Here is a 58935-nt window from a genome sequence, read left to right on the forward strand (position 1 = left end):
GAGAACGAGATTCACAATGATAATTTTTTCATGAATTTTCTCGGTCTCCAAACCCTCCAAAACATAGCCTATTTATACGCAAAATGTGTTCGAGGAAATGACTGAATGAACCTTGGGACATTAATGGCAGGGAACAAGAGGGTGGCTGGTTGGGCTGATAGGCACGACTTATGTGCACAGCTGCACCTGCTGGGCAGCCTAGGCCGGTGCACCCTTGGCTTGACTTGGCTGGCACATGCATGTGGGCATGGGTGATGGGCCTTGTGTGGCTCAGCTTAAATGGTGGGGGTTTGTCCCCTGCTGATGGTTCAGCTGGGCTGGGTCAGATTGGGGTCAACTCAGTTTGTCCCATTTTTTTTTTTAAATTTTTTATATAAACCATTTAAAGATTCTATTTTAAAGGTCCACGTTTAAATGCTAATATCTCCAAAATCAATGGCCGATTTTGATGTGCCACACATCGTCACGAAGGTCTCAACACGTACTTTCCATCCGTACGGATGATGGGGTCAGATTTCATCGCAAAATGGCATAGATATCGAGAAAAGTACAAAAATAGTTAATCACACCGATCAAGGTCCAAATGATACAAGAATTACACGAAATTTTACATGTAAGCACAACATGACCAAATAAGATCATCCAAATGGTTTTGGGTCACATTAGGTGGCTCGGATACCGAAAACTATGCCAGGGGTAAAATGGTCATTTTAACAAAAATTATCCAAATTGACCGAAACTTTACGTAAAAGCTTAATATGATCAAATGAGGTCATCCAAAGTGTTTCGAACTAAATTGGGTGGTCCAGATACCGAGAACCATGCCAAACGTAAAACAGTCATTTTGACAAAAGGTGTTAGATTGGAGTAAAATTTCACTTGTGGGCTTAAAATGGTTAAATAAGGCTATCCTAGGGATTTGGGCTCTACTTGGGACAGTTTGATTACAAAAAGTGGGGTAAGGGTAATTGGTAATTTTCTACCATTAGGTCACCACGCAAGCCAGTCGGGCTTTGATCATCATCGCTGAGTCACACTTCCAAGGTGCCAAAATTCAGCGTCTATAGGTGTGAGAGTGACGTTTTGGGCTTCGCTACTTTGGAAGTTCTTGTCTTGTCACCATAGGTGACCGAATTTTTAGAGTGGTGTTGTTGCAAGCAACTCGCCTTGCATGTGAGAGATTCCACTACGTGTTGGGCGATCTTGCCACCACATGTGTGACCTCGATGACGCCGGATCTTTCTCCAATCTATGTTTTCCTACAATTACTGAAAATAAAACTGGAATAAATCTGATTAATAAGCCCTAATTAATCAGTTGTAGTCATATTATTGGGATATAGATATGCCTTCAGTTATTGCATATTGTACGTTTTGGTAAATTTTGTGTGATCATGTTTATCAGCTTTAACTTCCCAATTATCTTTCATCAAAATTTTGAATGATTTCAATTTAGGGAATGGAACAAATTCTTTAATGTTTTCTATGGCTACAGTGAGTATGGATTTTGCCATTTTAGAATTGACAAACCTCTCAAGCCATTGGCTGACAACTCCATTGAACATAAAAGTCTTTATGAAAAGTGGGAGGAGTTAAATCGGTTATGTCTGATAGTCATAATATACATTATGGACATAACCATCAAGAAAAGTATTATTTTGATTGAGAGTGCTAAGGAACAGAAACTCATTACGCCTGTCAACAGAAGATTCATTGTTCATGATGAGCTTTAAAGGACACTTACATAACTTTTGTGTTGTTTACACCTAGTCCTTATAATAGTGTGAGTGTGTTTGTGAATATATTATAAATCGTTAACTATGTCATACAAGTTGAGTTAAATGGAGATAAAATACTTGATAAATTTTTTTGTATAGTATATTATTCAGTTATTCTTCTCTTAGTTTGACAACATTTATCTAAAGATCAGTGGGAGTTAGATAATATTTTCTTGTATTTTATAGTGATGATATTCTTGTTCTAAGTAATAATGTTACCATTTTTTACTTGAGACAAAACAGTAATAACCATTTTGATAAGAAAATCTTTGTGAAGCCTCTTATGATTATGCATTAAGATTCACTGTAATAGAACTATGTGCATGTTTGATTTGTCTCAAAAGACTTTTTGTGAAAGAAAACAAATTTACCAATACTCAGTGAACTTATGTGAATAATATTCTTTGTGCATCTAATGTTGGTAGTTTAATGTGACCTCAAGAATATTTATGGAGCGATATTACTTATTTATATTTAAATAATCTTGGAGTAGCACATTAGATAACTGCCAAGATGACCTAAAAGACCATATGTGGATGTCTATTTTGTGACGACAGATGGTGCTATATGTTACAAGAGTGTCTAACAGACATTGCCTACTTTTCAATGAACAAGCAAGAGATTTGTGACTCATTATGATGTCATTGTTTAGACTCTATGGCTGAGGAATTTTTTAACTCAGGGCTTTTGACATTTATGCTTCCTTGTTAGAGAGAAAGTATGCGAGTCACAAAACTCATTAGAGTACATTACTACAGATAGTATGATTGTTGATCCTCTCACTAAGGACTTGACTCCAAAAGATTTTCAGGAGTATGTCAATAATATGGAACTTAGTTTTTTTTGATGCATTTTATTAGTGGAAGTTCTGCTTTTGTATACAGTTGCAACTGATTTCAGATTCTTGTTTTTGTGATATTTTATTCTTTAGAATATACATGCATTTTTATTATGACCATTTGTTTATGTGTATACACTTGATTAATTGCCTCATAAAGAATTAATTGAGGTCATATGTGGTGTATTTACCTCATTTGGTATATGAGGTTCCCGTCAATACACGCACATCCAGTTATTAAGTAAATGCATGCAGATTCTATTGTGTACACTTGATTATTTGCCTCCTTTAGTTATTTGAGGCTATCTGATGTATTTGTCTCCAATGGTATCTGAGGCCTTCAGTAAATACACGCACGTTTTGTTCGCTAGAAGCATCTCATTCGGTTTCGAGGACGTGTACTAGTATGTTGGGACATTCGGACCCAGTCCCAACGAGCTTCCTTATGTGAAGTGTTTGCGTTTGAGTGATGTTTATGATAAATGAGACCTTCAATATTTGTCTCATGTGGCTCATTCGATTTCCGAGCCTGGACTAATTTGAAAATTGGCATGTTGATCATTATATCATACATTTTCATACCACACTCTCATACTGTACAACCCAAGTCGGTGAGGCCATAAACACTTTGACGTGTTAGGTCCCATGTCTCTTTAGATGTGATGATCTGCACTGTTGGGTGTTTGTAGTTTCATTCGGATCAAGGCATCAGTTTTAAGGTGTACTCCATTCAACACTATCTTTTGTGGCCACAATCAGTTTGTCTAAACCGGAGAGTCATTTTAAAAGGTTTTTAAAATCAAAACTTATGGCATATGCAACCCAAGTGGGAGATTGTAAGATTTCCATAAGGTGGGCTGGCATAGTCCCACTTTTATTTTATTAAAATCGATTTAGTTGTGTTGATGGGAGCTGCCTTAATGGTATGAGTCCAGTTGCTATGTGTGGACCTAAAGTATTGTTTCCTTAATGGGAATGAAACCCTAGTTTCTATGCAGGGTTGGTCCCTACCCTCACCACTATAAATAGTTGTCATTGGCCTATTAAGTGACTACTATGAAAAAACCTAAAGACAAGTGGAAGAGGGGAGACCAGACCAACGTTCGTGTGCGACAGGGATTGTAAAGAAAATTGTCGGCTTCAAACCATGAATCCAGGTATGCCATTCACACCTCTGTAATTTATGTGTATGCTCATTGATCTCCATGAATGTTCCGCATGAGTCATTCTATCAGAGACTATTCGTGATGACATTCTACTTACCAGGAATTTACAAATTCGGAAGCTATTTATCTTTTCTGATTCTAAAGGCTTAGTTGCTTCTTTACACGACACTTCTATGTCTCCAAATTGGGTTAATGGACTTCTGGGAGAGGGAAAGCCACAACGCTAGCTCAAAAATGAAATTGCACAGAGAGAGAGAGATCAACACATAGATAATAGTCAAGGAGAGGAGAGTTATTCTTATATATGTCTCCACTTATTCACTTTTATTAGCATACGAAATAAAAAGGGATAATCGAAGAAGCTGGTCTTCTGCTTACATATCATTAGAGTTTGGTAAATTCAAGGACACTTTTCGTGGCAAGGGCAATACTCCCCGCTGTCCATGCTATTCCCCGGAGGATCAAAGCATATGCACTTACTGCAACAGAAATCACATTTCCTAGAGCACAAATCCCTCATTTCACCTTTGCAGTTCGTCATGCATCTTGAGTAGCATTGTTCGACTTTCACCTCTCCAAGATCTTTGAGTTAACAAACAAACAAACCAACCTTAATCAGATACACCATCATAACCATTAAATGAGTGCTAGAAATAATGGGCATTGCTACCATTATATAGACTGGGAACAAGAACCAACCCTGAAATAATCGAGAACAACTGATGCCTCTCCCATAATGGACCCAGTTGTCAATAGGTCCACACGTAGTACGACAAGCTTTACACTTTTAGAACGATTTTTTTTTTTGGGTGAAATTTTAGAACGAATTCACTAAGCCTCTACTCACCAAGGAGACCATCTTTCGTCCATACCCATACAATGACTGGATCCTAACCCACACATGGTGAAAACATTATGACTAGATAAAGTACTTACAATTGGGTCTAACGCCAACTCCAACCATGGCAGCCTGAAGATAGGAGGAGGTAGTGAGAAGTGCCATAAGCAAGAAAGTTGCGAACAAAAACAACTTCATCTTCCTGTTTCTGGCAAAGTCTGGCCAAGATTAATGAACTTGGGCTGATAGATGGTGATGAGGGTTGGGAGGGGCTGAGTAGGGTATTTATAGTGGAGGAGGGATGTGTGTGAGAGAGAGAGAGAGAGAGAGAGAGAGAGAGAGAGAGAGAGAGAGATATCAATGGTGCTTAAACGTTCCTCTTACAGATCTCAACCTAACAACTAGATTCAGTAATACAAGGAGGGTAACAAGATCGAGTTCAATTACACCTCTGCTTTGTTCAGGACTGCGGTGAAGATTGAAGATAAAGATAGGCATAGGCCCCCAAAAAAGTTGCAGATGATTTTTAATCTAGTGATTCTTTTGCATGCTAATTGGGTTGATGTTCTCTGTGTCGCAGCGTAACCTGTGCCCAGACATATGGACGTGCCATTCAGTGGGGCAGGGTGGTCATTTCACCCACCTCCATGTGTCTGGACGCAGCCTGTGCCCCCGGCACAGAAAACATTTTTCCAAAAAGAAAATGACCCATGTTCTCCTCCAAGTGGCTAATAAGATAATTGCCATCAGATCAGTCGAATTGGTCGATTCAAATTGAAATCGGCTATGATTAATCTGGATTCTGGCCAGCTTGGAACAACTGATTCTAGGGTTTTTGAGACCAGATTTCTGGGTTTTAGATCTTAAATCTGTTGTTTTTCAACATTGTAGAGCGTATACATTATAAGTTTGGGCAGGTGGAAGAGTTCCTTCTCACCCGGCCTGTAGGAAAGGAAGTGCTCATCAAGGCTGTTGCTACTTAGTTTTCCATATTTTTTCATATTTATATATTTCCTTTAACCATATATGTAGCAGTATGAGTATAACTATTCAACATTTTTTGTGGAAGGACAATTTGAATAAATAATATTTGGTCTAGGTAGACCCACTTATGTCGAAGCATGATATATTTGGGCCTTGGGTTCAGAGACTTTAGATGTTTGGGTAAATTACACGTCACCCCTTGATTTTCAAGTGAAACTTAGATCACCCCTTGGTGTTTGAAAAAACTCAAATCACCCCCTCTACAGTAATGGTGTCAATCTACTGTTAATTATTGGTGTGAAAGGACTATTTTACCCTTATACTAAAACATTAGAATTAAATTTACAATACTACCCTTCCCTCATCTTCAACATTGGTTAAGGGTAGTTTAGGGATTTAAATTTATTTAATTGGCTGACATCATCACTTAACAGCATAAAACTAACGGTAGGGACTAATTTGTCATATTGGATTCTAAATTAGGGGATGATTTGAGTTTTTAAAAAAAATCAGGGGGTGATCCAAGTTTCGTTTGAAAACCTGGGGGTGACGTGTAATTTACCCTTGAAGTTTTAATGTAGCTCTTCTTTCTTGGCAATGTGACATTTTAGAGAATCAGGAGGCGTTATGGGTGAGGGCTGTGAAGGCAAAATATTTTCCCAAAAGGATCTTGTGCAGCATCGGACACAACGAGGCATGAAAAGACTGCCTCACCCCTGTTCGGGTAAGGTGCTCGGGCAGGGGTAAGGCGGTCTCTTCACCGGAGTGCAGGGTGCGCCCTAACACATGGGGGTGGGCGAAATGACCGCCCCTCCCCCTGAATGCCCAGAATTCTGCCTCTGTCCCGCCCCATGTGTTTGGGCACAACCTGCGCCAGATGCACTCCCAGACAGAGAACATGTGCCCATAAAAAAAATAATAACTTTCCTACAATTGTTGATAATAAATTTTGCTATTGGAATGAGAATCTTCTTAATAATAACTTTTCTGCTACTAAAGTTCTAGCGATCCTCAATGTATCCCTTAGTTTCTCTCCTACTCCTGATTAGTTGTGAAAATTTTCATCTAATGGGAAATTTTTTGTTAAATCTGTTCATTATTTAGCTCTTTGAAATCAGGTGCAGGTTTTGATCTTGTACAGATTTTAGTTTTGTGGTAAATCCCTTTAATTATGAAATCTTTATGGAAATTACAGCTTTAAACAAAGCTTGAATGGGTATTAGTAGGGACCGGGCTAATTAACCGGCTAAGATTCAAAATTATCCCATTACTTAACTACTTTATTTCTCAACATGACTATGGATCAGTTCATAATTCATACTAATGGAGTTTGAAAGATTAACAAATCTTGTGGTGGCAAGGAAGTTATCATCCAGAGATTATGAGAGGACATTTGTAGCAACAAAGTGCAAAGCCAATACGAGTTTCTCTACAACATCTATGGAAGCAGAGGCTATTCATGATGGCATTCTACTAATTACCAAGAGTTTCAACTCTGGAAGCTAATTAGTTTTATTTTTTGGGCTGAGGATCATTGGCAGGTTGTGTGCAGCCTACGCTAACATCCCAGCCAATGGGACTATGCACAGGGACATCCAACAGGGACTGCTTTGTCATGTCACAGCCCCTCATGAGAGGGTGCAAGGGGAATGTGACTGAACAACGTTCTTCCTCTCCCCCCCCCCTTACCCCTTTTTTTTAAAATTTTGGGGTCAACATGGGTAAGGGCTGCAATAGGGTCGGGTTGGGCCCAGCTTTGTAAAACCCTAGCCCAACCCTAAGTCCCCTTAGTTGGGCCCAGGCCCAGGCCCAACCCGACCCGACCCTGATTCAAGGTCAGAAAAATCTAACCCTGATTGGCCTTGATCATGGAGAAGGGAAAGGAAATGCATGGGCTAGAATGGATCGGGGAGAAAGTTATGGAAGTTCTCTGTTCGGGAGTGTGGCCAATGCCAGCACTCTCATGAGTCTATCTCTCTCCTTCCCATTTGAAAAGACACATTTGCCTCCTTGTTTTGAAGAGGAGAGAGATAGACACATGGGAGTGCTGGCGTAAGGCACACTCCCAAACAGAAAACTACTTCCCTAAAATGTATTATATCACTTATTGTCTTCATATATAATATATTATATAACAAAATAAGAGTAACGTTTAAAGTTTATAATATATATATATATATATATCAATATCAATATATATTTTATAGTAGAGCTAACTTAAAACGGGTTCGGGCTGGGCTGAGTTAGGCTTAGCCTGAGGCTTCAACCCTGGCCCAACCCAACCCTGACTCAGGGCCAGAAATTTCCAACTTTGGTCCATCCTTGGGGCCAAATATCTCAGCCCAAGCCCCGTTCGGGCTCAGGGCGGGCTAGGACGGGTTCGGGCTGACAGGGCCAAACTTGCACCCTAACATGGGAGATACCTTTTTTCAGATCACTAATTGGTGGTAGCATGCAAATTTCTTCCCACATTATAACTTGGGAAACCCTCTCTCCCTTCTTTTAATTACCTTTTGTCTTATTCTCAAAAGATTATTAAGGTAGGAGTATAAAAGGGTTTTAAAAAATAAGATGAAAGTGACTTTATTATTTCGTTATCAAAAGGTGTCATTGTCATACACATTTTTTGAGTACATATGTTAAATAACGCTCTTATTAAAAAATTTTGTATTATACCATCGGGAAAGAGATCATGGTCTCTACACAAGTGTTTGGACCAATAGGGGAGCACACCTGGGTATCTGCCCAAGGGGTAGAAGCATCATTTTATGATGTGCTGTGAAAAGGCGTAGGAAACACCACCAAGTAGAGATCTTTTTCTCTATACCAAGAAAGTAAAAAAACATAAGAACATAAATTATTTGACGACTTGAAGGATATTAATAAGAAAATCCCTTCTTTTAATAAATAGATAGACCAGTTGCCACCACCTAAAAATGAGCAGAGAACAAATGATTCCAAAATCCAAAATGGGAGATTTATTCATTATTTGGTAGAAAGAGAGAAGTCTTATGTACCCCTCTATTTTCTAAGCCTAATGGCCATGGTCAAGCAAATCAAGACCACCATCAAAGACACATGGATCATAGTATAGTCAAGTCAAGGATATAATTTTTCGAAACGACATGTTATATCTCCACTACTTGTTCAATTTTATTAGCATTTGAAATAAAAAATGGTATAATCAGAAGAAGTTGCAGGGCTAGCTTGGCAAATTCAAGGGCACATAAGCTCGCCCTTGGAGTTCTTCTTGTCGCTGGAGGAACGCAGTTGCAATCCCTGCAGCACATTCCACAATTCTCTAAGCACCTTTCCCGGTCCATCACTCCTCCTTTATGGGCGCACCTGTTCTCGCACTTCAACTTGCACAAACTCTCTTCTTCTGTTTTTTAAAGTTTACAAACAAACAAACAAACCCACCAACCCTAAATCAGATACACCATCATTATCATCAAAACTGACTACAATAGAACCAATTACAAGCAGATTGAAAAAAAAAAAAAAGACAAATGAGCTGTTGGTATATTTTTGGGAGTCATTTATATTAGAGACAATTTTGTATTTTTGGGGATTAGGATTTTCTCTATATTATACTGTGTGAGACACTCTGTATAGGGTGTTAGGGCTTGTCGTATCAGTATCATCATAATAGTGGAAGATCATCTTATCGCTCGGCTGTGAACTTAGCCCACCTTGAGTACAACAACAACAACCATAGCCTTGTCCCAACTAAATGGGGTCGGCTACTTGGATCCAATAGATGCTAAGACAATAAAGGATGCAAGAGAGATAAAAAGTAAAAAGGAAAATAAGTAAAGGTAGGAGTCGAAGCATTAGTCAAAGCAGTATCATAGGAACATCCCCCTATGAAGGATCGGTTATACGGATTCTTATCCTCCAAACAACTCTATCCGCAGTCATACTAAAGTCGAGCCCTACCACATGCATATCCTTTCTTACCATTTCACCAATAGTCATCTTAGGCCTGCCCCTACCCCTTTTAGCTCCATTAAGTGGAATCTAATCACTTTTCTTTACTGGTGCATTCATGGGTCTCCGTTGGACATGACCATACCACCACAGGCGGCTCTCCCGGAACTTGTCTTGGATTGGTGCAACTCCCAAACCAGTTCTAATACAATCGTTCCTTACTCTATCTCTCCTGGTCTCGTCGCACATCCACCTCAACATCCTCATCTCTGTTACACTGCTCAACATTCCGCCCCATAAGTCATAGCTGGTCTTATTACTGTCTTGTAGAATTTTCCTTTAAGTTTAACAGGCATGCGTTTGTCACATAACACTCCCGATGCGCTTCTCCACTTCATCCATCCTACTTTAATTCTGTGAGAAACATCATCCTCTATATCACCCTCTTTGTTAATGATTGACCCCAGGTATCGAAAACATTCACTTTGTGGTAGCTCTTGCTCCTCAAGTTTCACCACTTCATCCCCCCTCCTGGTCTGACTGAAGTTACACATCATATATTCTATCTTTGTTCTGCTTAACTTAAACCCTCTTGATTCCAAGCTTGATCTCCATAATTTCAATTTTGCATTAATCCCTTCCATTGTCTCGTCTATTAAAACAATATCATCAGCGAAAAGCATACACCAAGGAACCTCATCTTGAATGTGTCTGGTTAAGTCATCCATGATGAGTGCAAACAGATAAGGGCTTAGAGCTGATCCTTGGTGTAGCCCAATTGTAATTGGGAATTCACTGCTTTGGCCCTCTGTAGTTTTGATACTCGTCATCACGCCCTCATACATGTCTTCAATTAAACTTACATAGTTACTTGAGCTCATTCTCTTGTTTAGGACATGCCAAATAAGTTCTCTAGGGACTCTGTCATAGGCCTTTTCTAGGTCTATAAAGATTATATGGAGGTTCCTTTTGTTAGCTCTAAAAATTTTCATAAGCCTTCTTAACAAGTAAATAGCTTCTGTCGTGGATCTCCCTGGCATAAATCCAAATTGATTCTCTGAAATATCAGTTTCTCTTCTTATGTAGGTTTCAATGATTTTTTCCCATAGCTTCATGGTATGACTCATTCGTTTTATGCCTCTATAGTTATTGTAGTTTTGAATATCACTTTTATTCTTATAAATCGGGACTACAGTGCTTCTCCTCCACTCATCTGGTTTTTTCTTTGTACTCAAAATTTTGTTGAATAGCTTGGTTAGCCAAGATACACCCTGTACTCCTAAGCTCTTCCACACTTCAATTGAGATCTCATCCGGTCCCGGTGTTTTACCTACCTTCATTTTTCGTAGGGCCTCTTTAACTTCGGCCTCACCAACTCTTTGTAGATGCCCATGACATGAGTTGGCTTCAAGACTATTCCTCTCTACTTCCGAATCCATCATATCTGTCAAGGTAATTCCATTTAGTAGGTCGTAAAAATATTCACCCCATCTCTCCAAAATTTCTGTCTCTCATATCAGTACTCTACCATCCTCACTCTTAATGCATCTAACATGGTTTAGATCTCTGTTCTTCCTTTCTCTTATTTTTGCTATCCGATAGATCTCATTTTGCCCTTCTTTTATATTAAGTTTTTCATAGAGGTTATCATATTTCTTTGCTCTAGCTTTCCCCACAATCCTCCTAGCTTCTTTTCTAGTTGCACAATATCTCACTTTATCCTCTACTTCTCTAGTCCTTTGCCAGGTCTTAAAACGATCTTTCTTAGTCTTAATGGCTACTTGGACCTCGTCATCCCACCACCAAGTCTCTCTAGGGGCTAGACACATACCCTTTGAGATCCCTAGCACTTACTTAGCAACCTTCTTAATACAAGTCGCCATCTCAATCCACATCTCATTGGTATCCCCCTCAAAATCTCACTTTCCTTGTGTAACTACTTTATCGGTAAATGACTCTAAGAGAACTCCTTGTAGCCGCCCCCATCTTATCTTCGGGCAAACCTGATTCGCCTTCTTGTGTTGCCTTGCACCAAGGTACATATCTAAGACCACCAGTCGATGTTAAATGGTTAGACTCTCTCCAGGTATAACCTTACAATCCTTACATAGAAGTCTGTCAGACCTCCTTGTAGCCCACCTTGAGTGAACAACGTAATTCTGTTTTTTTATGTGTGTGTGTGTGTGATCGCCTTCTTCGATTTTTTTCAGCAAATTGTTGTTCTGTTGTGATGTTAATTCATAAAAATTACTAACGTCAGTATAGAGTTCTTACACTTTTTATATTACACCTCGGCATTGTGGACTGCGGTGAAGAGTGAAGATAAAGCTTGGCATAGGACCAAGGGAAATAAAGTTGGAGAGAGATATATATCTAATCTAGTGACCCTTTTGCATGCTAAAAGCAGAAAATGATCCAATGATATCTCCTCCAATTGGCTAATAACAAAAGAGGTGCAGGACAGGTTCTATCATGCTAGCGTAACTTGAAATTGTAAAAGAGAAAGAAGAAGAATAGAAGGCCTATTTCGTGGTTTCAAAAATCGGTATCAGATCAATTGAATTGATCAATTCGGATCAAAATTGGTCACGATTTATTCGAATTCCGACCAACCCAGAACGGCTGATTCTAGGATTTTTGAGACTTGACCATTAAGTTTTAAACCACAAACATGATGTTTTCCAACATTCCAATTAGCTTGACATAGTATCGTTAAGGGTAGGGACTCACTCATCAAGGGGCTTAATTTGTGGATAAGCTTGGGTTCCTATTCCAGAACAAGAATATTCTGAAGTTCAAGATATCCTCAAAATTCCCCTTTGAATCTCTCTCTATATACCCCTTGATTCATGTTTGTGTAATATTTTATGGGAAATTTTCTTTTACATATGATTATTATTTAGCTCTTCGAAATCAGATGTAGGCTTCTTGTTCATATTCTATTGAATCGTTATCTCCTCCAATTCGTTGTCCTTTTCAATTCCTCCAATTCCTCATATGGGGGCAGAAATGACCACCCTACCCCCTATCCGAAAATACTATCCAAGGTGGGGTCCACTCCTCCCTATTAGAGGAATTGGAGGTATCTGCAAATTGGAGGTGATAATTAATTCATATTCTACTTCTGTGGTTAATCCCTTCTGACATTTTTTTATGGAAATTAAAGTTTTTACGAAAGCTTAAGTTCTTTTTATGGAGGAGTTCTAATTCTCTTGCGGTGAAGCACTTATTGTTTTTAGTGTAGCGATAAGTGGAGTCATTCGGCAAACGTTGAGGGAGTGATTGTTGGTATTGATATCAATACTAATACGGATCGGCTTACCTTCAATTTTGATCTAAAAATTATTTTAAAACAATTTTACCCGTATCGGGCATGAATCATTTTCAAAACTGATAACGACACTAATGGACCGATCGTTCTATACCATTTTTTTAAACCTTGATCCCTTTAAATTTTTTTCCTTGCCCTATTGATGTAGAGGAAATATCGGATGTGTTCTTGAACCGGTTGGACCAACAGAAGTCCATCCAAATTGGTTGGAGATATTAAACGATATGAGTCAAAATACATATTAAATGAAAGATCTCAATGATCTCTACATGCAACATTTTTCGCACATTTCGAAGGCCGGTATGTTGAATAGTTTTGAATTTTGAATTTTGTTTTTTTTTTTTCCTCTTCTGTAAGCAAGTCTCTATATTAGGACTTCTAATGCTCCTTTGTAATCCGTTTGCACTTTGAATAGAAGAAAATCCTCCATTTTCTCTACTTGCAGATTCAAGTTAGTTCGCGTTAGAACAAGATCTAACCCCCCTATTTCCTTTCTGCGTCACTTATGAATAGATATTATCCATGAGGATCCAAATTCCTTGTGACCACAATTAAAGGTAATTCTTCTCCCCCATGAGAGAGAGAGAGAGAGAGAGATAAACGTTGCATGATGATCTATTTATTATTCCTCACATGTAAGAACAAGCCTAATGACCACACACACACACACACACACACACACATACACACACACACACACACACACAAACACAATAAAAATAAAATATAAAAAAACTCTCCCCACTTATTCACTTTTATTAGCATTGGAAATATATAAAAAAGGGATATAATTAATAATATGGATGAAGCTAGCTGGGGTTGCATGCATATATATATATATGGATTGATGAGTTTGTAAAGTCTAAGGGCACTGCTTGCCCTCTCGGTAGCAAAGGCAATACTGCATTTTGGTCCTGAAAGAGCCTGCAGCTGAAGGACCATAGCACTCATTGCAGCAGCATCCACAATACTTGGAGCATTCTTCCATCTCCATCACTCCTTCGCTCCTGCAACTCTCCTTACACTTACTATACTTGCAGTGACCTATCCCTTTTTTTTTTTTTTTTTTTTTTTTTAAAAAAAAAGAAAAGTTATCAAACAAACAAACCAACCAACCAATAACCCTAATCAGATACACCATCATGCATAGCCATTAAAACTAACTATATATATAGAACCAACATGATAGTATCTCAATAAACCAAAAAAAAAAAATCATTCAAAATGACTTGACTAGATAAATCCCTTACATTTGGGTCCAGCGCCAAAGTCAAACTTATCCACCAAGGCGGCCGCCTGAAGAAAGGTGGAGGAGGAGGAGGAGGAGGTGAGGAGAAGTGCCATAAGCAGGAAAGTTGGCAACACAAACTTCTTCATCTTCCCCACTAGATAGAGAGAGAGAGAGAGAGAGAGAGAGAGAGAGATAATGAGGCTTGGGAGGGGCTGATTGGGGTGGGGTACTATTTATAGTGATTCCGTATCTGCTGCCAACCGTGAAGAGTAACGAATCTTCATGTACGAATTTTGTGATGACATATATTCAAATTTTTTTTCTTTCACAAATACCCCTCTAAAGTCTAAACATTCATTCTAAAAAATCATACCAAACGCAACATTAAGGCTCTGCTTTTGATATGATTTCTTACAATACATTCATGAAGGGGGAATTATGTAAATACAAAAAGAAATGTCGTCACAAAAATGTACATAAAGGCTTCACATACGGGGATCTGATTTGGGCTCCCATTGGGAGCCAGTAAAGGAATGGGCTTTAGTTGGGCCGACCACCCACGGTACGAGCAATCCCGTAGCGATGGTAAAGCACCAAAAGGTCACAAGGAACTGGAGATCCACACCAAAATTTAAAAAAAATCTCTCCTCAAACCTCCCCTCTCAACTAGATTCAGTCATAAAAGGAGGGTTTATGATATAGATATGAAACGAATTAAAACCTTAAGAATGTGGAAACAGAGAGGGACCAAATGAATTGAATGAGAGGGTAGGGGTAGCATGCATGAAATTAACTAGAATGGTTGGGCAGTATTAGGTGACACATGAGTTGTCTATATTATCTTGCTAATTTTAGTACTAGAAAGTTATTAGACTTCTATTACACCTCTGCATTGTGGAATATGGTAGAGAATTAAGATAATTAAAGATTTGGGATAGATGATCCAAGGGAAAGTTGGAGATGATATCTAATCTAGTGATCCTTTTGCGTGGTTTAAAAGGGAAAATGCAGATCCAATGATCTACTCCAAGTAGCTTAATAAGATGAGAGGGGCAGGACCAGGGTTGAGAAATTACTTTGGGTAAATTATACGTCACCCCCTGGTTTTCAAACGAAACTCAGATCATCCCCTGGTTTTTGAAAAACTCAAATCACCCCCTCTACAGTAAAAGTCATTGCATCATCATTCGTAATTCAGACTAATGGTGCTTGAAAGAATAACAAATCTTGTGGTGGCAAGGGAGTTATCATCAGGGATTATTGAGAGGACATTTGTAGCAACAAAGTGCAAATCCAATAGGTAGGAATTTCTCTACAACATCTATGGAAGCAGAGGCTATTTATGATGGCATTCTACTTACCAAGAGTTTACAACTTCGGAAGGTAGTTATTTATTTATTATTATTATTATTTTTTGTGCTGAGTATCGCTGCCAGGTTGCGTGCAACCTACACCAACACCCCAACCAATGGGACTACGCATAGGGACATCCAATAGGGGCTGCTTGGACATTTCACAGCCCCTTATGAGAGGGCCCAAGGGGAAATCGATTGAGCAGCGTTCTCCCCCGCCCCCCCCCCCCTTCATTTTAATTTTGGGGTCCACATAGATGATACCTTTTTTAGACCGTTAATTGGTGGTAGCATGCAAATTTCTTCCTACACTGGTAGCATGGGAAACCCTCTCCTTTCTTTTAATTACCCTTTATCATATTCATAAACTATATTTTTCTTAGAAAGAGATATAAAAGGCTTTTCAAAAATAAGATGAAAGTAACATTATTATTTCATAATCAAAAGGTGTCATTATCATACACATTATTCGAGTACACATGCAAAATAACACTCATTAAAAAAAATGTATTCTACCAAAAGAGTAAAAAAGTAAGTTATAAAATATTTGACGCCTTGAGGGTTATCAATAAAACGTTCTTTAAATAATTATTTTGTTTATTCTTTTCAAAAAATAATCTTATCTTGGTGAATAATACACATAAATTTGAATAAATAGATACTAGTTGCCATATGAGCAGAACAAATCCCAAATGGAAGATTTAGAAACATGCTTCTAGAGATCAATTTATTCATGATTTGGTAGATAGAGAGAGGTCTTATGTACCCCTCTATTATTTTGTTACATGTAAGAAGAAAGCCTAATGGACATGGTGAAGCAAACCAAGACCACCACCAAAGACACATGGATCGATCATAGTCAAGTCTAGGAGAGAGACGACACTCTTATATCAAAAGAAGTTGAGATCGAACACAAACTTTTTCATCTTCCGGATTTGTGAGACACTGGGCAAAGTCTTGCTTGGTATACACTATACAGAGAGAGAGAGAGAGAGATATTAGGAGGATATTAGGATCACTGGGGTATTTATAGTGGAGCTCTAAAGGAAATGGCAAAGAGGTGATCGAGGTTTTTTTTATTTTCCCCTCTTCTTTGAGTCCCCTCTAGATTCAGTAACACATGGAGGGTATATCATACTAGGGGCGCTGTTCTCTGTGCTACAGAGCAGGCTGCGCCCAGGCACATGGGGGTGGGCGCAATGACCACCTTGTCCCCCTGAGTAGCAGGCCCATGTGCCTGGGCGCAGCTTGCGCTGCGGCACAGAGAACATTTTCCTCCCATCATAATATGAAACGAATCAAAACCATCCAAATTTGGAAACATGGAGGGACCAATGAATTAAATGGTAATATACTGATGGCATGAAGCGAGAATGGTTGGCCAGAGTTGGTGTCACATGAACTGTCAGTATATTTCTGTTACTGGTGAAGTATGATCTCAACTTAATCCAAAAAGTACTGGTGATTCCTCCCGACCCAAATTTTTGGGAGTCGTTTATATATACTAGGGGGCAATTTTCTACTTTTAGGATTAGAGTTTTTCTATACTCTACTGCGTGGGATGCTATATATAGGGTTTGTATCATTATCATCGGAGTAGTGGCATGGAATATGGATAGATGCAAAGTCCCTAATCAAATCAATGTATATCAAGGTTTTCACATACTTAGGATATGATGACATCCCCTTGAGTTTGTGATGTGGAGCTTGAATCTCTTTTAAATGCTTATTGCAGGGATACTCTTTTGCAACATTTGAGGGTTGATGAGAAATAATCAACATGTATATTTTTTCCCCTTAAAACCTTGTTGGACCCCTAAAAGGTCCACATCTCCTCACAACTCTGGAACTAACAGCTGATCGCCCTACATAAGGAAATAAAGTTACGTCCTAACTACCACCAATTGGTTTTAGTATAAAAGTAAGCAGAGTCAGTCGACAAATGCGAAGGGAGTGATTGTTGGCATCAATATCAATATTGCTACCGATTGGCTTGCCTTCAATTTTGATTTAAAAAATATTTTTACCCAAATTTACCCTTACTGATATAGAATCAGGTAGTAATCGTTAATGGACCAATTGATCCGATACCATTTTTTAAAACCATGCTCCCTTTAATTTTTTTTTCCTTGCCTTATGAATATTTATTATCCATGGAATATGCATTCTAGAGGATCCAAATTCCTTGCGACCGTTATTCAAGGTAAATTTTTTATTTTTTTTTGGGTAATTGTTCACCCCATTAGAGAGAGAGAGAGAGAGATTTTAAGATAAAATGTTGCATGATGATCAATTTTATTATTTCTGACATGTAAGAAGGAAGCCTAATAATGGCCATGGTCAAGCACATCAAGAACACCTCCAAAAACCCACATAGATCATAGTCAAGTCAAGGTACACTCTTACCTCTCCCCACTACTCTTTTTTTATTAGCATTCTAAAATATATATATATATTCTCACTACCATCAATTGGTTTTAGTTCAAGGGCAGCCCTTTGGGTAGCAGTGGCAAAACTGTATTTTGCTCTCGAAAGACCCTGCTGAAGGACCATAGAACTTATTGCAGCAGCATCCACAATGCTTGATGCATTCCTCCATCTCCATCACTCCTTCGTTGCTGCAACTCTTCTTGCACGTATCACAGTCACACTCACCTATCCCTTTTTTTTTTTTTTTTCAAAAAGTTATCAAACAAACAAACCCTAATCAGATACATCATCATGGCCATTAAAACTAACTATATAGAACCAACAATCTACTATCTCAATAAACCTAAAAACAAAAATCAGTCAAAATGGGTTGACTAGATAAAGCCCTTACATTTGTGTCCAACGCTGCCAGGGTCAATCTTATCCACCATGGCCGCCTGAAGAAAGGTGAAGGAGGAGGAGGTGAGGAGAAGTGCCATAAGCAGGAAAGTTGCTAACACAAACTTCTTCATCTTCCCCACTGGATAGAGAGAGAGAGAGATAATGAGGGTTGGAGGGGCTGACTGGGGTACTATTTATAGTGATTCCATATCAGCTGCCACACGTGGAGAGTAACGACTCTTTATGTATGATTTTGTGATGACATATGTTCAAACTTTTTTTCTTTCACAAATGCCGCCCCTCTAAACACTCATTCTAAGAAATCATACCAAACGCAACATTAAGGCTCTGCTTTTGATTTGATTTCTTAAAATATACTCATGAAGGGGGAATTATGTAAATACAAAAAGAAATATCGTCATAACAATGTACATGAAGGCTTCACGTACAGGGATCTGATTCGGGCTCCGATTGAGAGCTAGTAAAGGAATGGGCTTTATTGGGGCCGACCACCCACGGTACGAGCAATCCCATAGCGATGGTAAAGTACCAAAAGGTCACAAGAAACTGGAGATCCACAAAAAAAAAAAAAAAAAAAAAAAAAAAAGGGTTGGGCAGTATTAGGTGACACATGAGTTGTCTATCTTGCTAATTTTAGTAGTAGTAGAAAGTTATTAGACTTCTATTACACCTCTGCATTGAGGAATGTGGTAGAGAAATAAGATAATTAAAGATTTGGGATAGATGATCCAAGGGAAAGTTGGAGATGATATCTAATCTAGTGATGCTTTTGCATGGTTTAAAAGAGAAAATGCAGATCCAATGACCTACTCCAAGTAGCTTAATAAGATGAGAAGGGCAGGACCAGGACTGAGAAATAATTACTTTTCTATTGTGAATGGAAGGGAAATGCTTGAGTAACTTGAAATCGTAAATGAGAAAAAAGAGGAATGGAGAACCTACTTCATGGTTTAAAAAAGCAGCATCTCCAATCAGTCGAATTGATCGATTCAGATCGATCAAAATTGATCATGAGTATTCCGAATTCTATTCCATTCGGAATGGCTGATTCTAGGGTTTTTGAGACTGAATCACTGAGTTTTAATTATATTTTTGTTCTGTTGTTTTCCATCTTTTCTCATGTCTATAGACATTTCTTTTGCCATCACCTAACTACACGTAGCAGTTACATTTTTTTGTAGAAGGATAATTCAAATATGGAATTTTTTGGTCTAAGTGGATCCACTTGTGTCAAAACAAGATATCTAGAAGTCCTTGGGTTTAGAGACTTTAGATGTGTAATCTAGCTCTTCTTTTGAGAATATTTCTCCATTTTAGTTTTTGTTTTAATTTTTTAAGGCTCCTAGAAAGAAAAGTTGTTCATTATAGGAAAATTGGTGTTGGTGACACCGCTGGGATATATACAAATGCTAGGGTTCCTACTCTACCAGATGGAAGGATTCTAAGTGCCTTTTGGGAAGAATGAAAACAATTGCTGAGTTGATTAATCATATGTTCTCCTATTGGAATGAGGATATATCCTCTTAATAATAATTTTTCTACTCCTAAGGGTGCCAATCAGTTAAGTTCAGTTTAGTTCAAGATACAAAATGTAGAAACCAAAAGTTAAAATCGAATCAAACCAAGAATAAGATCACATTTTCAAAACTAAAACTAAACCGATTGAGTTGAGTTTTTATTAACTTTCGTATTAGCTAGGTTTTAATTCAGTTTAGGTCATATTTTAGGTTTGGGCCAACATTTTATATCTTCCAATGACTTCCCTCCCCCCCTTCCCCCCCCCCAAAAAAAAAAAATAAAAATAAAAATAAAAAGGAATAGAATTTATCATCTACATTTATTAAAATATTGTAAAAGAAAATTTATTCATTCAATTCGAAAATAGGTGATTTCAGTTCGGTTCAACCTTCTATATCGAGGTTTTCAATACTTAGGATCCCGTTGAGTTTGTGATGTGGAGCTTGGATCTCTTTTGAATGTACATTGCAAGGATAATCTTTTGCACATACATCTTGAGGGTTGAGAAGAAATAATCAAAGGGTATAAAAATGGTATTAGTCTTGGCCGGGACCAATATCAATACTGATATGGAACAGTTTGCCATCAATTTTGATTAAGAAATAAATTTTTTGGACAAATTTACCTATAGTTAGAACCATTCTACTGATATAGGATCGGATAGGAATCATTATCAAACATGACCGATATCGATACTAATCGACCGATATGACTAATTTGATACCATTTTTTAAAACCATGTTCCTTTTTTTGGGTTCCTATCCTATGAATGAGAGAGAGGATGAATTTTAAGAGAAAATATTGCACGATCTATTTTATTATTTCTCAAATGTAAGAAGGAAGCCTAATAATGGGCATGGTCAAGTACATCAAGAACACCACCAAAGGCACACATATAGACCATAGTTAAGTCAAGGAGAGACGACACTCTTTATCTCTCAATTTATTCACTTTTATTAACAATCGAAATAAAAAGGGATAATCGATATAAGAATATGGAAGCTGGTCTTCTGCTTGCATATCATTCAGTTTGTAGAGAAATTCAAGGGCACTTTGGCCCGCCCTTGGAGTTCTTCGTTCTTCTTGTTTGTGTAGCAAGGGCAATCGACCTTATTCCCATATTAAGTCCCTGGAACGCAATGGCACTCCCGGCAGCACATTACACAGTACTTCAAACAGAGGTCCTTCACTCTTGCTTTGGCGCACCTGTAAATATTGCACCTATGGTTGCAGGAAACTGGCCCTCTTTGTGTTTTTTTTTTTATTTTTTTATTTTTTTATTTTTAAGTTTAACAAACAAAAACAAATAAAAAACAAAACAAAAAAAAAAAAAAAAAAAAAAACCAACAACCCATAATCAGATACACTATCATGGCCAATAAAACTTACGAACCAGAACCAACAAGAAAGCAACTGATCAGTAAACAAAAAGAGCAGTCAAAATGGCTTGAGTAGATAAAGCCCTTACATGGGAATCCATAGACAATATCAAGGATTAAGAGATTCACACACACACACACACTATCTCAGATTATACCCTCTAGATTCAGTCATACAGGGAAGGTGTATGATAAATGTGGGAAGGTATATGATAAATGTGAAATGAATCAAAACCCTCAGAATTCGGAAACAGAGAGAGAAACAAATAAGAATTCGGAAACAGAGAGATCAGAATTCGGAAACAGAGAGAGACCAATAAATTGTACAAAACCATTCTGCCACACGTACAATTTTATTTCAAAATTCAATATTTCATTGGGGTGGGGTGGTGTGGTGGGGGACGAGATACATTTTTTCTTTTGCTACACAAATTTTGGGTCAGGCTAGGCCCATGCCTGGGATACATGCCTTTATAGATTAAGCTAGGCCACCCAGGTCCATCCCATCAAGTTGCAACCCTGCCGAGTAGGTATTTGCACTTGTCTCTAACGACCAGTGACTCAGTGAGTTTGGGGTGTGAACTCAACGATATGAAATATGTACATGAATCCATCTGATCAACCTTACATTGTAAACACGATTACCTTAATCCTCCAGAAACTTTCTGCACAAATCATTCCCCTTATCTACATACATGAAAGTCGAGATAGAAAAGTCAACCTCCCATGCTGTAGGAAGGATGAGAATGGTGACCAGCAGCAGAGTACTCTTTGGCGTAGTCATTGGATGCTAGCAAGTTGACCTGCAGAAAAGTTCTCTTAAACAACCCACAGCAAAGTTTGTGAAAGCTATCAGGAAGAGCATGACAAATACCTTAATAATCTCAGACTTTGAGATGGAACGCATAGGGACTGCAAGGACACTCATGTTGAAAGCCTGAGTTCCAGAAAGGAGGAAAAAACAAAGTATTAACATCATAGAAAGATCATTCCACAAGTAGCGGCTACATTATATCCTGAAAGAGAAGATTTTTGTCATCACAGTTGCAAATATAACATTTCTAACTAGTTCTGGGGACATTGTTTTTGAGTAGGGAAGGTGAATTGGCCATAAGCATGGTTCTTATCAACTCCAGCCAAACTTGGTTGGTTTTAGCCAATGATCCATTTTGGTACATTGGCATCTGCATTCTGCACTGCCTCCCCACAGTGGGACTCGGGTTCAAGTCTTGCCCGCACCTCTATGAGTATGTTGTGTTAAGCTGCAGCATGAGTTCAGCTGTTCCCCTCGACTTGTGAGCAAGCCAAGGGGGCAGAGTTTCAAACCCCCCCCACCCACCCCCATACAAAAAAAAAAAAAAAAAAAAAGGAGAAGAAGAAAAAAGGCAGGTTTTATACCAAGATGCCTTTTATTATCCCTTTGGTTTTGGGGGAAGGGTTAAGTCCGCATACTGTTCCATGAAAATCTTCCACCATACACAGCATGTTCCGCTGCTCCCCTCAACTTGTGAGCAAGCGAAGGGGCCAGAATCCTCCGCCAAAAGAAAAAAGGGCAGGTTTTATACCAAGATGCCTTTTCTTCTCATTTAGTTTTGGGGAAGTGGTGGGGTCGAAATACTGTTCCAAGAAAATCTTCCGCCGTTCTTTAGTTAGGGTTGCAACTTCAGCCAAGCCAAATGCAACCTGAACCCATCAGGCCTGATGAGTTACCCCAACCTTAGGTCAGATTGTACCAGGGTTAAGGTTGAGGTCTGAGGCTCAACCAAAACTACACCTTACAAATATACATGCATCTGCACTTCTATATTTATACATAACTTAGTACAAAGTTTTTTTTCTCCCAATAAAGTACCATTAATTGCATATAGTACACATATTCTCAACTTAATCATATAAGAGGTCAAACAAATTTAAGGGAAATTGTGAAATTTTTTGCAGAAATTTGGACTCAGTTTGACCCAGCCCAGCCTCATTTTTGAACAGATTCGCAGGGCCAGGCTTAGACTGAACCCAGCTATATGGGCTGGTTAGGGCTGGGATATGTAACCTCGGGTTGCGCTAGGGTAGACATCAACCCAGAAAAACCCGGCCTGAGTTGCATCACCATATTGAATCAACTAGTTAGGTTCTCAATAATTTAAAACTAATTTTCGAGGAAACATCACCCTTGATTTTTCATAAGATTACTAGACCGCTTTCCCAATTCCCATCCTCCAAGGGATTGTTCTAATGATGAACCAAGTGTTTCATCAAAAATAAAAGGATAAAATGAAGAAAAAGTTAATATGTCCGTGCTTGACCTCAAACCCTACAACACTTGGTGGTGCAAGAAGATGCCAAGTACATATTTTGTAATTTAAACAGATATGGGTTGTCATTTTTCAGATTCATGACAGGTTGGGTGCAACACACTCCATTTCCAATCCTGTTCGAGCATATGAGCAAAAACTACTTGAGAATTAATGGGGCAAAGGATTGAGTTGACAGTGCTGGAAGTCCAATAACAAAACCGGAGTAAATTAAAAAATATTTATTTGGGTCAATTGGCTTCAAGGCCCACAAGTGGTTTTCTCCTTTCAGTTTTTTATTAGAATATTATTATATGGGTCACGTTATGTGGGTGGTTGAATAAAAGCATGCATCTGGTAATTGGTTGTTGTTTCTGGATCCTTCAAAATCTCCTTTAGTAGTGGCCGTAGATAGCAAGTGTCCCATTTCTGCCTTATATTTGAAGCTGAAGATGAATTAAAGCACACCTACTTTAATAGCTAAATTGGCTGTTTTCTGTGTGGACTTACAGTATGAAGTTGGATTCCAACTTCCAAGGCTTCCCTTCTCTTCCATAGTCTTCCTTTTATTTCTTAAAACCTCAACAGATATTAAAATCACAAACTCTTTAACCACAACCTAGCCTGTATCATTCCTCTTCAATACTCTACAGCCTGATTAGTCTATGAATCCAAGAAACACACTGGCAGAGAGAAAGAGGGGCGGGGGGGAGAAATCATCTTTAACCCAGCACGTCCATTTAAAACCCAAGAACAAACTGTCCACCCTAAGAGGTTGCAATATTCTACCTTTCTAAATCCTCCTTCGAAGTTTCTTTAAAATCTATAGCCACTAGACTAGTTTATGAAACCGGAAATACCCATGCTTAGCTTTGAACCCAAGAACAACACCAGGGCTAGCTGACACAACACTGGGGCTTAGTATTATCTCCTTTCATGTTAAAGCAGCCTAGGAGGATCAGGTTTTTATCCTACAGCAGATTTTCAGTCAATTATTAATTAGATACTATAGATGTAAAAGGATGATAAGGATAGGGCATCTTGGTTCTCTCAAATAAATAAGACCATCCTTGCTAGACAAACCTCAAGAGACCACTATATGGAACAACAGAGCTTAAGGTACATTTTATAAGCAACAAAACTGAATCCAGTCACAAATTGTCAGTGGCAGAATGAGAACTCACCCTGAAAGGATCACCCCTCAAAGACTGCACAAACATAGAATTTGCCGACCCTCTACCCTGGAAAGGGAACAAACAAAATAATTGCATCATTTAATATCAAGAATAGAAGAAACATAATTAATCACAGCCAAAAGATTGTAATTTGAATTTCCTATCCAAAAAAATAAAAACCTGCTGATTACAAACAGCATATTTGAGTAACTCATGAATTTTCCAACTTCCTTTTCATTGTGACATAGAGACGAGTTATGGGATAATCTGGTTTTAGTTTCTAGAAAATCTATTGTAAATATGAAGAGCCATGTGCGTAGAAAAAAACTTTTAATGGCAAGGGCATAATGTCAACATAAAAACCATCGAATCCTTAGTGGCTAATAGGGTAATTTTCAGTTATGGGTACTGCCAAAACTATGAGCATCAAAATTAATGAAGAGTCACACACTGTTCATGAAGAAATTAATTATTATCTTGGTCACTCAAGGAAGGTGTGCAGACAACAATGGTGCATGACGAATTGTTGGAAATTCAAGGGGAAGAAAAGGAAAGAGAAAGAGATAATACACTGGAGACTTGTGGACACACAGATGGCACCGAATCCCACTGGTTTATGTATCAGGTCATAGCTTTGTTTAGTAGCATGTTGTGTTAGAACAGTGCTTATTCAGTTGAGTAAGATCAAAGTCACTAAGGACCCTTCACTTCTATGTAAGATAGTTTGTGCGAGTCATGGAAGTATAATAATAATGGCCATAGGGTAAGTTGCAATTTTCATTTGATTCCTGAGATGGATTAATTTTACAAGAGGATTTGATCACTTGGATTGATTAGTTAATTGAGATTAAAGAAGAATTTCAATGTCACAGCAGGAGATCGGCCAACTAGAGGCTTACATATAGGCTGTAAACCAACCTATTTTGAATCAGAGAAAAACTAATTGTCACCATCATTGGCAACAGTTAGCCTGTCTCCAAGTAACAAACTCACAATTCCTTGCCATGGGACAGATATGGATGTGTAAGGGTGGGTTCATGTGATAGATGACCCAAATTCCTTTCGGTGGTAAAATTTCAGCCTGATATAAGAAAGGGAAGTCATTAAAAGTCCAGTTTCATCAAAATATGAAGATTCCATTTTGGTATATAATGAAATATATTGGCATTTTGAAGCACTTCCACTGCTTATTTAGGCTGAAACTAGATCAATGAGTCGCTCTGGGGTCCTCCATAACATGGCCACACCAACATTAGCCATATGGCAAGCAGCGACGATCCTAAACTTCACCAAGTTTGGTTACATTTAGAAGGACCACAACTGAATGAGATCGGATTACAACTACAGTGTTCTAGCCATCTGCATTCATTGTGAAATTCAATTCCTCAATGGGTTCATAGAGCTCTTTCCTCCTCTCCTTTCTTCTTACTTCTATTTCTTCCTCCCCAGCACTGCACCCACCAACTGACCAGCCTATCCCCCACCCCAATCCACCCCCCCCCAACCATTATCCATTACCATGCCCCAAGATGAAAGCACCTTCTCATCTAGATTTCGGTCTCCAAACTAGAACTCTCCCACCACACCAGACACAACCTATAAAACTTTGGGAATCCCTCTCTTTCTCAACTGTCCTGCTATATATCTTCACAAATAATCCATCCCCTCAAGTTTCTTTCAATTCCGAACCCTAAAATCCTCCTCTTCATTTCTCCTTTGAAAGTATATCTCAATGCCCTATCTTGAATTCTTGATTCTGTTTTCTTGTCTAATTATCTGCCCTACCCCTAATTCATCTAAAGATAATAGATCTTCCCCATGATATGAAAAAAACTAGTCAAGTGGTGCAGGATTACCCATCCCTCTTGTAGGAAGAAATACCAATGGTTCAAAAAGACATTATGAGCCTTTTTTTTAATATTAACTTGACAAACACACTCTTTCAACTCTAGCATACCTATTTTCTTCTTTGTCTTTCTATTTATTTCTTCTCTGGCAGGTTAAGTTGATTCATTGTTCATTAGGTTTGTTCTTGTCATTTTTCTCTTTTTAAGCTTGACGTAATAATACATATGTATCAACAAAAATACATTGTAAATGATACTATATTTTCTACGTCAAATAGTTATCAAAGAACTTTTTAGCGACTACATGCACTTATCTCTTTTTGAGATAATTATCATAATATCTTTCTACCACAATTATTAGTTATAAGCCTAATGTACACCAAAGTACAACAGAATGTTTTCTCAATTTTCTCTTAATTTTGCTTATAATAGGTTAGTATTAGACAAGCTAATCATAACAAAGATGGAAGCTATGGTTATAAGCAAAACAATCAAAGCGTTATCTGGATACTTCCAAATAGACTTGAGTTTCTACCAAATCTGGTGATTCTTTAATAGCTCTTAATTTTTATCTTTTGATTATTCAGTTTTGACAGTTTAAATTAAATGGCAAATTTTCACTTTGTCCGCATCAGAATTGTCCAACATTTTGAGCCACTCATGACAACTGGGTTTGGCCAACCAGTCATGCCTATTAGCCATGTGTCAAATTTGGGATCCCATTTTAGTGAGATGGCTCATTATGAATAGAGCTATTGCACTGGTATTTTCAATGGTCAAAACACATTGCTCAAGCTGAAATTTGAACCAGTTTTTTAAGATTTATAGCTCCACATAGGAAAATTAGATATACTGAAACTTACTAGACTGATAGATGATTTGGATAACACCTTGACAAAATTTGACGGCCAATGGATCTGCAATGTGGCAGATATTTGGACCATTCTGATGAGCTTATCAAACCAGGCCGTTATGGAAAATATTGCCCTAATTAATTAAAATTTATGTTCATATTTTTAGTTGATATCATAGTTGTCAATGCACCACCTAGGCGTCCAGGCTCTTTCTTGGGTCCAAGGAGACAGCAAACCTTGTAGACACTTCAAGAGTTTACGTTGATTTATTTTTATAGCTTTGTTTTTCGGTCAATATGCTTATATTATATCCTATGCTTTGTTTATTTTATGTTGGTTTTCTCATATTAGGTCATTACTAGCATAACTATATCATATTGCATTAATATTGCTTCTATGTTGCATCTAAGCATAATTATATAAAATTCTCATTGCTCTATTACATATAATTATATACTGCACGCCTAGGTCGCCGAGGCAACTCTAGTTGCCTAGGTCGCCGAGGCAACTCTAGTTGCCTAGGCGCCCCTCCTATGCCTTGGGTAGCCTAGTGCCCTAGTCGCCTTGACAACTACGCTTGAGATATCTTAAAATTTATTCTTAGTTGATATGTCTTAAATATCTCATTGGCTATATATGTTTCTTTTCTACTTTTTTTCTCTCTTTTTTACTTTATATTATATACAAATTATTTCCTTTCCCTGTTTAATTAAATCTTAAATCACCATCGACAGGTTTTTTTAGTAGTAATACTAAACATGTCACACACACGCACACACATGGTGAAATTACCTAATTGTAACATCAAAGCACATCAGAAACAGATGCACACACCACATGTTGAGGTGCAAAATAACATGTTCTTCAATGCATCTCATTTATCCCATTACTTAGACTCCACACATGGAACAGACAAACAGAAACAGACCAAATTACCTCCAAGGAAATATCCCTAAGCCTTCTTCCAGTTTGAGCACAGCAAACACGGACAACATGTTCGTCACTACTCCCACTGATAATGTAGTCCCTTCCATTCATGTAATATGAACGAGTATAATTCTGAGTACTTCCAGTTGATGCTATCTCAAATTTCATGTGCAGCCTTCCATCCACTGCCAAAAGTTGTCTAACCTACAATTTTAACCGATTAGACTCCAATAAATAACCCATCAACGTTAGTATTACACTACTATTTATCCCTGATCCCTAACACCGTTCCAAAAACAAAGTAAATGTGCAGGAGTTTTACACCCATCATTCAATAGTCCCCCTCCCCACCAGGGATACCATAAAGACTAAGGTTGATTTTCCAAGAAAGACTCAAAGGTCACAATGATTAAAAAAAATGAAATCATCAAGCTTTCCAATCATGATCCCAAGGTTGGACCCGACATTGTATTCATACTAGTTGGAAAAATTCACTCTTATGTGATAGTTAGTCTGTACTACTCAGACCACATACTAAACTTATATAGAGGTACCTCATTATCAACAGCTGAAGCAAGCAAATAGTGGTCATCAGGAGAAAAGCACACCATCACATTTCCTCTTGAGCTCGAAGCCGCATAGCAAGGTTTTAGTGGTTTTTGCCTCAAGTCCCACATCTTTATATATTGATCAAATGATGAAGTAGCAAATATCGAGGGGGAATGGTGGGAAAACTTAACAACATTGATATTCTCTTGGTGCATATCAGTGAATATCTGTAAGCGTTTTCCACTGGCAATATCATACAGAGCCACATTTTTAGAGTACCCACTTGCGAGAAAATGTTCATCCGTTGAATTGACATGAACAGACGTCAATTGTTCAAAATAATCGAAGGTAACAGTATCCACACTGCAGTATCTGTCTGTAACCATCGAAGGCATTTTCCGGACATCGTACAAATGCAAGGAACCATTATCAGAGCCAACAATAAGCTGAAATTGAACATAAAAGAAAAAAACAAGGTAAGCACTTCCCGCATCAGGAATGATCCAAAAAAATTATAAAAAAGAAGAAAATTGCATTAAGATACTCAGCAATGGGAGTATTTATGTTTCGTAGCCAATATAATAGTAGCTCATCTCTTTTAATTTTCGATAGATAATAGATAGTAGTTCTCATTAATCAACAGAACATCAAGTGATAGTGCATATGGATGGCTTATGAACCCTAAAGCCTAAAACCCTAAACCCTTTGAAAAATAAAGATTTCTTTTCAGAGCATGGTTGTCCATTCCTGACATCACAAATCAAGCATTCACAATTAGACAAACATAAATTTACCTGATTGAGTTATATGGGGTCATTGCGTACCTTGGAAGGATAACTTTTTAGCCAACATAGCCCTAAGATGCTGCTCAATGATCCTCTGGATGGGTGATAACGAACAAGTTTCCCATTCTCATGGTTGATAACAACCAGTTCACCATCCAAAGTTCCAAAAACCATGAGACTGGAGTCAGATGGATGATACTCAAATTGTCGTGGACGAAGACTATTATTTTCTTCTCCAGAGGTGCTGCTGAACTTAGAGAGTGGATACAGAAGTGGCCAAGTCGAAGAACCGACTTTAGCAGCACAAATTGACCTGGAAAAGAAATATTGACTCTTTGCAGAAGGATACTGTTGCTTTGATGAGGGAGATGTTTGCAACCGAGGGGCACCTGGTCCCATTTCACGCTTCTGCAAGATACTAACTACACTCTCTTTATACTGTCGGTTGTAGGGTAAAAACTCGTAGTATCTGGAAAATATTATCTTGGCCGCTGCCCTGTCTGTGTCTTTAATGGGCAAATTGTCTAATACTCTCAAACGGGATAGTGAAGTAATTATGTACTCTCTGTAATGCTTTTCAAAGCAAATTGGTGACGGATGATGTGAAATATACTTCTTTAGGGCAACATCAGCAGCACCTGATCTGCACCTCAAATTAAGGGCATCTACAGAAGACTCTTCTTCCTCTTCAGTCAACAGAGCACCAAATGAAACCTGCTAAGCAGACAAACAAATCCATCATCAGGGTTATGCAACCATTAAATGTTCCCTTCTTGAATCATCCAATTTCATGAGCAAACCACAGGTATTCACCTCATTTTCCAGATTGGTCTGTCCGTGCAATGCAGGGAGAACACTAGACAATCGCTCCACCAAGCGTATTCTCTGCTGATGAGTTGAAAAGTCCAGCTCACTGTCATCTGATGATTCCTCAGTTGTGCTCTCACGAGTCATAATCAGATCATTTAAAGAAAAGAAGTTCCTAAAACTGTCAACTATGCCAAAATCAGCCCCACTACTAATGCATGGTTCTCCAGCTCCAACATAATCACCACTGTTCAAATAAGGAAAACCTGTTTTGTCACAGGCAAAAATGTTTACTTTCTCACTGGATGATGTAGGACATGGCCCAGTGTCATTGCAACATAAACAATTTTGAAAGCGGAGTTCCACCAAAGATGGGAGTTTTGCTAGTGCAGCACTAGTTGTCCAGAGATTAGCAGCTCTTGTTTCACACATCGAAAGACGCATCAGATTTGGCATACAGGTAAAACAATTTTCCCGGAAACTACTGAGTGAAGTACTAAAATCCAGATTAAGGGTATGTAACTGCATAAAATTTCCAATCATGTTGAGTTTCCGGATATGGGAAGACTTCAAGTTCAAGACTTGACAAGTCAAACCTCTCCTGCAAAGATCCCTATGACAGAGAAATTAATGAGAGTAATGAGTACAGAAGACCTTGATATTAGAGGCAGGATTAAATTAGCCATGAAAGGTGACAAGTCCCCAGAAAAAATGTAAGAACTACAAAGTAGAAGAAACTAACTGACCTGAATAAACATTGCATATAAAAAGACTTGCTTCAGCACATATTACAGATAAATACTAGTGGAAACTCATCGAGGATGAAAATCCAGAAAAACATTCCACAGTACTTGAATCAGGACATGGATGAGGGAGAAAACAGTTTCCGTCTTTATACTGACTACTGGGGGTCGGCTACACAATTCCTTTCTGCCATTCTACTATGCTGAAGGCCCATGAACTTTTTTTTAGTGGTAAGTACAAAATTATAATTAGGAAAGGGAATCTAGAAAATGCACTAGTCATAGAGGCTATGTTGAAGGACAAAAAAACAGCTCATCAATGCCCTAAATATACAAATGTTCATCCATACCGCAGAATGGCTGACTAATATTGTACTCTAACTGTAACAGAAAACAGCAAAGCATGACTTCACAAACTTTCATGGTTGAAGAACAGAGATACAAGTTCTTATGATCCCTCTTAAAGATTTTTTAGATTCTCTTATATCAGAAGGAAATTTAATTGAAATAACAAAAGACAAGCAGGAAATAGAAAACATATATCAACATCAATCCCCCATAAACACCAACCTCCAAGAGTAATGCTGTTCTGTCATGTCCTTTAAATCTTCCAGCACAAGGCACCGGTCCATAAGATGAATTCCTAATCTGCTCAAAATCCCCCCCCCCTTTTTTATTTTTGCAGCAGGTGTCCTTGTAAAAAAAGTTCTCAATTCCCAGCGTGCCACAAAAACTAGGTTCCAAATAGCCTACCTCTCCAAAAATATTGGATTTTCATGGACCAATTAGATCTCTCAGATCAAAGCAGCATGACACGTCAGTTGACTAGAGCTCACTAGGCATCAACTACTACCCAGTTGTAACTTAACGAGTATGATGTCATGAACCCTGCCGTATAAATACTATTGCTCTTTATATGATGGTCTGGCTACTTTGAATAGGCTTCTAATTTGAGGAGAAATACTATTTCCACTCTCTCTGGATATTATTGAACTTCGTCATACGGCCTTTTTTCATTATTTCTTGTCAGTGCACAAGATGTGGGGAAGCAATATGTAAAGGCTTTGTAGGATTGCAGAAAGCAATCACAATGGTGCTTTATTACATGATATTTTCATTTATTGGTAGTTTTTTATGACAAAAAGTTTCCCAGATGGCTGTCTTGGATGGAATCTTCTTGCAGAGACACGTAGTTCTGCCACATGGAAAGGTGATGAGGTATGCTGATAGTTGGATATCTAGGGAATGGTCTGGATATACCATACGTCAAATTTCAGACTCAAATTCAATGATATGGCCTCCCAAGAATGTCCATGCACTTGTCGGTAATCCCGTGAACCCTCTCTATAGTCCTGGATTTTTCAATGGTTTGTTTGCCATGTGGCAAACTCCATTGGCTGAACTTGACGTGTGAGTGGCGGACTTTGGAGTCAACCTGTCCACAAAAGTTCAGTCCAATCTGACGGGCCAGTTAGGAGAACTAGGCGCCCATCAAGAAGTTCCCATCCTAGTACTGATTTTTATGCTAATAAATAGGTATGGAGTGTAAGGAAGAGTTCAGGTCTTTTCTTTCTCTTATTATAGTTTTCTTCTCCTCCTCCTACATGACACCAATTATACTAGTCAATGACAAGTCAACAATTCGTGCCTAGGCAACACAAAACAATCAGCCCCCAAGCTACAATGCCCAGAAGAGCTACTAAATGGGACCTACCAAATGAAGTGACCAATCGGATCAGATATGTCTTAACAAAAGCTCTTTATCATCAGGAGTATATTATCTCTCGTGATGCTCCTAGGCTTATGGCCACCTAGTTGGCCTAGCTTGTGAGATGGTCAACATGTGGGTATATTTACTTGAAAGAAGTTTGACAAAGCAAATTCTATTCCTGTTTTCCAACATTTCAAGCCATTGACAAATCTGTTGCCCCCAATTGTTCAACATTAATTTTCAAGAAGAAAAAGCAGAGAGAATGTTGAAAAATTTACACGATGGCCAAATCAGAAGAATAAATGCTAAATTCTAGAAGAACAAGTGGGTAAGCACTACTACTAATTACCGCAAGAAGTCCTTCCCAAATGACAAATCCTGAAGATCAACAACCCGTAGTTTTTGACTGATTGTACGGATCAAAGACAAGACAGATTCTCCATTCAAGACACAAGGGGATTCATGGAGTATGTCTACTGCGTCAATTTCAGAGAAGTCAATAGTTGAGAACACTTCAATAAGCAGAGGAAAATCAGCATCTTTCAGCTGGTCCAAGAAAACCTCAAGGCAACATGGCTCTTGACGAGATTTTTGAAGCTTGGCCTGAATTCGACAAGAAAGTAACTATTAATCACAACTCTGGATTTCTTCAACAAATTTTTATCTAGGAGTACAAGAAAGAGGAAACAGATCTATGCACATGTATTTGTTACCTAACTCTAACGACATATCAAAAAAGTACAGTAGATACATATTTAAGAAAATATCAAAGAACACATTCTTTTGCCACTTTGATAAGACTGAAAGCAGATTTCAATGTCTAAATAAAACAGCATTATAACATGCCATGATTTTAAAAATAGTTTAGAGTGACACCTGACTAAAGGACGTAAGCAACACAGACTAGCTCCATTTCAGGATTCAAAAATCTTCAGAACAAACGAAATAGTTCATCTTGACAATATATGTTTGATGTAGTTCAAGAGAACAAGGACAACAGCAAACCAGACCATCAAACTGGACCAAGAATGGACTAATATGTGTAATTTTCAGGGTCCAGTGGGTTGTATGCACAATGGGCTTTATACTTTTTGGTTTACTTTTGTAATGGGCCAATTCTATAAGACCGAATATTAGGGATTTAAGTCATATATGGGATTAAGTAGTAAGTTTCTATTTTACGTTTCTTAGTCATTAAGAATATTAGGTTTTTATATTTTGGAGTTTCTATTTTCTTCTAAGCTTATTTAGTTGCTATCTCTCCCGTCTCCACTAGCCAAGGAGAGTTTCTATTTTTGTAATAAGGCAATTTACAAATAAAGGAGGAGGTAGTTCCTAGCTTCCCATGATTTTGACAGTAAGCTTGAATGCTTTGTGCATGCATGTGCTTGTGAGAGACAGCCTGGGTGAGATGTCCATGTAAAGAGAGGTGGGAGACCTTCTTCTTGATGTAGATAAGTCATCTAAAGGGCTTATTTTATTGAAAATAGGTTTTGGGTTGGGTTATGTAGGTGTTGGGCTTTTTATCCCATGGATTTACTTTGTAATTGGCCAATTTAATGAGCCTAAAATATGGGTAGAAAGTAGGAAAACGGGATTTACTTCATTAATTTAGTTAGAGTCCTGTTTTGAGTATGTTATTTTCATTATTTTAGTTTCCTAGTCAGTTTATGTTACCTTATTAGTTAAGGATTGTGTTAGGCCTTTTCTGTCTATTTTTGAGTCTTCTATGTAAGTTTATAAGGGGCTACAGCTTGTACACGAATTTGATTAATGAGATTGAGAAAAAAAAACATAGCCTTATGCTTTACTCTGTGAGAGAGTATGGTGAGAGACCCGGGAGAGAGTGGGATACTCAATCCAATCCTATCATTCTTCTCTATTTTCTATTTTCTTCTTTGTTTCTATTTCAATCGATTTCATTGTGTGATCTGATACAAGTTCTTCAATTGTTGCCTAGCTTTTTGAAGACCAAATCAGCATTAAACTTGGTTCAAGTAGATCCTGCCTGGGGCTAGGTCCTTTGTGATCCAGCCTTATGTTACTTCTAGTTGGTGAGAGACCAACTTATCCTATTGTTTCAGTCTTCTTTTCTTTGTTCTACTGTCTTCAAGCTACTGACCTGTGCATGCCAATACAGGACCATAGAACTCAGTCACCTATATCTCCACATCCAGCCATTGATGTTGATCAAACTTTGAGTATTCGTTTTTCATAACCACAGCTACATTCGACCAGAATTCTGTCCCCATCAGATTACCCTGTTCTGAGATACAGAATATATCTTATTCTGGCTTTTATTCCTGCCCTGCGGTCCTGGTTATTCTTGGTTATCCTTATCCTTGTCACTAGCAATAAGTGATTAGGAATTCCATCAATGTTAACAGACATCAGTCAGGCTTTCTGATGCAGATCAAAGCATGAAGAACAGGACAAAAAACAGTTTTCAAATACAAATTTACTGTTCACATGAACAGTACCCGAGGTGCTGTTCATGTGATGTTATGAGACCCAGCTTAGATCATGTGTGCCTCTATTATAGAAACCTTGGACAGCAAGACACCCCAGGATCGATGGGACAGCTTCTAGAAGATTGAAGACCAAGTTAGCTTCCTTTTTTTTGACAAGGATCTAGTTTTTATTTTAGAGAATATTTTATAGTTTCTATTTTTTAAAGCTTGTCAAAGTTAGAGTTTCTATTTTAGTTGCTTAGCTTTTATTTAGAAGTCTCTATTTTGTTAAGTTTCTATTTCAGTCCTTTGTTTCCTTTTAGTTAAATTTAGTTTCTATTTTCGTTTGGTTTCTATTTTTGAGACTTTCTATTTTGTGAAGCTTAGGCCAAGCTATAAATAGGCCCCATCAGTTGTACTTGCATTAAGACTTAATTAATGGATTTCTATTGTTTGCCTGCAAGTGTTTAGTCTGAGAAGACTTGTGTTCAACAGCTGAGATAGCTGTGGCTAGGAGGCCCCAGGCTGAGATAACCTACTACCCCTATCCCTCCTCTATATCCTCTTCTTCTTCTTCTTATCCTTTTCTATCATTCTATGCTCTTCTTTCATATGTAAACAGGAAAAAAAAAAAAAAAAAAAAAACAACAACAATGAAAGTTTCAGTTATTCAATTTGTTCATCCTTATTGTGTTAATCCTGGTTGCAATCGATCGATCTCCCGCTGGTTTCCCTGGTTCGAAGTCGACTTTTGCATTATTTTACATATGAAAAAAGAACATAGAATGATAGAAAAGGGAATGTTTCTGAACCCTTGTGTTCAAGGTATCCCCATTGTTGCTGCTCTGTTTTGTGCAAGGGAATGTTTTCTGAACCCTTGCGTTTCAGCTTACCAATCCCCTTCACTGCATCTGGGTTTTTTATTCGTTGCACTCAATTTTTATCTTGTTTTTCCTAACTTGAACTCATACATGTCAAACATACTCTTAATAATTTAAAAGTGTAAGGTTCAGACTTTTTTTATTTTGGGTGGGGAGGGAGGTTGTACTACAAGGTTCAGACTTGAGATTTAACATCAAGCAAAGGTCTGAAGCCATCAATACAACAATACCTTCTTTGATACCATATTGGTCGTTTTATAATTGGTGGTAGCTACAAATGAGAGTGCAGTAATGATTAGTCATTACATGGTCTAACAAGTGAAAATAAAGATGAATAGAATTTTATCAAGAGCAACCTTAATGAAGCAACAAAGAATTGTAGAATTGGGTTCCATGCCTTGTCTCTTGCAAGAATCAAGATACCTAAAGAAAACACAAGGAATTCAGAGTTACTAAAGCATTAAAATGACATTGTCATAACTATCCATAACAATTTGTTCCTAATAACAAGAAAGACCGTGATCACCAAGTCAATAACGGTGCTCTTTTCTATTAGCTCTTTGAAACTATCCAATTGTCCCAAAATAAAACACTAACCAAGAAACTTCAATAATATCTGAAAATTTTCTTTTTAAGCAGTCAGCACAAAAACTTCTGCAGTCAAAAATAACAGTCTTAACTCAACCCTAATAGGATGTAACATATAGTATAAACCTGGTAGCCAAAATATTTTTGAATTGAAAAAAAAATTACAAATACCCTTTAAAAGAATATTTCCTAACCTGGAAAAATTAAGTGAATTTAAATACTCCAAGGGTGTTTATGTGTGGGAAGATTCATAATATAAACCAAATAATAATAATAATTAATAATTATCATCGAAAGAGTGAAATTTCGGAACAAGGAAAAAAATTGCCTCGCCCACACGTAATTCACTCGATCAATTTCATGAGCAGTAAAGTACATAGGGGCATTTCAGTAACCTACCCTGTGTATTTATATAAATACATTTAGATACTTCTCTTTTCCATGTGATAAGAACGGGTGAGCTAGCTCACCCATTGTCCTCTGAACAATAATTTCTATATAGCAAGTTTCTTTTACTCAATCTCTATTTAAGTTATCAACAGCTATGGTGATCGCATGAGTGGTGCCAATTACAATATAGACCCTTGACAGAGAGGGGGGCCTTCCTTCTTCCGTAAATCCAACCCTACAGTGAAGCTGCCATGCTTAACCTTTGGAGTCAAGAACTAAAAATCAAGAAATTCAATCCCCTTCTGTTAGGTTATAAGTAAACATGTTTGAACCTCAGTAAACAAGGCATAATAAACTTTCAGAGAAAAGGCTGGGCACGCCGCCAGGGTGCCCAGCATGTATCATCCTCTATTCTCCCTCTTAGGAAAAGACCCCCTTGCCCTCTTGTGTCCAGCCCTGTGATTGATGTATGCCACTAGCTTACCGAAAGCTGGCAGCATACCCAACCCTCTCCCTAAACTTTAAAAAACCAGTAATTTGCATATCAATGTCAACTGAGAAAAATGACATCTTTTTTTCCCTTCAGAACATTTTTGTTAAAATAAAGTGAGGCAATGAGCCAGGTCCATCCAGTGGCATGACCTTTAATGAATTAGTATTTCACGAAACAAAAACATTAAGTTACAAAGAATCTGATACTCCGAATGCTGACCAAATTATGGAGATCCACAAAAAAAGAACAACTGTGGGTGCTGGAATGGTTTCTATCTCTGAGTTGACACCAGCGGTCACTAATGAGTATGAATTTCCTAGAATGCTATACAATAACTAAAGTTTTTTGTTCTTATTCTTCGTTTTTATCATAAAATTTTACTTTTCATGGCTCTCAGTTCTGGTTTCTGCTTGATCTGGAAAGTCTTGTTGTTTCCTAATGCTCATGGCTCAAGATTTTGCTAAATTTATTGGGGGTGCTTGCATAGAATGAAAATACTAGTTTGTGGATGAGCTAGCATGGTAACTGTGTAACAAATACGTCTTATGATACAACACATTGGCGAAAAATATGCACTGTAAGTGCAACAATAAATTTTAATTTCTCACAAATGAAATGAATAATGTACTCGAACCAGACTTTATACCAATTTTCACAAATTTAGAGTCAGAACCACGAGAAAAAGGGGGGGGGGTCTCTAATTACTCGTTTTCTGAAAACCAACTTGCAGCAACAAAACACAAAGTCAACAACAAATGCCATGAAACCGAACAAGTGTCTCTCATCAAAATATTTTTCAAACTGCTACTTAATAATCCACGCATAGAGTATCAAAAAGCGAGCGAGAGAGAGAAAGAGATCAAAACCTGGCTTCCAAAGTAAGGAGATCGAAAACCATGATTTCGTCTATGTCAAGTGTTTGTCAAATCCTGATCAAGTCCTCGTTCCTAGCCTCAGGAGGAAGGTAAGTACAGAAATCACGTTTGAGAATTGGAACCTGAGATCCATTGCATATGTATAACAAGCAGAGACTGGTTTCTGAAACGAAAACGCACAAGTGTAATGTGTTACACATGAAAATATACATTTGGAAGTCAGGTGAAGCGTAAGCGTGAAAGCCATGTTTTATTTCTCTCTCTTTCTGGTGTCTGAACAAATGGGAATGGCTCAAAAAACTTATGCCACTTGCACAAGCACAACTGCAGGTTCAAGCTAGGAATTTCTTCTGTCCATTTACCAATTAATCCGGTTCTACTATCTGGTCGAACCGGAACAATGTTTTTTCGTGAGCGGTTTGTTTACGAGACACATCGATTCTCGCCCGTGGCCTAGGAATTGGCTTCTATTCTAGACTTCCGTCAAGTTCATGAGTAATTGACTTCTTGATTATAAAGGACGTACCCAATACAGGAGGCTCCCACCATTGTAGGGTCTGAAGAGAGTCATAATTTATGCAGCCTTACCTTGCTTCGCGGAAAGGTTGTTATCCAACTCCCTATCTAAACTTGGAGCCCACCTGGATTGAGGTGCCACACTTGGGTTGGTGGTAAGGTCTCCAAGTGTTGATAAGGTAGACTAGGAATTGACTCACTTCTTATGTTGGCGGTGGATGGTTAGGTTTGAAGGGTTGGGAATTAAATTTAGGGAGATAAGGAGAAGATTCTATGAGCAAGCGACATAGGGGGACACTCCCAATGTGGACTACCATACATAGGGGATAGAGAGGTCATTTAATGTGAAAAGGAGAGAGATAGAGAGAGGGTGCTAATATATCCTCTATGGTTGGCAAAATGGGCTCCTCACAAATCTTGTGGCGTGGCACCAAAGCTTATCAAGTGGATGAGCTCCTGTCAAACCCTACAATGGATTTGGAAACAACTTTTCCTCAAAGCAAGATAAGACTACATAAATTATGATCCTCCTAAGACCCTACAATGGTGGAAGCTTCGTGGATCGGGTATATCCTTTATAATCAAGAAATCAATTACTCGTGACCTTGACGGAAGTCTGAAATTGAAGGCAATTACTCTGCCACGGGCAAGAATCGATGTGTCTCATAAACAAGCCACTAATGACAAAACCTTGTTCCGGTTCGACCAGAAAGTAGAACCGAATTAACTGGTAAATGGCAAGAAAAAGTTCCTAACGTATGTTATGCCATGTGGAAAAATAAAGCTTTAAAAATCATTGAATGGCCGTATGTTTCAAATGGAACATTTGTTTTTGCTTGACAACTGAATAGGAAATTGCCAAATGGCAAAATAGAATATATGGTAAGAAGAATGGGAGAGAAGCGAACCAAAGTTGGTATGTAGCTAATTCAAGCCTATTTTATCTCAGGCCAAGCCAACCAGGTAATTCATAAATAATAGAAGGGGAAGAGTTATCTGTGGGGAGTGTAACCTTGAATGTTTATCGTATGCGGTTCTCTGATCGGTGCGGTTCCCTAGTGCCTTTTACAAGAGGAGGGTGGATCCCATCCGGGTAAAGTATTCGGTCAGGTGCCCCAGGTGGATCCCATCCCCTCTTGTGAGAGGCACTAGGGAACCGCACCGATCAGGGAACCATAGACGATAACAATTCGTGTAACCCTAGGCGTCTTTCATGGAAGGTAGGGTAGTCATTTTGTCTCCTTTGTGTCTAGGTACAGAGCCATGCTCCCACAGAAACCATTTCCCGCCCTAGGGTTACACTCCCCACATAAAACTTTTTCCTATATTATATATATTATTTTTATGGGAGAAAAAACTCTATTTGGTTGCGTAGGTGGAGCATTTTCCATGTAGACAATCTTCTTTGTGTTGGGTTAGCACTATCCATTTAAGACCCTTGATATAATTAAGGCAATAAAAATAACCAATTGGATTCAATAATTATTCCATTTGTATATTCAAACTACTTTTACAAGTAACCGGTTGATTTTAATTATGCCAAGATGCTATATCTCTCTCCACGTTTTTTGTTGTTTTTTTATTTTTTTTTTCAAAAATTCCTTATCTTTCTCTCTCTCCATGGAGAGTTGAAGGTGAGAAAATTTCTCCATGTTGCTTGCTGTGTTTTATTTAAATTTTTTTTCAAAAAATCCTTATCTTTATTCTCAACGATATCTCTTTTTCTCAAACCTCGCTTCTTGAGACGGAGTCTCATGTCCCCTCCAAGTCAGCTACGTTAACCCCTTGAGGTTGGTTTCTAACTGATTCGTTCGACCAAAACAAAAAATGTGTCCTATATATTTTTTGGGGGATAGGGGATGAGGATAGGCCCCAAGGTGGTTTGAACTCATGACCTCGTATTTGAGGAGTTGGTCTTTTGCCAACTGAGCTGATTTATTCACTGATATCTTGCAAATATTGGAGATATCGTTTGAAAATAAAGATAAGGATTTTTTTAAGGAAAAAAAAAAATCAAAACACAATAAGAAACGTGGAGAAGTTTTCTCATCTTCAACTCTCTATGGATTTAGCAAGAGAGAGGCAGATATTGTTGGGAATAAAGATAAAGATTTTATTTAAAAAAAAATACAGCAAAAAACGCGGAAAAGTTTACTACCTTCAACTCTCAGTGGATTCAACAAGCAATCCAATATCGTTGAGAATAAAGATGAGGCTTTTTTGAAAAAACAAAAACAAAACCCAGCAAGAAACATGGAGAAGGTTTTTTTACCTTCAACTCTCTGTGGATTCAGCAAACAAGAAAGAGAGAGAGAGAGATTGTTGAAAATAAAGATAAGTATTTTTTTTAAAATAAAATAAATAAAAAAACAGCAAGAAACGTTGAGTAGTTTACTCACCTTCATATATATATATATATAACATCTACCTAATTTAATTCAAGGTTTTTTTTTTTTATATTGCCTTAATTAATGGGAGAATCTTGGCGTAATTAATTCAATTTTTTATGGTAAACCTCAAGTATATTAACCGCTTACCTGTAAACGTAGTATTAATAAACAAATGGAATAATTATTGAATTCAATTGGTTTTTTTTTATTGCCTTAATTATATCAAGGTTCTTAAATGGATAATACTAATCCGACGGTAAGAAGATTGCCTACATAGAAAATGCACCACCTACGCAACCAAGTAGAGTTCTTTGACTTCTTTCTTCTTTATAATATTATGCAGAACTTATAAATATGGGATTGGATCAACAAGTAATCAATTTTTTCCCCTACTATAAGAAGAATTTGTAAATTCGGGGCGCTCAATTCTCTTCATCATAAGATTCAATGAAATTTATAAGGAACTTCTATCAATTATAAAGATTCATCACTTCAGAGAAAAAGAAAATTTTTGTCTGTCTAAAAAAAAAAAAGCTATAAATCACATGGTGGAGAATACTTGACGACTGGTCAAACTTATCCATGAAAGCTTAGGGTGGAACGGATTCAATGTTGTGTGTTCTGAATGAAATATACTGCAATTCATTTGTTCTCCAAAACAATTCAAGCTGCAGCTCTTAGTTTCTGATAGTTAAGCTCCAATTAGAGGCAGGGGAAGGGGGGGGGGGGGGTTGATGTCATCTGCTGCTGCATAGGTTAATGGTTGTGGAAACTGGAAAGTCTTGTTGATGTTACCAGCACAGAAACACATCTTAGGGACAGAACATAATCATCTATAGCTCTCTATTAAATTCAATTTCTATTTAAAATTTTAATCACTTAGGCCCTGCTTTGTTACATGAATTAATCTAAAATTTTCGTTGGTAAAGTGAAGTGAATGAATATATCATTTTATTTTGCTTTACTGATGAAAATTTTGTTTTACTTCATATCTAACCTAATAACAACATAAAAGTTCAGTTGAGCCAAAGAAAAGCGGCAAAAAGAAAAGAAAAGAAAATGCAAGAGTTTGTTGCCTGAATCTGCCTCATTGGGCAGGCTTTGTTGCAATGAATCTACAATACTTCATACAAGACAAGATATGCTGCATCGAAATGTGGTACTTCATGTATTTATATCCCACATGTTCACAAAATTTTTCAAGGGTCAACTTCATGTGACTACCCTCAGCAGTTGGGCTTACATACTGATCAGTTTAAGAGCTTACTGTGCAGGACTCGCCCTCCAAGTGTTACTGAGCCAAAAGAATGTTGGACATTTTTTGGGTATAAATCAAGCAGCAGGAGATGCTTTCATCAGTTTGCATTTGACAGCGGCTGGAGTTCTTGCTCAGGAACAACGGCACCCACAGGCTTGTACACACCGAGTGCTTGCTGTCTGTGCCTCCAAATGAACCATCCACCAAAAGTTGATAAACCAATAACAACCAACATAACAATAACTCCTGCAACAACTGCCAAGATGTGTTGCTGCCACCATGTCCTGCAGCAGTGCAGAGGGCCAGACAAATATGAGGAAAAAAGAGGATTCATAAAGAATCCTGAGAAAACAATTTCCAGACTAAGAAGAAGGATAATCAGTAGATAGCTATCAAGAAGCCTGAAGTGAATGTACCGGCTGACGGCCAAAGTGCGTGTACGTGTGCGTGTGAGTGTGTGTGTGGGGTCTGACTGTGATAGGCTGACTGCCGATGTCCAAACTCTAATGACAGGGAAGATGTTTTGACCAGATACATTGGTTTAATCTTCTAATACAAGCCCCAAACCGTATTAGATATGGGAACTAACTTTTCCAATCACTTGTCTGAGATCATGAGTTTTAACACAGTTTGGCACAATCCCCAGGTGAACCATGAAATCACAAATAATACATGATAAATGGCAATGCCAAAGCAGACAAAAAGTAAAATAACCAGAAGGCCACATTTAACCCAAAATGGATATTTCATTTATGAAGAATTCCATGTATATGTAGGTCAAAAGCATCACAACCAACTGCATTTTGAAATGGCAATAAACCAAATTTTCCTGCACAGATTTCCCACATCAACAGTGCCAGAACCATTCCAGCACCAATGCTATTGTCTGCCATGTAGTTGAGTTTTGTTGGGCCATATTTGGCCCCCTCATAGCTCTTAACATGCCTCGTTGGGTGTTCCACCCTGTTTTTGACTTTCTGTTTTATGAATTTCTTTGTATAAAAGTTAATATTTTAAATATGTTATCAATAAAAAGTATTTCTCAAAGTCCAGAGCTATTTACAATTTTATATTCCATCTGAATCATATCTAAAAGTGTCTTCAAATTTCCAATAGTACTTGGGTGAAGTGCCTTTGTGTTCCCCTCCTTTTGTTACTGGATAAAATAAAACTTGTAAATATACTCATACCCTCAGATTTATAGTTCCCTACCCTCCAAATCTTGTGTCATAGTCCCCTTTTTTGTAAAAAAAGCACTAACAAGGACCAAGCTGCAGCAAAAGCATGGAATAACTGAGAGAGAGCATGCCAGTAGATAGATTTTGAGTTGCAGACATATTAGGCTATGATTTTAGGGAAATTGCAACAAGGGTTTAGTTTAAGTACTCAAGGAAACATTACAGGTTAAATTTTAAGAATTATTTAGCTTGAAGTAATAAAAAAGGAGCAGAAACTCGTCAAACAAAAGGGGAGGCAGAAACTATGAATTTTGTAACAGTTCTTGAAGGCTGAGAATGTAATCAGGATATATAACTGGGAAGACTAGCATATGATGTTTGAACAAACCAAAACAGCTCAAAAGGATGGTAAAGTTCAAAAGAAATCACTTCAAGGGTTAGTGGAAGGAGATTTAAATGCAGGGATCCAAAAATGAAGGACATGACAAAATTTAAGGAATGTGGGAAATAACAGTAGAATCACAGATCCTCTTACTAGACATTCTAGATCTCCTTGAAGAAACTCAAGGCTTTTGACCAAGTGGACCCAAGGAGGATTGACTCAGAACTAAAAGAACAACCTGAAATGAATCTTGAACACAACAAGAACTGCCAACATACCCCTAAGGGTTAAATTACAAAGTACTATTTTAAAACCAAAATCTAATTAAAGCAATGAACTAGATCATAGATTGATCCAAATTCCGACCAAAAGACATTCAGCCCTTGTTGATTATGTCCCCTGCATCAACCAAGTATCAGTCACTTGATCAGGCTTTAAGCTCGCAGAGCTTTCAACCATCACATTTAGTGTCCTCAGAGTTGACTCATCTACGTGACCTTTGTTTTCTACATTAATTGATCAAATTGTGTCAAGTAATTCATGTTTTGTTGGAACATATATACAAGTGCTATCTGGAACAATTAAGCATGCTTTTTTTTGTGATACGCTAAATTTTACATGTAGATGTACATCATATTCATTAACTTTTTTCTTTTTGGGGGATATATAATGCTATCATCAACTTTGATGCCACTCAATGGGATGGTGAAGCAGCAGTTGGATGAGTTTAATACTCCAGCAGCAAACCTCTAAAGGCAAAGACTGAGTGGCAGGGTAGATGCTTGGTGACAGTGGGAAAATGTATTTTTTCCAGAGAGGGAACCATTTTGTCCAAGGAACTGGATCCCATCATATTTGGCTTAAAGGCAACTCTAGACAGCTATTGGAAGTGTCAAGGAGATCTCAAAGCTCCCATGTAGGTCCTATGATGGACAATCACCATGTTCCTGCTTTCCACAATCTACATTTGCTGCTCTTTGTTCTGTTTTCAGGCCTTGGCCCTCTCTGCAGTCTCCTCATTTATAGCTTTTAATAAAATCTGTTTCTAACTTGAGGAATAGTAAATTGTCAAGTATGAGAAACTTTTGGGGGGGGGGGGGGGGAAGGGAAAGGGAGAGAGATATAGAAGTATGAATGCCAATGAAGTAAATTTAATAACCTTCCCAGTTAATATCTGCCAATTTAAACTAATGTAACTGCACAATCTGGCTCGAAGGCTATCAATGTTTAGACTTTCAATTGTAGTCTATTCTTCTAAGACATCAATGACCATATGCTTGAGAAAGTTTTGATTCAAAAATGAGTTCCAAAGTGCATGGTCTTGGGTAACACACCAGACTCCAATGGTATAAGAGTGCCAATTAATGAGAAATAATGTAAACAGAAGTAAACCATTTGAGACGATGAAGTAAAAGGAGTAACACCTTGTCCTTGGTGGCTCAAATTTCCACTGAACTAGCTTATAATTTCCAAAAGTATCAGGAAGATGTAGACGGTGTTCAGTTAACCGGGAAATGATGCTCTGCACATATACGGAATCATTAGGTGGAAATACCAAATAACTAATGATCAACTACATTATTCTATGCAGTTGCTTTTCATGCCAGAAAAAATATTACCATTGCTGTTGAATTAGAAATGTAATTCGCCGATCCTGCCGGAAATATGGCCCATCTTATTAGGGAATCATTTCCTTTGCTAGTAAAATTCAATAAATGGACCTGAAAGCATTGATCCAGAGTTATTATGTCAAGATGAAGTTTGATACCCAAGAAAGAAAAAAATACACATACATCAAGCTGCCACAATAGTGCCACTTCAGCCAGTGAACATCCATGACAATCAGAAACAGGTCATCACAAAGAATAAAACATGATCTACTCTACCTGTGAATTATTAACTTTTAACTCCTTGGCAATGAAGCCTCCAAGTTCTGTGAGGTGCGGAACCAGATCTGAGTTGTTGACACTGAAGGTCATATCGAACATTATAAGCCCAACTTGGAATTTGTCTGAGCATCAAAATATAGTGAGGAAATGTCGTCAGGAAGCTATTCAAACTGATCAATATAAGGATATAATTGGGAATCCAAAGTAGTGTTATGATTATGTCCTAACTAACAAGAATCAAATGGCTAGATCTGCTGCTAAAATTATATCAGATAAGGAACCGTTCCAAATTGTTGGAAGGTCAGAAAAATAATTATGGACCAAGAGCATATTATATTATATGCTCTTCGACTGATTAGAAGATTGTTTCAAAAATCAGTTTGGATCAGTGGAATTGGCCAATTCCGAGTAATGCTGATTCCAGCAAGCTATTTTGTAATTGACCATTTCCCCTTCTTTTAATTAGTAAAATAGCAGATAAGCAATGAAACTAATCTATTGTAGAATTATCTACAAGTATTTTGTCAAAAACTCCAAAAAATCACAGATTGGTGGAAATCTGGCTTCTTCCTCCCGTTTCCAATTTCTAAAGTTCTGGCCGATTCCTGAGGATTCTGGGCCAATTCCAATTCAATTCCAATCAAAATCGATGGAGAGCGATCCCGTGTCCAATTACGGGTTTTTACACCTTGGATTAGACCACCTTATCTTACTGGTAACATCACTAGTATGCTTACCAAAGAAAGGGAAAAAATATGGAAGTAATAAAGAGATTTCCTTTCACCACAATGCCCTTCAAGTTTTAGGATTTTATGCAAAGGAGATAGCTCTCAACGGTGCACCATTCTTTTGTTAAGTTAATCAACATACAAGTTTTTAACTATAGGATACCTTATTGTATCTGGCAAAGTTTGGAAGGATAAGCCATAGAAAATAAATACAAAAAGATAAGAAACAAAAAGTTCATCTTTATCGTTATCAAGAAGAAATCTCACACGGATCATGGTCTAGAAATTCAACTTGTTTGACACCAATTCAGGATACAAGACATGGACATACACATTTAACAAATTAATACTCTCTCATTCTACTTTGATTAACAATATTTCTTTCCAAATAATATTAATCAGGTGCTACAGACTAGGAGACAAAGTTGCAGATGGGTGCATAATAAAAATTAGTGTCACCATGCCAATCATCTTACTCAATTGCTATTTGCAAAAGTAGTGACAAAAGGTGACAAGAAATCAACTTGCCTCAAGTATTAAAAGGACTTGTTGTAACCCCTTAGAATTTTAGCTGTTAAATAGGATATTGCCATCCATTTTCTCCATCAGAGCTCCTAAGCCCCAGCAACAAGCATATGATAAAGAAATTTACCAGTACACATGATGGTGGGATTTCTCTATGATGCAGGTTCATCATAGAAATTGGCTTATTTCTTTAGAAATAGGCCTAGGGTTGGGTTATGTACATATTGGGCCTTTGTTCCCAAGGATTTTCTATGTATTAGACCACTTAAATGAGCCTAAACTAGGGGTATATAGGTTACATACGGAATTAGCCCAATACTTAGTTTATTTTTATGTTTTTTAATTGAACCGGTTCAAATTGATTGCATCTAATTGGTTCAATTTAAATAATCATGTGACTTGGTTAAGTGGTCATGTGACAACTTAAGTGGTCATGTGATGTAAGTTGGGCTAGATTAGGACTCTATAAGTCCAGCCATGTTTTGAATCTATTTCCTTTAGTATTCTAGTTTCCTAGTCAGTTTAAGTTACCTAATAGGTTAGGGATAGGGTTAGGCCTTTCCTTTTTAGTGTCTAAGTCTATTTTTGAGTCTTCTATATAAGTTTGTAAGGGAGGCCAGCATTGAATACGAATTTTGATTAATAAAAACTCAGCTTTATGCTTGCTGCCTTTGTTGCTGCTATTGCTCCCTTTTGTGAGTGTTGCCTTGTGGATCTCAAGGTGCTAGGGTGAGTGGACTCTCACGACTCCTTGCGTCTGTCCAGTACCGGGAGGTTCTTCTTCTTCAATCGAGCTTCTTCAAGCTGCTGCTGCTGCCGCTGCCTTCGAAGGAGATCAAACCAGTAAGTAATTTTAGTTTCTTGCATATATCCTTCCCCTCTTCATCCTCTAACCTAATCCATCCTTTCCCATCGACCCAATCAGATTACTACAGCCAGCCTTCCATCCCCTCCATTAAACCTGCAACTATTCCTTCGAATTTTAGCTTGAGCATTCACCTTCCAACCATCAGATCTGTGCCAAACTTCCAGTAAACATCCCTCCCTCTCCCTCCTACACTCGATCCCAATTTGAGTCCCATCTGACCATCTAAACCCTAGTTTTCCGCCTAGATCCTTAAACCTAAAACCCGAAACCCTAACCCTAATTCTGCAAATTTTCAAACTTAACCAAATCCAATTATTTTTATCCCATAATAACCCCCTAGACCTGCATATTAAACCTATATAAGACCCATTCCCAAATTCCCATCCTAAACCCTATAATTAACCTAAAACCTAGTGCTGTCCATTCGAACCAGCAACCCCTTTTGCTAGTGATCCTGTTATCTGGCTCCTAGTAGGTCTCCTACCTATCTAAGACTACATTACTCCATATATACTTCAGATACTAAACCTGGAATACCACTTTTGAGCCTTGTATTGATGTACTTTTTAGCAACAAGAACCCTGTCTAGAATCTATTCATAGGAGCTTAAAGGATCTTGATTTGACAGATGCAGCGCTGGGGGCTAGTGGGGCTCCTATTAAAGTTTCATAAGCCCTTCACAGGCAAAAAATAAAGGGCCGTACCCAGTGCACAAGGCTCCTGCGTTTCGCAGGGTCTGGGAGAGTTAGATGGTAGGCAACCTTACCCCCTTCACGGAGAGGCTGATTCCCAAGACTCGAACCTGCACACCACCACTGCACTGGTGGTAACAAGACGTTGCCATCGCACCAAGTGACGACCGTCTTCACAGGCAAAAAATAATGATAAAAAATAAAAACAATGAACTAATGAATTTGTTCTTTTGTTTTACTTCTTATCTATACATTTGTTACATATTGTGGACATATAATATAATAAATAAAATTTTAGTGCATGAAGCCATGAAATACTTCAGGTAAATGTTTTCCTGGACACGATGTCCAGTATGCAATCTATAGGTGGTCTACCTAGCCGTCCCATGTGAACAAGATGATGTGGTAATTCTACCATTAGATGTCTAGGAATGATCTAGATCTGACACGTCAAATTTCGGAGCCAAATTCAATCATATAAACTTCCATGTATTGGCATTTTCCCCTTGTATCTTTCCAATAAGTTGCAATTTCCCACTGGATTTTCACAGCTTCATTTCTGCCACTTGGCAAACTCTGTTTTGGCCAGAACCTGAAATGTGAGAAGGGACCTCGGGGGCATATCTCTCCACAGAATTTCAGTCCCATGAAAAATATTTTTGTCATCCATAGATCCCATAGTGGACGTACTGTCCAGGAAAACCACTCCCAATAGTGGGTGCCCGGTCAAGGAAACCAAGCAGTCACTGAATACTGGAATTTGGAACAGTTTGAGTGGCTATAAATTACCAAAATCCCGAAAGCTAGTAAGTAACTATCTATGGCATCAGTGGCACATTCATAGCTGTCATGGCGTTAAAGCGACCTAAGGTGTTGGAGGGGGCCTGGACACGAGGCGACCAAGACGCCTGGACGTCTAGGCGCCGCCTTGACAACTATGGAACAAATATATGCCCCAATCCCATTAACAAGGTCTGTGTTCCCTCAGATGTCAGAACTAAAAAATTCATGCTCAGAAAAGTGAGTGGCTGCAAGTTGAGGTTTGGCCTGGTCACGGTGTTACACCAAACGAAGTACATGGGATATTTGAGATCAACAGAAAAAGAATTAAGAAATACAGCCCAAGCTTTACTTATTTTCTGTGTGCATTGCAGCTGTGTTGGTGGCTCGGACTCAATTCTATGGATATCGTTTATGGCAACTAGGCAATGCCCAGGTCACAGAATCTGCTTCAGGATGGCAGAACAGGATTTGTAATTTTGTATAGCTGACCTGAAGAAGTTGGTTAAAGCTTTGCATAAAGAACCTAAGAAAATCCAACCATGAGAACCATCAAGATTTCCATATACGAAGGAACTCAGAAAAACATAAACTTATAATTACTTCAGAAAGGGGGGGGGGGGGGGGGAGAGCTAAATCCAAAAAACACCATCATACCAAAGGACCCCAAACAATCATACTCAACCAGATTGAGCAGCAGCTAAGGCAAAAGGAAAATGATCTTACAGGCTTCAATGTGTAAGGAATTTATGAATGGGACCATCTAAATGACCCCTCTATAGGTGTAGTTAGAATTTGACACCTTTTAATTGCCCCTGGTCTTATTCCCAAAAGTTAAATAAGTTAGGGGTATAAAAGAGTTTTCAAAAATACTTTGAAAGTGAGACATATCATTATGTCATTATCAAAAGCTATCATTGTCACGTACATTTTTCAAGTACATAAAAAAAAATGTGTTATATTAAAAGAGCAAAAAAATAAGGTTACAAATTATTTGACACCTTAAGGAGTGTCAATAAGAAAATCCCTCGATAGCAAACATTAGATGTGATTGGAGGCTGTTTCTTATGCAGTAATCCAGTCTTTTTGTTTAGCCTCCAACTTGGAGGACGTGTATATTTTGTGGGGTCTCTTAGTAAAATCTCACTTTGACTTAACAAAAAAGCAACAAAATAAATAAATGAGGATTAGTAGTACGTTGAATAAGCAATAACAAATTAACAAGAATAGAATTACATAACATATAATAGTTTGAGAACAAAGCACATTATTAATCTTGAAGAGAGCAGCTAAAGGCCCCTTCCAGGCTTGCAGCTTAACGTACCTGGAATGATAGGGTCCAATGATCCACTTGGGGCAATGGCAGGTGGCATTCCTAGAGCTGAGTTCCCACTATCGGAAGCTGAAGGTGCTGCTGAAGATGCGTCAGGTATATGAAGCCTGCCCCACAATTCTGAACAATTAGTTTTCCAGAAACCAATCTTTTGATGCTCACGATCATAAGTTACAAGAGTATTGCGGACAATGATTCCTGTTAGAGAAGATACATCTTCAGAGAAACTAAAGAAAATATTCAAAATCAGACAAAATTTCACATAACCATGGTTCCATCATAGATTACAAGAACTAAGAAGCACATTATTCAGTGCACATACAAAGAAGCTTCAACTTACTATATTGCTCTGGGACTCATGAACATACCTCCCAAAAGAGTTGTTGGATCCTTTCCATTTTGAAAAATTCCCAGGCAATATGCACCACGAACCTTTGAATGCTTTATAATAAGATGGGAAAGAAAACACAGAGAAAACATCAGAAAAGACATATCAAGTCAGCCATAGCACAGACAACATGTAGGTCCAACGCATAAAATAAATTTCACAACAATCAGAGGCTTAACGTTGTCTTCAATAAATGCATAAAAAGCTGTGTAGTCATGTTACCCGGAACAAGTAGTTTTCTGGAGCCAGGGACAACTTTTGTCCTTTGTCAAAGACCATGTCAACTTCTGGAAAGGTCTTTGAGAGTTCGGAGACGTCCCTGTGGCAAAAGTGAAATAGGACTATTACTCGTAGTGCAGAGACCGATTCCATGCATGATATATTCTTGGTGCAATGGTAAGGTTGCTCCATTGTGACCAAGTGGTCATAGGTTCGAGTCTGGAAACAGCTTCTCTGCGAAAGCAGGGGTAAGGCTGCATGCATTATGACCCTTCCCAGACCCCCACAGTGACGGGAGCCTCGTGCACTGGGTACGCCCTTTTTATCAAAGGTATATGTTACAATAGAGGAAATACCTTCCAGCACCAGAAAAGCAAATATCATTATAAGTTGGGTCAGGTCCACGGATTTGTTTGAGGTTGTGAAGTTTCTTCATAATCTGCAAATATGCACAAGATTACCATAAAAATGATCATTTAGTACAACATACAGTATAGAGAACTAAGTTAATTGAATATGTCCTTAAAAAAAGGAGCAAAGCAAAAAGGGGGAAAAAAGAGAGATTAAAGTAAAACAAAAGAAAATTTTCAAATCAAGATGCAACTAAGAAACCAATATTGGTTCTCTTCTTGTCTCTAGTAAAACTTGGTACACTGCACAACCATAAATGTGGGAAAGGTCCCTCCTTTTAAAAACATTGGCAATTAAGTAATAAGCAAGTTATTTACCAACAAAGAAACTCAGCTTGATTTAGTCTCATCCCAATCATTAGCCATTTGGAGTCAATTTATCAGAAGAGGGAACCAGAGGGGGGGAGAACATAGCGTGAGAGCAAACAATTTATTTGTATCATTATTTTTTATGTACAATCATGTGAATATGTTCCCACTGTTGTTTGAGGAAAAGAGAATCTGAATTTGGGCTGACGGTGCTTTGAAATTACAAACATAATGAGTGAATATAGTCAACTCAGAATTCTTGCTTAAGATGTTTCCACCATGGAAATGCATCAGCAAGAAATTCTAGCAAGTTAACCAACAAGAAGAAGAATTGACAAGTACACTTTTTAAAAGGAAAAAAGACAAGTTACGTCACAAGCATTACATCGATGCTAAAGAGACAGTAACGAGAAGATATCACGGGTTCAAACTCCTTCAAAGTGAAAAGAACACAAGCAAAATGGAAACTCCTTAAAATTCAAGAGCAAAACAGATCATGTGCATTTGTTTCATATTAACTGTACCTCTTGTCTGAAAAATAAAGACTCCGTATGAGGACATGTTCTCTAGTAGATGGAAAAACACATAAACACCAAAACAAGATATCCAAGAAATAGAAATGCGCTGATTTGATCCAACATAGGCCATCCTTTTGAGAGAGGATTGATACCCTAGTTGGGAACCACAAAAGAAGAATAATATGAAAGATTCCACTAAGCCTAACATTTATGGAAGCTTATTCAATTAGTTATCAATTATCAGGAATCCAAATATTGCATGGAAATGATTTGACTTTTGAGCAAGTTACAATCGAGCCTAGAAACAGCCTCTTTGGTGCAACGGTAAGGTTGCTCCATTGTGACCAAGTGGTCAAGGGTTCGAGTCTTGAAAAGGCCTCTCTATGAAAGCAGGGGCTACGTACATTATGACCCTCCCCAGACCCCGCAATAGCGAGAGCCTCGGGCACTGGGTACGCCTTTTTACAATCGAGCCTAGAAAGGCTACTTGTCCATGATGGGATTAAATGAAAGGCTGCAATAGGAAGTGATTGTGATTTCATGCTTGGGTTATGCAAATTCCATCCTACACAAGCCGTAAGATGTTTGTTAACTCCAACCATGTAAACTGAACTCACCTAAAGTGAACTCAACTAAGCCACCTAAGTAAATGGGGTCAGCTCCACAAATCCTATTTTACAACACAACTTTATTAAATGCATATTCATTGTTAATCAAGAACCATGTAAGCTTAACCAAATCACAAAATAGCCCCCCACACCAACCTTTTCTTAACCACTAAACCTTCATACTTGCAGCCCTAAATTCTAGTCCTTTAGCCTGACCAATGCGTTAACTTAGACAGGCCATTAGTTCAGAAGAGAAAATTGTGAAACTGAAAATTGCATTGTATTGAAACACAGGGTTTAGTTAGAAATAACTGGAGAGAATATAAAGAAATCATCCATTCATTCTTCAAATCTGTCATTGTCCATAAATTTGTATCCATGCTATGTCTCATGCAAATAGCACGCACATTACATTCAGGTTAAGTGTATGACCACCTCTTTTTTCAATCTCGTGTGCATTAGTCGTACTAAGGTTATAACATATGGCATTCATATATTATATGTCATGAATGATACCAGCCAGGTTCCACCCATTGGCATGCATCCCCAGAGAGAGAGAGAGAGAGAGGTTCCCCCCATTAGTGTCATTAAACTAAAGTTCTGCACTATTTGCTCATATTTTGAGCTCTTTCTTTAAATTTTTATTTGAGGCAGGTAAGATATTGGGTAACAACGTGACAAACATATAACAGGTGTATCAAGCTTCATTCAATAACAAAGCATATCCATTTATTTATTTTTTCATGGAGAACAAGAACTAGCAAATAGTAAGGAGAGAAAATCCAAGAAAGAATCTTACAGCATCCTTGAATGCTACAAATGCTGCTTCTGGTAAGTAAGCATATGTAGTACCACTATCGAGCACAGTTCCGTGCTTTCTATCAAAGACATTTGGGTTTAATTGCAATGACTCTCCCGCCACATGTATTTCCTTCAGCTGAATATTGTAATATGGACTGTTTCCATCCCGAGACTAGAGTAAATGTGTGAGATGTAACAAATGTATTTGTTAGGGAATCAACAATTATATCTTTCCTAAGATAAAGTATAATCAATTTATACCTGCGGACAGGGTCTGAAGATGAAAAGACCATGTCGGGCGGAGGAGTAATTCCCCCAAGAACCATAGCACCACCACCAACATCCATTCCACCATAACATAGTGAAAATGAATCACTAATTACACCCTTATCAACAAGTTGATCCACAATACTAAGCTCTCCACGGCCCAATCCCATGATGCCATCAGCATGTTGACTGTAAAGATCGCCAGTTTCCATATTTTCACAACCAAAAACAGCACGTTGGGGCACAAGTTTACTTTCGTTGCCAAAGGATATAACATCGTCACCAAGAACGCCACTGCTAGAGCTCATCTCAGCATACTGCCTCTCATAAATGCATTGGCTCCTCTCCATGTCACAATTACAACCCACATTGCACTTTAAAGGTTGGTAAGTGCTAGACAAATCTGGTTGGAATCTTGGGTCCTAGATGACAACAAAAAATTAGTATTTCAAAAGGAGAGGAAATAAGCAAATCTTCATAAAAGCAACAATTGTGAAATATGCTATCTTCATAAGTATCAATTTTCAACTCAGCAATTGTGAGTTTGGATATGTGTACTTAAAAAGAAAAGAAAAGGAAGAATTTAGTTATATATCAAACAAAACGGAAAATACACTATATCGCCTGGCTAAGTCAGTCTGATTCACCGAGTCTTATGCCCAACCCAATTCTGACCAGCATCCACTAATCTTCTTCAAAGTTTCTAATTAAAACCTTCAAATTTCTTTAGTTGCACATCCATATTTCTCCTAGATTTACATAGCTGACGAATTCATTTAAAAGGGGGGGGGGGGGGGGTGGGGGGGTAGACACAAAAGGCAAGTTTTTCTATCAGTTCCACTTAATAAATATGTTTGGATTGATCCTGTGAAAGTTTTCCATTCCTCTGATTATGCCACATCCCTTAAATAGCGGATGACGGAAATAAACAGGTCCAAATATAATCTGTATACTGGATTTGTTTGATTTCTAGAAAACATAGTATTTGTCTTATCAACGAGGCAAGAAAAATAGAGGCTTGGGATTTCAAATGTATTAAAATAAGCTGGTCGAAAAATACATATAAAGTGCCAATTTAGAAAGGATGCGACTAAGAGATTCCTCAACTAAGGGATTTTTTTTTTCAGTTACCGTGGTTGAACCTACCATCCATGGGGAGCAGATTGAAGATGTGAAATATATAAATAAAAATAAAAATAAAAAATAAAAAAATTGTATGGACAAAGTGGAGAGACAGTATGTAATGACATACCTATCAAACTAGAGGGGGGAAATTTTGTAAGACTGCTACAAGACCAGCCATGATCAGAAACAGGCCTCGAAAATGAGTGCAGCTGACACGAGGCTGTTGAGTTATGAATAAGAAGGGGAGGAAGGATGGAATTGTGAATGGATGTAATGACAGGGCAAAGGGATAACATCAATAGCTTTGTAAGGAAGAAGGATCGAGTCGACTGACAGGATAAGAGAGCATGAACTAGATAAAATCAAATTTTGGAACGATATCCATGTAGTTGACCAAAGCGGTAGAATAAATCTCAATCAACAAGGACGATGATAATGATCATACATTACAATGTCGAAATATCGAAAATTCAAGCTTGGATGTCACTCATAGGGATAAATATGACTCTCTAAATCAAAGTTACCTGATGTTTGCCACACTGTTCGCAAGTAGAGCACGGAACATATGTAACAGTACTCCCTGAATCAACAATAAGAGCAAACTCCTGAGGAGGTGTTCCGATCCAAAGGCGGGTGGTATAGTAGCTGCTCAGGTAAAGACCAACCAAACAGTCTTAATTCAATATAGACGTAAAAATCAAAACTTAAGCTCAAAAATAAGAGAAAGATGAGAAACGGAGGTACGAAATAGAAGGAAGGAGTGAAAGTCAACCCATTCATGAGGAGATCGTCATAAAGCCGCATGTGGGCATTAGGGTTCTGATGCTCAGCTTTCTGCAGCTGTCGACGGAAATTTCCTTCGAAAGACTGCCGAGACGAATTGGGGGAGGAAAGGAAGAGCGGCAAAATCATTGGCTGACTACCGCGGCGGTTGATTTTGCCCGGTGACCGGAGAACACTATTGAGATCTGCAGAAACCTCCAGCGAAGATGCAAAGACGATGAAGGGATCTATTCCAATAGACGCCATGATGACGAAGGCAGAGAGGACCCAAAACCATGCCGTTGTCATGGCCGTTGGCTCGGGTACCCCCTTGAGAACAAAGCCGAAACTGCAGTTGGACAAGATCAACTGATAATTATAGTCTCTGAAGTCAGAACCCGAAGACGATGAGTGGCAATGACGTAAAGCGAAGCTCTCGCCTTGATGCAGAGGGAAAGGGAGAAAGAACCGCAACTTCGGAAGTCGCTGCTTTCAAATGATTCAACTTTTCTACCTTCCGTCGCCAAATAAGCACTTGCAATTGCTTCAGATCCACTTAAGGGTGTTGTCAATTCTGAATTGGAAGTCTGGGGCCGATAAAACCAAATTGAATCGAACTGAACCGAACCGAACCGAACCGAACCGAAATATTATGACCATCTCCTACCGGCCATGGCAGAGCCGTCCAGGCCCCAAGGCCAGTTGTGGGACCCACAGGAAGAGTGGATTCCATGTGAGTGGCCTTGGAGGGCCTTGGATTGTACTTGTACAAGTAGCGGATGAAAACATATAACATCCATCATGAAAAGTAGGGAACGAAAACAATGCTAGGAGCGATGGTTTAACCATTTTAGCCCCAATATCAAGTTTGTCCCCATTTCCTAGTGAATGCATGTTCTTCTATTTGGTTGTACACATTGGAAAAAGATCCTGTGCAGCCGTGGCAGGAGCTGTACAGGTGCAACACCGCTAAACAACAGTAAAAACAGGGGTAAGCTAGGTAGTCATTTCGTAGGTGGGTCCTACCTAGGCCCCACATGTGAAATGACCACCTCCCCCTGTATTTGGGGTGGTTTTGGTGCTGCACCTGTGCAACTCCCGTCATGGTTGCACCGGAGCCAAGTCCGTACACACTCTGGAAATCAGTAATGTCCTCTTTTACCAAAAAAGAAAAAAATGTTGACTTATAATTAATCGAGTCTTCTAATCTTTATGTGAATCAAATATTTTCTTTTTTTGTTTCTTAGAAAGAATCGTAGACTAAATAGGAGGAGATGGCCTTGGTCAAGGCACATATAGAAATGGGAACACAAGTGGGTTGACATCGCAAAGAGGATTCCAAGAAGAACTGTGAAGTCAATCAAGAACCATTGGAATTTGAACAAACGTAGGTAGCAATCAAGATAGGATCATCAAAGACTATTGTGGACGGAAACAATTGGCATCGAAGTTCGATATTAGAAGACTACATCAAGAGTACTTGTAAGGTAATTGAGAAAACTGAAAAACAAGCAAATCATTATCAAGGATGTCTACTCCTTCATTATAAGAACGACATACAATCCTTTCCTTCTTTCTTTGTGATAAATATGCTCATTTCATTGTTTTCCATTTTTTTTTTTTTTTTTCTGCTGCAATTGGGAGATTGTGCTCCCTAATGAGCTTATTGAATTTTCCAATGTTATAATACTCTTTGTCTGTAGAACCACAGCTTAGGCTTGGTAGAAGGATGACTGCTAGCCTTCTACTAGGCCATTAGCAGGGTTGTAGAGAATGAAATTTAGAATTAGGTAATTCAATGTACGGGAAAAAAAACAAAGGACTGAGCTTTTCTTCAGCCATGGTGAATGAGAATCCATTCAACGAGGAGGGTTCAGATACATGTAGGGGGTATTGGAGAGTATTATGGAGAACATATTAAAAAATATTATTCAATTAAATCCTTTTTTCTTCTTTTAATTTTAATTTAATTCATTATATTAGGCTAGTGTGTTATCAAATGCATAACTGAGTATTTATATGTTTTCATATTCATAGAATAAAAGAATTTAATGTATGTGTAAAGAAAATATATTTAAGGGTTTTCTTTCTTACGACTATGCATAGTGAAAAAAACTTTGCTTCACTGTCATTTTATTTACCCTCACAAGTGTTATTGTTGAGTTAGAATGGAGGAGGAGATCTTGTAAATTCACTTTTAAAGAAATCTCTACACCGGTTCCCTCTCTCTCTCTCTCTCTCTCCATAGGTTTTGATCTGTATCAAAATCTCCAAAGTCCGATACCGATACCGATACTTATAAACATGCTTCAACCTCCACCACCAGAAAATAAATTAAATTAATACATGGCACATCTGATTACCACATCCATAACCATACCTTAGTTAGTAAGTTCGCATATTCGAACGTTTAATTCAAAAATATTTTTTATATTGTATATATCTGTATA

General features: G+C 38.1%; 2 protein-coding genes across 2 annotated transcripts; both read right to left on the minus strand.

Moving 5' to 3' along the window:
* Positions 1 to 21753: 21753 nt before the first annotated feature.
* LOC122661709 lies at positions 21754 to 38801 on the minus strand. The gene is made up of 10 exons (XM_043857208.1): positions 38531 to 38801; positions 36550 to 36616; positions 33212 to 33465; positions 30415 to 31021; positions 29641 to 30315; positions 28822 to 29262; positions 28277 to 28471; positions 24649 to 24705; positions 22051 to 22113; positions 21754 to 21979 (listed from the first exon to the last, which is right to left on the minus strand). Exons 1-10 carry the CDS (start codon positions 38560 to 38562, stop codon positions 21893 to 21895), a joined length of 2478 nt encoding a protein of 825 aa, XP_043713143.1. The 5' UTR covers positions 38563 to 38801; the 3' UTR covers positions 21754 to 21892.
* Positions 38802 to 42496: 3695 nt separating this feature from the next.
* LOC122662173 (aspartic proteinase 36-like) lies at positions 42497 to 57010 on the minus strand. Its single transcript, XM_043857741.1, has 12 exons — positions 56496 to 57010; positions 56248 to 56368; positions 54593 to 55020; positions 54330 to 54486; positions 52042 to 52124; positions 51689 to 51785; positions 51447 to 51519; positions 51070 to 51276; positions 46150 to 46274; positions 45883 to 45984; positions 45688 to 45785; positions 42497 to 42987 (listed from the first exon to the last, which is right to left on the minus strand). The coding sequence occupies exons 1-12, from the start codon at positions 56792 to 56794 to the stop codon at positions 42801 to 42803; spliced, it is 1977 nt and encodes a 658-aa protein (XP_043713676.1). The 5' UTR covers positions 56795 to 57010; the 3' UTR covers positions 42497 to 42800.
* Positions 57011 to 58935: the final 1925 nt, after the last annotated feature.

Source organism: Telopea speciosissima, chromosome 5, assembly GCF_018873765.1.
Source record: "Telopea speciosissima isolate NSW1024214 ecotype Mountain lineage chromosome 5, Tspe_v1, whole genome shotgun sequence".
In the NCBI taxonomy this organism is placed as follows: domain Eukaryota; kingdom Viridiplantae; phylum Streptophyta; class Magnoliopsida; order Proteales; family Proteaceae; genus Telopea; species Telopea speciosissima.

What these genes read in the sequence shown, in the direction of transcription:
- LOC122661709 (XM_043857208.1), bottom strand. Translation starts at nt 38,562, where the DNA reads ATGGTTTTCGATCTCCTTACTTTGGAAGCCAG. An exon ending in CTCCTTACTTTGGAAGCCAG is followed by an intron (nt 36,617 to 38,530) that starts GTTTTGATCTCT and finishes TGTTTTCTTTAG; the next exon opens with GTATCTTGATTCTTGCAAGA. An exon ending in TTCTTTGTTGCTTCATTAAG is followed by an intron (nt 33,466 to 36,549) that starts GTTGCTCTTGAT and finishes TGTCGAATTCAG; the next exon opens with GCCAAGCTTCAAAAATCTCG.
- LOC122662173 (XM_043857741.1), bottom strand. Translation starts at nt 56,794, where the DNA reads ATGACAACGGCATGGTTTTGGGTCCTCTCTGCCTTCGTCATCATGGCG. An exon ending in TCTTCAGACCCTGTCCGCAG is followed by an intron (nt 54,487 to 54,592) that starts GTATAAATTGAT and finishes GGATGGAAACAG; the next exon opens with TCCATATTACAATATTCAGC. An exon ending in TTTGAGCCACCAAGGACAAG is followed by an intron (nt 42,988 to 45,687) that starts GTGTTACTCCTT and finishes GCACTGCTGCAG; the next exon opens with GACATGGTGGCAGCAACACA.